General features: G+C 31.9%; 1 protein-coding gene across 4 annotated transcripts; it reads right to left on the reverse strand.

The window, feature by feature from the left end:
* Positions 1-7460: 7460 nt before the first annotated feature.
* LOC143080595 (UPF0434 protein Mmar10_2939-like) lies at positions 7461-34008 on the reverse strand. 4 transcript variants are annotated; one of them, XM_076256510.1, is made up of 6 exons: positions 28006-28143; positions 15839-15918; positions 13392-13535; positions 12583-12726; positions 11248-12066; positions 7461-10095 (listed from the first exon to the last, which is right to left on the reverse strand). In XM_076256510.1, exons 2-6 carry the CDS (start codon positions 15885-15887, stop codon positions 9881-9883), a joined length of 1371 nt encoding a protein of 456 aa, XP_076112625.1. In that variant the 5' UTR covers positions 15888-15918; positions 28006-28143; the 3' UTR covers positions 7461-9880. The 4 variants fall into 4 exon arrangements, with proteins under 4 accessions (XP_076112625.1, XP_076112626.1, XP_076112627.1 ...); XM_076256511.1 differs by lacking the exon at positions 28006-28143 and adding an exon at positions 16067-16219; XM_076256512.1 differs by lacking the exon at positions 11248-12066.
* Between the last annotated feature and the right edge of the window lie 38081 nt (positions 34009-72089).

A 72089-nucleotide genomic window follows, 5' to 3' on the forward strand; every position in this document is an offset into this window, starting at 1 on the left:
TCTATCTATAATAATATTCATGATAATAACCAAAAACAGCAAAATTTCCTTAAAATTACCAATTCAGGGGCAGCAACCTAACAACGGGTTGTCCGATTCATCTGAAAATTTCAGGGCAGATAGACCTTGACCTGATAAACAATTTTACCCCCATGTCAGATTTGCTCTAAATGCTTTGGTTTTTGAGTTATAAGCTAAAAACTGCATTTTACCCCTATGTTCTATTTTTAGCCATGGCGGCCATGTTTTTTGATGAAATGGGAATTAAAACACAAACTTCATTCTAGATACCCTAGGAATCAATCAGATGAAGTTTGGTTTGAATTGGTTCAGTAATTTCAGAGAAGATCTTTGAAATAGTTTACGACGGGCGAACGACGACGACGGACGGACGACGACGGACGCCAAGTGATGGCAAAAGCTCACATTTCCTTTTGGAAAGGTGAGCTAATAAAGGAATTACCAAAAACCCGTATTTTACCTAGAACAACATATCTGATGTAATCATTTGGTGAAGGTCTTGGCTCTTTTCTCAGTATGAATGATAGGATCACATGCTTTAAACACATGTAAATGTACATAATCTTTGTCTATCTTGACGTCAACCTCGTTTCTCCTTTCCATCTTATCTTTCATGATTGTCTTTTTTTAAAGATACTCTTTCCTCATCTTTAACTTTTTATGAACAGTGATATTTTTTTCTGCAACACATTTGATGTAGATGTTATCTGTATTCGACGGAAACATACAAGTTTTATAACTTCAATTTAAACGACCTTTCTCTAAATAAGATAGAACGTAAGCAAGAAAAATTATCGTGTACAGACATTCTTTTTTTAAGGAGTTGGCTTTGGACTCATGTTATCACCTTGCTCTACAGTAGTTAACTTTTATTTCCAACAGAAAATAAGTTTTGCCAACGGAATAATGATGAGCTTTAGTGGTATTGGAGGTTTTTGCTTCCCATACATGTACAGATGGTTGTTTGACAAATATACTCTTCATGGAGCATTTTTGTTAAGTGGAGCTTTTATGTTTCACTCATGTGTCGCAGAAGCGTTAATACTACAACCACACCAACTCGTAGAAAAAACAACTTAACAGAAAAGGGATCTCTTGGATTACATATATACGAGAGGCAAAACAGCAAATTTTCAAAGTTGGACTTTTTAAAATTCCAAAATATACAATTTGTTTTACAGCATTATGTTTCCAATTTGGGAATTTTACGGGAAATTTGATAGCTCTTCCAGGTCAAGTTCGTTCGCTTGACCTTGGAAAACAGTCTATAGTGCAAGTTTTATCAGTATACGGCGCAACAGAAATAGTATCTAAAACATTTCTTGGATGGTTTGCAGATTTGAGCATAATTAAACAACGAATTTACTTATGATAAGTTCTTTTGTTAGCTCATTGATTGCCTTTTGTATCCCACATCTGCCTTATAAAGAAGCACTGTTAGTCTATGCAGTACTGATGGGATGTTTTTCCTCTATCTTTTGAAGCTTAATTGGTGTCATGTTGGTGGACTGTGTTGGACTTGATAACTTATCACCAGCTATTGGTATATTGTTATTTGCAATGGGAATCATGATTTGTGTTTCACAACCAGTTACAGCTATTTTTAATGTATTTATATTAAGTACCTAATGTAATTCATTGAAGGAAAACCAAATTAAAACAAAGCTACAATTTGCATTGATATTATAGTATTTTTCAAAAATTTGCCAGAAGTGCTTGTTTACTATAACTTATAATCTTAGGATTAGCTAGCCATAGGATCAAGTTTAATCCACAATTTTCAATATAAGGAAACGCCTGAGCCAAGTTTGGAATATGACAATTCTTATCCTTTCGTTTCATGTATTTTAGCTTTTGATATTGTCATTTGATAAGGTATTTTCCGTTATGAATTTTCCTTCGAGTTCGTTTTTTTTTTTTTTTTTTTTTTGATTATTTTACATTATCAAACGTCACTGCTGAGTCTTATGTAGACGAAATGCGCTTCTGGCTTACTAAATTATAATCCTGGTACCTTCAATAACTATTTACACCACTGGGTCGATGCCACTGCTGGTAGACGTTTCGTCCCCGAGGAGTATCACCAGTCCAGTAGTCAACACTTCGGTGTTGAAATTAATATCAATAATGTGGTCATTTTTTATAAATTAACTGTTTACAAAACATGCAAAACTTTGAATTTTGCTACATTGTATCCTTATAAGGCGATTTTACAAAGATATGCTTTTTAAGGAAGAAAATTACACAAGCAAAGTAAAGTTTTAGGGTTACAATCATGAATTTAATTATCGTTCTTGTTTCTCATTTTTGAATTAACTCTGCCATTGGTATCATGTTAAAACTGTGATAGATACCACTTGCTTACAATAATAATCTAGCGTTATTATCGAATTTAAGGCCGGCTATCGCACATACAACTGGATAAAATTTGAGAATTGTATGACAATAAATGCATGAACTTCAATATACTACCTTTCCGCTCAAAGCACGATAAAATGTTTCCATGTTTGAATATTTTTTACATAAATTTTCCTTTATCAAGTGACCCGCACTTACGAATAAATGGGGATTTTTACTAAATTTTTGTACTTTACATTTCTTTTTTTAATCATATCCGCTTTTTTCTATTGATATCTTTCCTAAATGAATATGACCTCCACGTTTGTACATCTTAGATAATTTCGTTTATTTGACAATTTTTAAATACTTGAAGGTTGGTTAGAAGATTTAACTGGAAGCTGGGATATGTTATTCAGATTCATAGGTGCACTAAGTGCCATCTCTTTCAGGTGTCTACTATTAGGACCAATGATTGAACACATGATGTGTTTTCATAGAGATCAAAACGGTGATTTGTCCACATTAAACCAGGGAATAAAGGTGGTAAATGGTGCTAATAAGATTAAAGAAAATGTGCGACAGGTCTTCGTAGACATTTGTAGCCAATCTAAACGCATTGACAAAGAATGTTATGTAAATGAAATAGCTGAAAAAAATCAACAAATATATCCTGACTAGGAGAATTTAGAATACATGTGTATGCTTGACAAAGAATGTTATGTAAATGAAATAGCTGAAAGTAATCAACAATTATATCCTAACAAGGATAATTTAGGATACATTTGTATGCTTGTGTTTAGGAAAAGCATCTTGAAGAATGAGCGAACATTAGAATCTTGTATTAAGCAACAGTTACATCATCACGTAACAATTTGTATCCCCTGTGTACGGTAAAGAAATAAGATAAATCAACAATTTCTAAATGCTAAACTTAAAACATAACCACCGTCATTAAACAGTATCATGTTTGTGACAATCAATCAATCAATCAATCCCACAGATGCATGTTTTAGTATGTCCAAACAATTATCAATATATAAGAAATAATTGATTATTGTAAGTAGAAATAAAATTTTCAAGTTTTACTTGCTTTTAAATACTAAACAAGAATGTGTCCCTAGTACACGGATGCCCAATCCGCACTATCATTGTTTATGTTCAATGGACCGTGAAAATGGGGGGAAATCTCTAATTTGGAATTAAAATTAGAAAGATCGTATCATAGGGAACATGTGTAATAAGCTTCAAGTTGATTGGACTTCAACTTCATCAAAAACCACCTCGACCAAAAACTTTAACCTGAAGCGGGACAGAGGAACGGACGAACAGACGGACGAACGAACGGACGGACGGCCGAACAGACGAACGGAAGGACGAACGGAAGGACGAACGGACGCACAGACCAGAAAACATAATGCCCATAAATTGGGCATTAAAAACAGATACGCGAATTTCATATAAAAAAACAAATGAAACACAACCTATAACGTCGTTATTCTAAAAACGGGAACCAATAAATTACACATTCCCTGGTTGGGTTTCAATTTTGCATTAAACTAAACTAATTAAATTCATCTGTGTGATTACAATATGCATAAGGTTAATCCGTATTTATAAATTATACGCACAATGTAAATGAATGAGAATTTTTTAAAACAACATTTTATTTCATTTCAAATATATATGACAAGTTTTTCTAACACAATAAACAATAAAACAAAGAAATATACTTAATGCTATAAAATGAGATTACACAAGTATATATTAACCTTAAAATAAGTATAAAAAAAACTCAGTACAAAAACCGTAAAACTGATTGTGTTGTTCTAACATATTTCATAAACAGGACAACTTTAAAATGTTTTATTATGCATAAAATATATATAATGATACTGTGAAACAATCAATGAATTTTTAATGAAAGAATATAAATAGTAAAATAAAATAAAAATACTGAACTCCGAGGGATATTCAAAACAGAAAGTCCCTAATCAAATGGAAAAATCAAAAGCTCAAGCACATCAAACGAAATGTAAGCAACAGTCATATTCCTGACTTGGTACAGACATTTTCATGTGTAGAAAATGGTGGATTTAACTTTGTTTTATAGCTAGATAAACCTCTCACTTGTATGACAGTCAAATAAAATTCCATCATGTTGACAACGATGTATAGACAAAATAAAGACATAATAGGTCTTTTCTTATCTAGAACAATGCTTTGGTTTTTCAAGTAACTTTTCAATGTTTAAATCGTCAGACTACCCTTTCTTCTCTTTGTCTTTTCATTTATCTCTTCTTAAAATTGTATTAACTACAAAACCAAATATCTCAAAATATCTAAATATCACAAATTGCGGCAAAACAAGTAAACATGAACCTTAAAAATGCACATGAAAAGGAAGTCATTTAAATTTTTAAATCAAAACTTAATACTGACTGCAATGAAATTACCCTGTACATTTTTTATCTGGGACATTTGATACAAATGGCAAGAGGGCAACTCTATAATTGTCGATTTTTCATACATGAATTATAAATATAAAGTTAACCAGGACTTTTTCAGTAATAACAGTACAAATATTGTAAACCAACTTATTTCAGGAATACTTTATTTCTTGTCTAACACTTTCTATAATAAAAAAGAAATGGTATGATTGCTAATGAGACAACTCTCCACAAGAGACCAAAATGACACAGAGAGTAACAACTATAGGTCATCGGACGGCCTTCAGCAATGAGCAAAGCCCACACCGCATAGTCAGCTATAAAAGGCCCCAAAATGACAATGTAAAACAATTCAAATGAGAAAACTAACGGCCTAATTTATGTAGTCCACTTTTCAGTCATTTTATTAAGCGATTTTTCTAATTCACTTGATATAGTTTAATAAGGAAAGATGCAGGTATTTAATATTCACGAAGATTAATATACATGCAATTTTACTACTGGTGAAAGTGATGCAAATAAATTGTTCGCGAAAACTAGTCGGCTTACATTATATGTGAACAGTTTACAGTAGAAAATTATAACTGTAAATTTGTATATACACAATGACACAAACACATATATCCTTATCATTATACAATACAAATAGGCATTTTTTTTAATTTTAAACTAATTTATAATATAATATTATATATTTATTGTTTCAAGTGTACAAGAATAAATCTCTGTTGTCAGAGTAGCACGCATTCCAGAAATATGAAATTATCAAAAAAAAAATCTGAACAAAACACTCAACTGTTTTTGTATATAAATGGCATGGAGACTTAAAAAAATATATAGCATTAACATAAAGTGGACTATAATGTCGTTTAAAGGTTTAAAACTAATCTTGTATTTGATGTATTGCAAAATTAAAATAACTCAATGACAATTTTTAATTCAGTTGCAAAAATTACAGATTTTTCATGTAGCTAAGCCACAACTGTAAAATATAAGTAAAAAAACAAATAAAAAAAATGTTAAAAAGAGTTTTAAAAAAACAAAAAACCAGATAAGAAGGTTTTCACATTATATGCAGCCAGCAGATAAATATGAAGGTACTGCAACTCCATAAAAAATAAAAGAGGAAAACGCTTATGAAATAATTTAGCTTATTTTTCTGTTTTAATATTGCACTAAATATCTCGAAAATTTCCATGTAAGCAATGATTAATAATCCACCAGTTAAGTTTAAAACGTAAGCTAGCTCATGTATGTTTATACTTACCTTTTGAAAGTATGATAAATTGGCGAAGGCCTGGTGCATTTTTTTTCCGTTTACAATGATAATAACTAGATTTGAATTTAGTCTAGCTCTTACACAACGAAATGTCTCAGTATTGGGCCTATTTCATATATGATTGTATTGTACTACTGGAAAAATTTTCATAATCAAAATACTGGCTTCTTCTTTAACTATGATGTTTTATAATATTTCCTCTAAAAGTTAATTGTTCACTTTTTTTACATGTAATTATCATATACTGCCACAGACATTTCATACATAACATTTTTGGTTAATGATACATATGATATTGGAATTGGATACTAATAATAAAATGAAGGACTTGTACGCTTTCTTATACAACATTGATGCAGGAATTGTCATAGAAACTGTATACACTTATTTCAAATAAATATACGTTATAATTAATTTTAAGAACTGGACATAATGTCAATATGCATCATACATTTAAGCATAACCTTGCAGCATTAAATATACTAGGAAAAACAATGCAGTTGTATTGGAGTATAAACAGACATGAATTGTATACCAGCAGATTAAGTAATCATGAATTCCCTCTCAGTATATGTCATGTCTTTTTACACTTCATTACTTCGTCCTTATGACTTTCAACCTGTTTTTGTTCGGCTGAATTTTTTTGTTTATCTTATTATATAGGTTCTAAAACATTGAGATATAAAAGGCCAATGTTCAAATTTCAAAAACACTTATTTTACTATCCAGCATGTTAAAAGCATCTGCTAAATCAGTTACCCAATGTACTCAAGAATCATTATCCTATATTCCAACCTACCTATCGTTTTCTTCTTTTAAAGGCAGATGCTAATTATGAATTGCATCTTTAGAAAATATTCATAATCTTATATCATTAAAACTAGTTCGATTGCACCTCTAAAAAGATTTCATATATGAATAAACTGCTGCGCCATGAGCGCATGATACGCCCGACGTCTTGTGTGGAAGTTTTATGCAATAATCATAAATAGTTTCTGAGACAGATTTTTTCAGCAATAAGCATATATTGCTTTTGAGACACGGCGGGACATGTGAAACCCCCACTCTGTTTTTTATTTACAAAAACCTAAATATCACTAAAATAAAATTTTGAATCAAAACCAAAAAGTATACAGATCTTAAGATTAATATAACAAAGAAGTGTATAAAGTTTAAAGCAATAATCATAAATTATTTTTGAGATACGGCGCAACATGTAAAATAAACAGCTGCGCCATGAGCGCATGATACGCCCAACGTCTTGTGTGGAATATGCAATAATCATCAATAGTTTCTGAGAAAGTTTTAAGCAATAACCATTTATTGTTTTTGAGACTTGACAGGACATGTGAAACCCCCCCCCCCCCCCCCCCCACCCTGTTTTTTTTTACAAAAAACTAAATATCACTAAAATAAAATTTTGAATCAAACCAAAAAGTATACAGATCTTTAGATTAATATAACAAAGAAGTGTGTACAGTTTCAAGCAATAATCATAAATTGTTTTTGAGATACTGCACGACATGTAAAAAAAAACATCCCCTTTTTTACAAAATACTCAATAACTCAAAAATAAAATTTTGAGTCATCACCAAAAAGTATACAGATCTTTAGATTAATATAACAAAAAAGTGTGAAAAGTTTTAAGTAATAATCATAAATCGTTTTTGAGATAAGGCACGACATGTAAAAACCCCCTCCCCCTTTTTTACAAAATACTCAATAACTCAAAAATGAAATTATGAATCATCACCAAAAAGTATACAGATCTTTAGATTAATATAACAAAGAAGTGTGTAAAGTTTTAAGCAATAATCATAAATTGTTTTTGAGATACAGCGTGACATGTAAAAAAACCCTCCCCCTTTTTTACAGAATACTCAATAACTCAAAAATGAAATTTTCAATCATCACCAAAAAGTATACAGATATTAAGATTAATATAACTAAGAAGTGTGTAAAGTTTTAAGCAATAATCAAGAATTGTTTTTGAGATACGGTGCGACATGTGAAAAAAAAACACACCCCTGTTTTAGTTACAAAGTGCCGTTACTCAAAAAGTTTAAATCTTATTTTCACCAAAAAGTATACAGATCATTTGACCATTATAAGAAACAACTATATCAAGTTTCATGAAATTTGGATAAGTCGTTCTCAAGTTACGGTGCGACATGTTTACGCCGGACAGACAGACGGACAGACGGACAGACGGACGGACACCGGACATTTGTATACCATTATACGTCTCGTCAAATTTTGACGGGTGTATAAAAAGCATAGATTACATATGATAAACAGTATGAAAGTACAAAGATAACATATAAAACATTATCAATATCTATATATAACAGTATTAAGTAAAAAGTCAAATGTAAACATACATTTTAGTACTAGGTGAGAAATAAGCTTATAACACTTTTTCCTCTGGAATTCCTGGAATTTTGGGACATTAAATTCATTTACAACTTTTATATCTAATCACACACCGGAGATAAAATATATATTTTTGTTAAATACTAAAAAATAGATAATAATAATTTCTCGGGACTTCCTAGAAATACTTGACATCAAATGAATCTACATTTAAACAATATATTCATATTTTGGATTTTCTTGATCAATTTTAATTTTCTAGGATCATCAATTCGGATTCTCTTGATCAATTTGGATTGTCTTAATCAATTTGGATTCTCTTGATCACATAAAATAGTAACTGATGTAACCGATACCATTACTTGGTATTAGGGATCATCTAACTGTAACATACTCTCACTTACAAATTGCCCTATTAGGAAACCAATACCATTGATATTACAAAGCGTCTTTCTTATTTTTTATACAATTGAGTGGCGGTATATTGATGTTTAAAAAAATATTAACCACTTATTTCACCGAAATGATTATGCCACTGACGACGAGATGTAGAATCTTTATATCATGCTTCCATATAAATGCTATAGGCTCAACAATAAACAATAAACAAAATTTAGAGATCAGCAAAAAATGTGTCATGAATACTTCCAACACTGTCAATAAACCTCTGTATGTTTTATGCGAAAATTTAGATATAACTGTTAAAATCAAAGTCCAGATTCGAAAAATAAATCATTTTCTAATTCTACAAAGTTGAATTCACTTTGAATTTAACCATTTTGAGGGTAAACAATGTAATCAAAAGCTACAATTTTCTGATATAATAGATGTACAATCCCATTGACAGATTTAACAGCTTAATTAAAGTTGTAAATATTTTGCATAACGGTTTTTACAATGTCATTATGACATATCAATATTAACCTGAGACACCATTTTAATATAGTACATACCTCTATGGATTATATTGAGGCCAAATAAAAAAGTATGTGTGGTTCCAGTTACATCTGAAAATAAATTAGGGTAGGTAGGTAGGGATTTTTTTTTTTATTTTATGGGTTTTTTTTACATTGAGTCTATGGGAGTAACATTCTGACTTTAACAGTGCTTAATGAAAAATGACAATAAAATCTTTAGGGTAGGCTATTTTTAAGCCGATAAAGTGGGAACGGTAGGGTTACTGGAACCACACATATATTTTTATTTGGCCTGATTGGCGGTAGATACCATGTATGATATTGTTAAACTCATCCGCGCTTCGTCATAAACTTAAAAAAAAAAAATATCCCATGATACGACATATACATCTTTTGATACATTTTGATATGTTGCCAATAAAAACACTTAAAAGTAATAACACATGGCCAGAATTGAAAATACTAGTAAATCGAAACACGGAGGTTAAAAGTGAATGATTTTATCATCGATCTTTAAGGAGGATACTTTCTTCAACTTTTCCATTGACTTCCTCTACTTGTATAGTATCTTCAATAATTATAGTTCCAGTTTGTTTATGACAGCACCAACAACGTTCAATCATCGGACCAGTCAAACAAAATAAGAACGATAGAGCGCTAAGCAAGCCAGTAAAACGGAATGACATGTTCCAGCTCCCTGTAGCATCTTTCAACCAACCTACAATCCAAATATATTGTAACAACTTCGTATTATAAACATCGGTTATTGAAGGAGTTCATGTTGTTCATGTTGTTCAATCGTACGGTTTTCTATGTTGTGTTTTGTTTACTGATATTTGTCTTTTGGAGTGTTTTTTTCGTTATTTTAAATAGGCTTTGTCAGTTTGAATATCTCTTTGGTATTTGTTTCCTCCTATTTTCCAAAATATCTTAAAAGTAAAATCACACAAATACTGAACTCCGAGGAAAATTCAAAATGGAAAGTCCCTCATCAAATGGCAAAACAAAAGTTCAAACACACCAAACAATTGGATAACAACCGTCATATTCCTGACTTTGATACAGAAATATTCTTATGTTTTATAGCTAGCTAAACCTCTAACTTGTATGATAGTCGCATCAAATAAGTTGGTAACATTGTTATCACTTTACAAAAATATATAAATGGTGAAGTTGAAATCATCTCTTCGTAAATTTGACGGACGCCATCACGAGTTGGTTGACTGTTATGGAATAACCGTTTCACAAATGATATCGGATATATTCCTTACGTCGTAACTACAATCCCCATCCCTTTCATAAATGTGACCTACCGAATTAGACTATTTACCGGAATTTTTATCTCATAAGCAACACGACGGGTGCCACATGTGGAGCAGGATATGCTTACCCTTCCGGAGCACCTGAGATCACCCCTAGTTCTTGGTGGCGTTCGTGTTGTGTATTCTTTAGTTTTCTATGTTGTGTCATGTGTATTGTTTTTTGTCTGTTTGTCTTTTTCATTTTTAGCCATGACGTTGTCAGTTTATTTTCGATTTATGAGTTTGACTGTCCCTCTTTTACAAAAATATATAACATTAATTTTTTGCATTTTTACATGTACAATGTACGTGGTATTGTACGAAAATATTATAGTTGCTGTTACATATATTTCACTTTTAGTTTTGATTTGACGAACAGTATTTTTCAAATATATATATCATTTGGTAAGATCTAACCGTTTTTTTAGAATTATAACTACTACAGCTCTTGTAATTACCTCAAAGTGTATAAAAAGATTAAGAATTTTATTTCAATTTTGCGTTTTTCTAAATCTCTTGATTTAACTATCTATAAATATTTATGAATTTCGTCATATTAAAATACTTACCTATAATAGGTTGACTGATAAAGATTGAAAAGGCACTTGCCATTGACAAAAGTCCGAATGCAGGAGAAAAATTATCAAGCCCTACGCAATCAACCATTAGGACACCCATCAAGCTCCAAAACGATCCAGAGAAGACTCCCATAAGTACGGCATAACATAACACTGCTTCTTTGTATGGCAAATGTGGTATACAAAAAGCAATGACTGTACTAACAAACGAACAAACCATAAATAAATGAGTACGAGAAATAATATTCAAGTCAGCAAACCATCCTAAAAAAGCCCTTGCTACGATTTCAGATCCACCTAATAAGGACACAGATAATGCTATGGTCTGTTTTCCAAGTCCTAAAGATTGTATATGTCCAGGTAGTGCTACTAAGTTTCCGGAAAAATTGGCCGTTTGAAATAAAATAGCACAGAACAAAATTGTATATTTAGCATTGTAAAACAGATCTAATTTGAAGATTCTTTTTTTGGCTTCATTAAAACATCCAGATTGTGTTTTTTCTGGTGTTTCAATCTTCTGAGGAGTAGCTAAAGCTAATTCTTCCTCTGTTTTTTGTTTCTTTTTCAATAACTGAGGTGGTTGTCGTAATAATAAACCTGCAGCACATGTATGGAAAAAAACTGCTCCAATAATAAGCAAAGCACCATGAAGTCCATATTTATCAATCAAAAATCTATACATATACGGAAATAAAAGACTTCCAAAACCACTAAAAGACACCATCAGTCCATTGGCTAAACTTCGTCTCTTTTTAAAATAAAAACTTATGATGGTAGTACAAGGAGCAAATATCAACCCGTAACCAGTACCTGTAGATAAAAAAAAACACTTTCAACATGCTGATTAAATAAAATCGCTTTCCCAATTATTTCAACCATTTTATGTACAGTTTGCTTTAAAAATATAATACAGTGATTTATAAAACATAACCAGTTGGTCTTTGAATGTATCTACTAAGCCGTTATTCACTTACTTTTAATATACAGATATATGATATAATAAAAGGGCTTTCCCATTTATCTCAAACTGTTGATGTGGAGGTTTATTTCGAATAAGATAATCCTTTGAGAATAGTTTCACATACATTTTTCCTATTCCCATTTTTAAGTCAAAACTGGTAAAAGGACATTATTATGTAATGTCAAGGTGAAAAATGAACTGGTAGAATATATCTAAAGTCAAAATAATTGAAATGTTAGGTAATGTGTTTTTTTATTTGCTTAATTCAAAAAGATTTCGATAGAAGGCAAAATGAAAAGAAAGGTGTCATGCAAGTTGTAGGTATTTGACGTTTGATATACAGGGATTTTATATTGATAACAAACCTGCAACAACTCCATAAGTCAAGAACAACATGTCCATCCTTGGAACAAAAGCACTTGCTGTATAGCCAATTAAAACCAGCACACTTCCTATAGACATTATTAACCGATATGTGTATTTTTCTCCAAGGAAGTTCGAAAATGGTCCTACAAATACATATTACAGAAAACTATACATTTTGTTAAATTAAGTTTCGTAAGAAAACCTTTGCTGCATTTACTTTCTTACATGATGATGATTAAATGTATGCTAAATGTTTGTGAATACAACGTTTACTGCAGGTGTCTCTAAGTTAAACATATTCATGTACCCCGAAAATGAGGTCATGTTTGGAAGATTAAGATGGACATAAACTACGTAAAATCAGTTAAAATATCACAATTGTTGTTAACATGGTTAAGGCAAGATAAATCCTGCCAGTTGTTTTTGAGACAATACAGTCATTCTTTTCAACAAATATAATTGAACTATTTCTTATGATAACTTACAATAGGGCCTAATAATGAAAACTTGACAGCTGAATCAGGAGTTGTGTATCAACATTTCTGGGTGTGAACTATACACAAATATAAACCATACAGTGACCTACAGTTGGTAAGTTCTACGCTATTTGGTCTCATGTGATGTGTTGTCTCATTGGCAATCATACCACATCTATTTACATATTTGTCATAAATATGTATTCCCTTGCAACCAATCAGTCTCTTCTTTGACTTTAGATAACTGAATCATGTCAGGGTAACTCGAATTAATTGAATAATTCCGACAAGTATTATATACTGTAATCGTCATGTAACACAAAAACACTCACCTAATCCCATAAAAAGCAATAGGCAAACACTTGATATCCATGCTGTGTTACCGGCACCAGCTTCATAGTATTCTAAAAACTCCGTGTATAACACACCAAACGACTTCACACCTCCAGCGATGACTAGGTATATAATACCACAAACTGTTGATAAAATATCATTTAATTAAAACTTTTGAAGGTACACTTGACTGTGTAAAATTGTTTCAACTCGTTCTGGTGGTTTGGGACATATACATTTATTACAAGTATATTTTTGATCTTCACTTTTCCTTCCTGTATACCCATTTGCAAAGGCAACATTCATAACTAAAATGATGACATGTTAAAGTCATATAAACATACATGTACTACCAGAGGCAACAGCAGTTTATCGATATTATAATTTCATAAATCCATGAAGAAGAAAAATAAATAATATATAAAAAAGGAACAACATAAACTTCCATAGAAGTGAGATCGGTGCTTCGACAGGGTTAACCCCACTTAGTCAGCATCCAGGGTTTATGATAGCAATTCAAATGGCATGTAAAAATGCTCCTGTATCTGCGTAAAAAAAATATCATTAACCTACAAGTAGTTTGCTTTATACCAATCTACAAAACAAATGTATCCATAAATTTTAGAATCAATTGACCATGAATTAAACTTTGGATCAAATCTTTTGAACCCAGATGAGCCAATGATAATACTACTGTATGCTAAATATTATTGACTAAACATAAGTAGTTAGACTTAAGGGGGCTCGCGGGTATAAATCTATTTTTTTTTTTTACTATAGGATTTCGCTACTTTTTCTATAAATGAACTTTATCATATATGTAATAGAAAAATTAAATTGAAACAAGAATGTGTCCCAAGTACACGGATGCCCCATCCGCACTATCATTTTCTATGTTCAGTGGACCGTGAAAACGGGATAACATTTCTAATTTGGCATTAAAATTAGAAAGATTATATCATAGGGAACATGTTTTCAAAGTTGCAAGTTGATTGGACTTCAACTTCATCAAAAACTACCTTGACCAAAAACTTTAACCTGAAGCGGAACGAACGGACGAACAGACGAACGAACGAACGAACGGACAAACGAACGAAAGGACGGACGCACAGACTAGATAACATAATGCCCATAAATGGGGCATAATAATGGGATCACCGTTCATTTAAGCTCACAATCTGCCTTTGATAGAAGCATGCTTTTTTGTGATGGTACTTTTTTTTGTTGAACCAATAGGAGATATAGGGGTAATATTGAATTAGAAAAAAAACTTAATTACAGAAATCGCTTAAAGTCATAAGAAACCTCAAATTAAAAAAATTAATGCATATGTTTTTATAAATCAATGGATAGCTTGCATTATAAAACTTATGTACATTCTTTAATTTGTTCATATTAAGGAAGCAATTCCCCGACATATTTTCCGTATGCAAAGTGACCTCCGTGTGACCCATCTTGTAAAAATCCAGTGATCGCAATACGCATGGATGTCCTTAAAATAAACTATTATGTGATTGTACATGTTAAACACGTGCTCAATATCCATGCTTTTTTTCATTGTTGACAAACAGTTGACAATCGTTAAACTTCGGCTTCAAAACACAAACTTTAATCATGTTAATAACTACCTGCCATATTTTCACAACAACACTGACCGATTAAAAAAATATTGACGATTATACGAAATTTATGTGAAAAAATAATAAAATCGTGCACAGATGACTAAGTTTATGATGTGTGTATGCATTGGTTCAAGAAATGGAATAACATTATTTTTCATCGGTCACTCGTTTATTATGACTTTAAATTTTACATGTTTTTTAGTTTAAGTACAGCTTATTTGAGAGAAATAATAAAACAAATATAGGTCACAGATGACTTTAAAAAGATTTTTCTATTTCAATACCAAAGGAGGATAATTTGGAGCTTTTTCAATAATATCAACATTTTAAAAGTCATGCTTTTTTACCATATCATAAAGTAACAACTAATTGTATGTGTAATGAAAAAATAAAATGTTTAAAATTTTGCCGAAATTAGTGTAACCTCACGCTTAATCTATAAAAAGTCTTAACAATTTTATGTTTCAACTTATTTGAAGCTAAATAAAGTAAATAATAGATTTGAAGTATCGCATAAGTCGGTGAAGCATGATTTAATCTTTCGCATTTAAATGTTCAGGTAAAAAAAAACATATAGCTAACCAATTTACACCTGTCAAGATAAGTAGAAAAATAACAACAAGAATGTAAGGATGAAAGGCAATTTGAAATTATTAATTATGCGGAAAGAAAATGTGCTATAAAAAATTACCAAATGATCAAAATGTTCGTTATTTTCCTTGTTTTCCTCCAACAAAAAATACTGTGTGTGTGGTTTTAAATACCTAAAGTCCTGGTATGTTTTTTACAAGAATGTATCACCTTACTATAAAAATAACACTTACGAATTAAAACAATCCATGAGTATCCCCGGTCAACATCCGTGTTCTTCATAGTCACACGGTTATTCAATGCATGGTTTTATCTGAAAACATAAAAAAAAAACGATATGTGATTGTATATTAAAATAAGAATCCAAACATCAAGCATTTATTGACTAAAATAGCAATGTTCTAAATATTGACATACAATAAAAACTAAATTCATACATTTTCATTTTTTGGCAAACATACCGTATCAGATTGTCCACTCATTTCCTGTATGAAATTGCTTGATAATTGGATGGCATCTGTTCCGGAACATTTATGTCAAGAAAATCAATTTTGATGTAATATGGTATTTTTTCAAGAAAATCTAAGGGTTAAGTATACAGACTACTAAACATGTCATTTGATCGAGAATTATGTAACACTGTCTTCAAAATAACGTTCATTCAACCCAGGTATGATTTAAATTGATTTTGCTATCAGCGAGTTATGTGATCATCAGCAAATCTATATAAAGTCATTTTAAGTCAAACAATAACACAAGACTCTTATATTTCGTTCTACTTGTGTTTTTACTACACTTCTCTTAATAAAAATACTTAGATTTTTCAGTGATGATCCTTTATTTTTGAATATAAGGGAACGGTCGTCATGTTTTTATAGTAACGAAAGTTAATATGGGTACACTAGGGAGAGGTCGTCAGGTTTTAACAGTAACTCGTGTAATTGGATGATTTTGAGTTTGTTAAATTTAATATTACGAGAACACACCCGCGAAATCGCGGGGAAATAGAGCATATGTAAACTGTAACAAAAAATAACTGGAGAATTCCAGGAGAGGTATCAAAAGTCAAAGGTACTTGGGGACTGGGCACATTTTTTCTTTTTTGCACTCCCCGTTTTTCCAAATACCGTTTTTTTATTCTTTCTGTTTTTCTGTATACTATGAACATACATATATATAAATATGTACTATAATTACTATATAAAACGGCCACTGATATATTAAAAGTCACCCCAGTAAACTATTGGAATGTACAGTAAATTATAGCAAATTTATACAATTTATTCATAGTATATATATATATATATATATATATATATATATATATATATATATATATATATATATAATTTAATTTTGGATGTAACGCGTCTTCTGATTGGCTGACGTTATATTGTTATGAGCCCATAGACATAATTTAGTCATGTGACCGTGACGTCATCAACGTTTTTTTCATGGTTTTCTACGGTTTAAAATGGAATTTAGAATTAAATTATAAGAAATTACTGTAATATTTTTTCTGTCTATTCGAAATAACCTAAAAAATGTGGTGCACACTGTTAAATAACCCGCTACGAGCGTTATTCAGTGTGAACCAAATTGTTTATATTATTTCTTCATAGACAGAAAAAATATTACAGTCATTCCTTAAGTAGTATACAGAAATATTTCAGTGACCGCCATGGATAGAAAAATATTGGAATTAATTATACATATAAATAGCAAATACATTTTATCTATAGTATATGAGCCAGTCCATGCGAAAAGGTACAAAAACGAAAATTTTACGAAATTCTAAAAAGTGTGCATAAATATTGGTAGTAGACTTGTGATTTATAAAACACATTTACTTTTCCTCATATCCTTAAGCTGTTATGTTATGATTTTACACTTGCACTAATACCAAAAATTCAGATATTTCTACGTCTTTTGCTGTTTTAATTGACAAATTCGGGATAGAATTGACAATCTTATGAATGTTTACATTAATGTAATTTTTTTCGGATAAAATCGTTTTTCAAAAATATTATAACAAACTTTGATAGTTTGTCCTGTAAAGTTTACCAAAAGGACTTTTTGTACCTTTTCGCATGGACTGGCTCATATGTATATATGATCATAGTATACAGAAAACCGCAAAAATAATTGTTCTGTCCAAAGTACTTATAGTATTATGCAAATTATGTTTAATTTCAAAACAGGCCTAAAGGGCAGCGGAAGTCTTTTATATTTCTCAAAAAGTCAGTCCGATGACGGAAACAATATATGGACGCCTATATTTTCGTTTTCCTCCCAAAATAGACCAAATTGAAATACTTTAAGCAAGGATGATAAATGCTAGAACACACACGTGAAATTACGGGCATCCATAGCGTGGTTCAAAGTATGTAAATTGTTGTAGGATGATTTTTTGTAAAAAAATCAATAACTGGTATCAAAAGTTATAGGAGGGGGCAATACCTTTTTCTGTTAACCTGGTATGGCCCTTTTCAATGTGTTGTTAACTATTATCTGAGATCAATTTAAGCTGTTAACTGTTTTCAACCCACTTTGTTAACTGTTATCAGCATTTTTTTCAATTTTTGTTAACTGTTTTTGCCAAAATCGAGGTGTTAACGGACCCCCTATTGCCCCATTATAGGTACTTTGGGACATGACAATTGTTTTTCTAGCCCGGCTCCTATTTTTTTCCTCCAAAACTCCTTTAATTTTTTTCTATTGAATTCAATAATGTTAGCGTTTATCTGTATATTATGAACATACATTGCTATAAATAAAGTGTATTTGCTTTTTACTAATAGATCCACGGGGATCATTGACATATTATCTAGACCCTCTCTATTTAATAAACTCAGTGACCGCCGTGGATAGGAAACTTGAAAATGATAGGAGATAGCAAATACACGTTATTCATAGTCTTTGGTATGTACAAAGTACAGAAAAAACGCAAACCGGATGTCTAGTCTGACTTAAAAATTTCGCCCAATGACGGAAAAATATCCGGACGCAGTTTTTTTCGTTTTTCTCCCAAAATAACTCATGAGTACGGATTAAATGAGATCAAATTGTTCAATTGCAAGTGAATAATTCATCATCGATGTTTCCTAGCTTATTGTTACAAAATTAAGCCATAATGGCTGCTAAAAGCGAATCAGTTTTCATTATTTCACTTTTATTGATTATTTAACAAAAACAAAAAACTTTTCATATATCTCGTACGCTTATTTTGAATATTTTTTGTAGCTAATATGACCATATAATCTTCATCGTAAATCCTGAAACAAAACATTAACCTGATGACGGAATGACAACAATCGGACGAACAGAAACTTAAACCAAAAACAGTTTCTGGGTCTATCGTAACTAGGGCATACAAATAAGCCGAATGTATATCTGTTTTCTGTATATCTGAACGATTTACAAGCATTTTATAAGAGTTAGATACAAAAGGTTTACAGTCAATAAGTGCAGACCTAGAAAATGAACTAGATGTGTATCTTAAGATTTTCTTACTGTTATATGCTGATGACACTGTTATTAGCGGATAGTAACACTGAATTACAAAATATGTTGAACAAATTTGTTTGCCATATATTGCAACAAATGGCAATTTAAGGTTAATGTTGATAAAACAAAATTCTTGTTTTTGCAAATGGCATACTTCCACAAAATTGAAATTTTGTATTAATGATAATGAAATTGAGATTGTTAAAAATTATAAATATTAAGGAATATTTTTTTTTCTAATAGGGGTTCTTTTTTACAAACTAAAAAATACTTACGAGATCAAGGAATAAAGACTACCTTGAAGAAGAGTAGAATCAATTACTTATCTGATGAATGTCAACTGGATCTCTTTTATAAGGCGATTGTACCTATTTTGTTATATGGGTCAGAGATTTGGGGTTTTGAAAACTTTTACGTATTGGAGCAGGTGCTTCTAAAATTTTGTAAACTCATTTCTCATTTAAAGCAATTAACCCCAGACTGGATAGTTTATGCAGAACTAGGCAGATTCCCATTATTTCTTCATGCAAAAGTTCGTATGATAAATTTTTTGGGGCAGAATTATATATGGTAAAGAGTGTAAAATTTCTCATGTTCTTTATAAATTATTACTTATCTATAATACTAAAATTACGAGGTCCAATTTGTCAGCCGTCATCACGTAAAAACAACGAATCAAAGAATTCAACTTTATATACAACTAATATAGTACAAAGGTGTAGATTAAAAATTACACCACTCCAGGCCCTTTTGTTTTCCACGTAATTAATATTGCCAATAATTAGGAAGTTCCGGGTCGAGTCCGATACCGATACCAATAGTATAATCACCTGTTACCTATTACCTTATCTGTACGCATCTGACAGGCGCACCACCAAACGGTGTATTCAGGATTAATATGCTATATACACGGGTCATAATCACAGGGTTGACACTACTAAATTGTCAAATTGTTACCTATTGTAGTATTTTAATCCGTAAGACTTTCTAAGATAACAATACGCATACTAAAAATCTGGAGTAAAAATAAGTTTCAATTTGATAGCGGGCATGACGTAAAACAGCGAATCAAAGAATTCAACTTTATTTATAACTAATATAGGACAATGCTGTTGATTAAAAAATACTCCATTCCAGGACCTTTTGTTTTCCGAATAATTAATATTACCAGTTCCAGTTCGACGGGTTCAAACAGAAAGATTTGAAAGCAGAGAAAATTGTGTATCTTATAATCGGCATGACTTTATCAGATGACAGTACTAATACTAAGATAAGGCTTCCGCATAGTTATATACTTTAATTCAGTCACGGACCCGCGATATCACGGGTGTGTTCTAGTAAATTTATATAACTATGGTTTTTAAAGTAAATGGTTGATTTTTATTTATGATAGTTGTGGAATGTCTCATATTTGGCTTGGCAGGATTGGGATTGGCATAGGCGGATCCAGGGGAGCCCTGCCCCCCCCCCCCCTCCCTCCTTTCGTGGGTAAAATTTGGTTGATTATATAGGGATTCACTGAAGCATGACTGGAGAGGGCCCCCCTTAGGAAAAGTTCTGGATCCGCCACTGAATTTGCCTAATAATTTATTATTTGTAAACTGCAAATTTAGATGTGTTTGTCACCGATTACCAATTGAGACGGAAATGCGAGGCTTATCACGAAACAACAGTTCATAAAACTTCAAAAAAGAGTAGCAAAAACTATATTTGAATGCGATATTTCTGTTCATTCTAATTTTCTGTTCTCTTCTTTTAAATGGCAACAAAAATACCAACAATCAATTCTAATGTATAAAATTTTTAATGGACTAACACCTGATTACTTAGCAATGCAGTATAGACTAATCATTATTCTATTATCAGACTATGGGGCCGTATCGACTTGTGACGGGTCGGTTTTGGGTTGGATCGACTTGGGGCCAGGTCAGTTTTGGGACGGAACGACTGGATACCATTTAACTGTACTGTATTGGTATCTGTTGTTATGGAGAAGTGTGTGGTCACATCCAAAGCTAAACAATGTATGCCGACGGATACTAGAAAACAGAACCTGATCTGGCACATTGGTTTACATGGACTCGTTCAATGTGTAAGAGAAGGTTTTACTGTCTACAGTGGTCGCTATCATATATAGGTATTTAATATAGAATAGCGACAGTTCACCGTATGTGTCAAGGTTGGTTCAGCTGATTCAACTCTGACTATGGTGGAATGAGACATATGTATACGATGTCAGTATTGTAAGTTTCTTTCTATCTAGGTGTTATATTTTATAGTTTGTTTTAACTATTCGTGATTACAGCTTCTCGAATTCTTTAATATTTGGTGTGAGGAATACATTATTGCTTTCATTTTTGTCTGGTATGCTTCATCTTTCTCTGCATCATATTGCCGTACCTCACTGTGACATCATAGTTCATTAGTCAACATTTAGGCTGAGTGATGATATCAGTTTCTCAGCTACCATACCAATAGTTGAACTACATGTCTATGTGAGTATAACATTATGTTAAGTTTCGTGTGTAGGGTCCCCTTGCCTTGATCTCATTTCCCCATGGGTCATTGATAATGTTAAGTTGGTACAACATCGATGGTAAAATCAGAAATTTATGCAGCACACTATATGAAAAAGGAATTTCCTGCTTTTTTCAAGCATCCAACAGTAGAGTAAGAACAATTCAGTTCCATTAGGAAAAGGGCATACAAAACATTGTATGAACAGAACAACCAAAAACCCTTTCAGAAAAGTCAACCTTTTCGAAGGAATTGTTTGAAATAAAACTAGAGGCTCTAAAGAGCCTGTGTCGCTCACCTTGGTATATGTGAATATTAAACAAAGGAAGCAGATGGATTCATGACAAAATTGTGTTTAGGTGATGGTGATGTGTTTGTACATCTTACTTTACTGAACATTCTTGCTCCTTACAATTATCTCTATCTATAATGATCTTGGCCCAGTAGTTTCAGTGGAAAATGTTAGTAAAAATTTACAAATTTTATGAAAATTGTTAAAAATTGACTATAAAGGACAATAACTCCTTAGGGGGTCAACTGACCATTTTTGTCATGTTTGACTTATCTTTAGGTCTTACTTTGCTGTACATTATTGCTGTTTACAGTTTATCTCTATCTATAATAATATTCAAGATAATAACAAAAAACGTCAAAATTTTCTTAAAATTACCAATTATGGGGCAGCAACCCAACAACCGGTTGTCGGATCCATCTGAAAATTTCAGGGCAGATAGATCTTGACATGATAAACAATTTTACCCCATGTCAGATTTGCTCTAAATGCTTTGATTTTTGAGTTATAAGCCAAAAACTGCATTTTACCCCTATGTCCTATATTTAGCCATGGCAGCCATCTTGGTTGGATGGCCGGGTCACCGGACACATTTTTTAAACTACATACCCCAAAGATGATTGTGGCCAAGTTTGGATTAATTTAGCCCAGTAGTTTCAGAGGAGAAGATTTTTGTAAAAGATCACTAAGATTTACGAAAAATGGTTAAAAATTGACTATAAAGGGCAATAACTCCTTAAGGGGTCAACTGACCATTTCGGTCATGTTGACTTATTTGTAAATCTAACTTTGCTGAACATTATTGCTGTTTACAGTTTATCTCTATCTATAATAATATTCAAGATAATAACCAAAAACAGCAAAATTTCCATAAAATTACCAATTCAGGGGCAGCAACCCATCAACGGGTTGTCCGATTCATCTGAAAATTTCTGGGCAGATAGATCTTGACCTGATAAACAATTTTACCCCATGTCAGATTTGCTCTAAATGCTTTGATTTTTGAGTTATAAGCCAAAAACTGCATTTTACCCCTATGTCCTATATTTAGCCGTGGCAGCCATCTTGGTTGGATGGCCGGGTCACCGGACACATTTTTTGAACTACATACCCCAAAGATGATTGTGGCCAAGTTTGGATTAATTTAGCCCAGTAGTTTCAGAGGAGAAGATTTTTGTAAAAGATTACTAAGATTTACGAAAAATGGTTAAAAATTGACTATAAAGGGCAATAACTCCTTAAGGGGTCAACTGACCATTTCGGTCATGTTGACTTATTTGTAAATCTTACTTTGCTGAACATTATTGCTGTTTACAGTTTATCTCTATCTATAATAATATTCAAGATAATAACCAAAAACAGCAAAATTTCCATAAAATTACCAATTCAGGGGCAGCAACCCATCAACGGGTTGTCCGATTCATCTGAAAATTTCTGGGCAGATAGATCTTGACCTGATAAACAATTTTATCCATGTCAGATTTGCTCTAAATGCTTTGGTTTTTGAGTTATAAGCCAAAAACTGCATTTTACCCCTATGTTCTATTTTTAGCCATGGCGGCCATCTTGGTTGGTTGGCGGGGTCACCGGACACATTTTTTAAACTAGATACCCCAATGATGATTGTGGCCAAGTTTGATTAAATTTGGCTTAGTAGTTTCAGAGGAGAAGATTTTTGTAAAAGTTAACGACGACGGACGCAGGACGACGACGGACGACGACGGACGCAGGACGACGGACGCCGGACGCAAAGTGATGGGAAAAGCTCACTTGGCCCTTCGGGCCAGGTGAGCTAAAAATCTGTAAAAGCATATAAGTCTTAAACAAAGGCTACAGTAGTATACCCCTGTTCGAAAGTCGAAAGTTTATTGAGAAAAAACAAATCCGGGTTACAAACTAAAACCGAGAAAAACACATCAACTATAAGAGGAAAGTAACAAAACAACAGATTGAAACACTTAAGTGCAACAAAAAAACAAACAACAATGTAACGCACAAAGAAACGAACTAAAAGATAACAACCGTGACTGCCAATTTCCTGACTTGGTACAGAACATTTTAAGAAAATAATGGTAAGTTGAACTAGGTTTTGTGGCTAGGCAAACCTCACACTTTTATGGCAATGTTAAATAAGATTTAAAAACATGTATAAAGTGCAATTTTTAACAAGTAAACAAAAACTCGTTGTTTCATTTATTCTTTATTGGTTTGTTCTCATAGGCATTTTTTAAGATTGTTTGCATTCTCAATTTTATTTGTCATACTGGCATTTAAATCTTGTAAATGGTTTCCGTGTTTGCTCTGTGCAAATTTGATCTATCTATTAAAATATTAAAGCATGCAAATCATGAGTTTAAATGCCTTGCTTGCAAACTTTGTTTGATTATTTGCTCAGACAAGTAATTAAGATATACACCTAAATTAAATGTGTAGGCCAATAATACAGTTAGAAGACTGTTACTCCACCTAACCATTGAATTTATATGTCAATCAAAATAACAATGTCTGATCAAAATAGCTAAAGAAAGTTTGCAAGCAAGGCATTTTAACTTTGGACTTGCATGCTTTATTATTTCAACTGTAAAGTTTTTGAGACATAAAAATTAGTACAAAATCATCATTAATGAGGCAATAAGTCATATAAATGATCATTCAATGATTGGGTCAAACTCCCATTATTATGGATCTTGTACTGATATTTTACTGTCTACTGTTTCTTATAAGTCATCCAAAGGTTTCAATCATTTCGGCATTTTTTTAAATTGGGTTTTCTTCATCTTTATTATTTTTGTATAGTGTTTTATTTATTTATCAAAATTAACAAGAATTGGTCAAAAACAAGAGAAAAATTGTCGTGTTAATAGCCCAAGGCCAAAAAAAGGTCAAAAGTTAGGATGAAATTGATCTTGTAGACGAAGTGAAACAAAAACATTTAAAACTATGGACCATAGGACCAAGCAAACCAATAATTTATAAACATGATAAATAAACATGTAAAAAAATCATCATCAAGTAGAAAAAAAATCAACCAAAATCAATCTAATTATGTTTATATATTTTATTTAAGATTTTCCAGTGTCTGATGTTCCATTAGATGTACTTTCTATTTTTAACTTTCTTGCATGTTGAGGAATCAGATTTGGTATACCATTATTAATTGGATATGCTACTTGAATCTCATCACAAACCAGCTCATTATTATCTTTGTCATACCTGCAAAGAGAACAGGACAGTTTGTAATGACAATCAATTACACTCCACATTTATTTGACCATTTTACTTTATTATCAGATGCACTGTAATAATTGGCAGCTGTTAATTCAAAAAAATGAAGGCCACAAAAATATTTTAATAAAGTTGTCAATAACTGAATTACTGATGACATTTTTTTGTCTTGATTTTTTAACATGTTTGGGTTTAGGTTGACAAAATTATATGACAGAATCATAATTCTTATGCGACTAAAAAAAGAATTATGGATAATTGTATGTAACAAGTTAGTATTTGAAACAGATTTGGCCCTTCAAAATTCATCAAAATAAAAAACCGATACCATTACTCATATTTTTAGCTTTAGAAGAAAGGGTTTACAGAAAAAATGAATATATATTATGTTATTCTTGACCAAATTTTGACTGTTATGTCATACCCAAGATTTGTCATATATTTTTAGCAAAAATATGCTAATTGTAAGAACATTTTTGCACAAACATCACCCATATAATTATATGTTTGTCAATGAATAGATAAACACTAAATACAACTATTCAAATATCTGTTTTGGTTACAGTTGTTCTCTATATTATTTTTGAGCATGTTCAACCTTAAACATTCTAAGATTTCGCATAATGAATGAATGAACAAATGAATGAATCTTTAGTTCCTCTGTATATATGAAGATTTTGCATACAAAAAGAAAACGAGTAATTATTTACCCAATAAAACAAAATATCATACATTTTGAGATAAATACACAATGAAAAAAAATATACATAAAAAATTATTTAGATAAACACACAAGGCCTAAAATAAAATATTGTTTGTTTCCCCAATCCCGACAGACCCTGCAAAAATGGTGCTACCCATAAATCTTATTGTCAAATCTAAGTCGAATATTAATTTACTCATTTCTGATTTTTAGCCTCTGGCCTTTGTTAGTCTTGTATTATTTTAGTTTTTATAGTTTCTTGTGTACAATTTGGAAATTAGTATGGCGTTCATTATCACTGAACTAGTATATATTTGTTTAGGGGCCAGCTGAAGGACGCCTCCGGGTGCGGGAATTTCTCGCTACATTGAAGACCTGTTGGTGACCTTCTGCTGTTGTTTTTTTCTATGGTCGGGTTGTTGTCTCTTTGGCAAATTCCCCATTTCCATTCTCAATTTTATTGCCAGATCATCCGATAATTTTTTAAGCTTTTTGGAAAAATAAAATTATTTTCCTACCTACCTACCCATACCTGGCTTGGCAGGATTGGGATTGGCATAGGCGGATCCAGGGGAGCCCCCCCTCTTTTTGTGGGAAAAATTTTGTTGATTATATAGGGAACCATTGAAGCATGACTGGAGCGGGCCCCTCCTTAGGTCAGTCAGTGGGCCCCCCTTAGGAAAAGTTCTGGATCCGCCACTGATTGGGGAAACAAACAATATATTAATTTAGGCCCAATACACAGATACACTGTACCAGTATACACAACAACAAAAAACAATGTCTTTAAATTCAAAATTAAAGCTGTTTTCAAAAAATATTTGCATGTCTGAATTTTTTAAATATGGGGTAAACATGTTTTGCTATGTTAGACATCATTCAGGACCAAACTATAGGACCGAGATCCTATACTTCATTTTAACAGCTCCTAAAAGTAGTTTTTGTTCCTTGTTCTGGTTCTTACCGTATAGAGGGTTATTTTCGCTGGGTGAAAATTTTCGCTTATTTTCGCAGATAGAACTAAATCGCCAAAATAAATTCTGAATATTTTAAAGAGTTCATGCAAAAGATTTGAATCCACCAAATTAATAAACCCCAAAATATGTTGTACACATTATTCAATAAAAATTGCAAAATTTTACACCGCGAAAATTATCTGCTATACAGTATATGACAAAAGCTAACGCAATGTCAGGCTTATATGTATGATTGGGATACTCTGTTTCTTGCCCTGGTACCAACATGACTAATGCAATGTCAGGTAATAGTGTGTATAATAGTCCAGGGACACTTGTTCATTGTCCTTGTACTAACATGACTGACGTTATATCAGTCAGGGGGCTTACTTAAATGAGTGATTTTTTCAATCACTGATTCAAGTAACATTATGTCCATAAAGGTTGGAAGTAAGAGTTGTCTTTCTTTGATAATCACCTATTTAAGTAGTACAAATTAATCACTAGAAGAAGTGATTTAATTTTATTGTAGCTTTAAATATAGAATACTAATGATCCAGGGACTAATAATGTTGCTAAAAATATCAAAACCAACATCTGTGTTGATAGGATGACCAGGTCATTTCAAGTGATGACCTTGTACTGAATCTAGGATAATGACATAAAATTCACTTGTGTAAATATCAAACCTCAATTTCCTTCATAAAAATCACTTCTTTAACACTGTTTAAGCATCATTATTTTAATAACCCCCACTAATTTCAACACCCCCAAACAGTGAGATTTTTATTGCGAACAGTAGAATTTTATTACATAATCTGAAAGATGAAACCTTGAACTTTACAGGAAAAATACTCCCACTGCTGGGAAAAATCTATTAAAAAAGTATCAGTTCATTATGTAAAGCCGTTATTATAGCATTTTTTCAACTAAAATATAATTTGCAGCTAAATGATAGCATCAAAGGCACAAATCTTGCTACTGAAAAGAAGCAATAGTTCATTTTTGTTCAATTTTACTAATGAAAAAATATTAACATAACCTATGTGTTTAAAATTTTGGTAAAACTACAAAATCACATTTTGTGACAAAACCACAAATTTACTACTCAAATAAGTGATTTAAAAATCACCTATTTCAATAAGTACCCTGACTGTATATTGGGATAGGACACTTTTCATTAAACATACAAGCTCTTACCTTAATTGAGTTTTTGATAATGGACACACAACAAACTCTAGCATAGATTCATCAAATTCTGTAGTTGAAGTTGCCTTTCTGTAACCATTTAAAAGACATGATGAAGTGGAAAACTTTGATTGAACACCAATTATGTTGTGTGTGAAGACTTTTCCTAAAAATACAGAGTACAATGATTTTGTAATAAACAAAAGTTTTACAGCAGAAAGAATATATATCTTTTGTGAAAAATAATGAACTAAAAACAAATTTAATCAAATTAACCATGATAACATGTCTCTCTTCCTTTCTGGCAAAATAAAAAAAAGAATGTTATAAACTGTTATTTAATGAATAAATATATAATAAACAGATGATGAATATACGATTGGATTATGTACAAGCCGTCAATGACCTAATATGGTATATGCACAGCCATTTTATATGAAGTTTCACCATAGGTTGTTCCCATTCAAAATTTACTGACTGTGCACATAGGTCGTCAACATCAACATGCTGCATCGATGGACTGCGGAAAATAAGTATCCTATAGACTGTGGTCGAGTGGTGTAGAGCGCTGGACATGAGGCTAAGCAATTGGTGCTGTAGTGTATCAAAGGTGTGAGTTGGAATCCCACTGAGCATGCTGAGGGACAGACAAGAATTTGTCAGCAGAAAACTCTAACACTGTTGGGTGTAATTATAAAACATCTGAATAATAGTCAAGTCAACAATTTTTTCCACTAGGGCGCTGGATCTTTTCGAGTAACGATACATGTACACAATAAATGAATTATATAAAGGCCTAAAAAGTGTACACAACAACACCAATAAAAAAAAGACAATCATATTATTTACTGATGAAGGATATCTATTATCCGAAATATTTATAAATACTTACATTTTTAGTTCCTTTTTTTGTTATTGTTGTTGTGACAATTTTTATATATATATATATATATATTAGTACGACGCTAGATTAAAACTGACATGGAAAGGTAACACCCGGCCACCGAAGGCTTCATTTTTATGAAGCCCAGGTGATCGTGTGGTCTTAAGAGCGCCGGTTACAGTGCAGTCGATTTGGTGTCACGATATCTCAGTAGCATGGGTTCGAATCCCGGCAAGGGAAGAACTAAAAATGTTTAATTTACAGATCTAACATTGTTTGGTTGATGTTTAAACAAGTTGTATATAATGTTAGATGTGTAAATTTGCTTTCACAATATATTTTGTTCTTCCCTCGCCAGGATTCAAACCCATGCTACTGAGATATCATGACACCAAATCGCCTATATATATATATATATATATATATATCTATATCTATATCTATATCTATATCTATATCTATTCAAACCCATGCTACTGAGATATCATGACACCAAATCGCCTATATATATATATATATATATATATATATATATATATATCTATATCTATATCTATATCTATATCTATATCTATAAACTAGTCTAAATTGAAAACTACATGTATGTTCAAACCTATGATTGCGTTGGATAAAAACTGCAATTTTTATATGTGATCATGTAAAACAAATTTCGTTGTAGAAGGGTCTAAATACAGGCAATATAGGAAAGGTGTACTGACATAAGTGGTCTCTAAACACATTAACTGCAAATGGAGCTTTCGTTAGTAGAAGCCATATTAACTATGTGTGAGAAAAACGTAAAAGCATAAAATATAGTATATATACCAATACACATGATTAACAGCGCCTGGTGATGTTTCATAGCCTGACTGGTTTCAGTCCAAAAAGGACCTTCATCAGAGGCAGAATGGTGGATTAATATTTGCACCCTATTTATATAGATATGGTAACCAGCGGTTGAATTAACCGGCTGTTTAGTTAACCAGGGGTTCAGATTTAACTGGCGGTTCAGAGGGTCTAAATACAGCACAAACAACATTTTCCAAAAGACCAAAAAAGTGAAGAAGTTTTTTTTAAAACTTTTTATCATTTTGTACGCTGATGATACTGTTTTGATGGCAGAATCAGAAACTAAACTCCAAAAACTTTTAGATTGTTTCCAAGATTACACAGATGTATGGAAGCTAAAAGTTAATGTTGATAAAACAAAGGTCATGGTTTTTTCAAGGAGGCGACCATCATGTGATTTTCAATTTTTATTTAATGGCAAAAAACTTGATATTGTTGATGAATTTAACTACTTAGGAATAGTTCTAACAAGAACAGGCAATTTTAATAAAACAAAACAGTTTAATGTAGAAAAAGCTACCAAGGCTCTGTACGAAGTGTTAAGACTAGGTCGACTACATAATCTTTCTATAGGTAGTCAGCTGGATTTATTTGATAAAATGGTAAAGCCAATACTACTGTACGGTTGTGAAGTATGGGGTATTGGCAATAACGACATGATTGAAAGGGTACATCTAAAATTTTGTAAATTGTTATTAAGTCTGAAAACATCTACACCCTCTTATATGATTTATGGGGAGCTTGGGAGATATCCTATAGACTTGGACATAAAAACTAGATTGATTTCATTTTGGGGGAAATTAAACTCTGGTAAAGAGACAAAACTATCATATATCTTATATAAATTGTGTTATCACATGTCTATTAATGACAATGTGAATTTTTCATGGTTAAACAGAATAAAGACTATTCTGAACGAATGTGGTATCCCAAATGTGTGGGAAACCCAATCTTTTATAAATTCTAAGTGGTTAGTTTCATTCATCAAACTTAGACTTAAAGATCAGTATGTACAAGTCTGGCATTCTTTACTTGAAAACTCGCCAAAAGCAATAAATTACAAACTTTTTAAAGATTGTTTTGGAAAAGAAGGTTATTTTGAAATTCTTGGGAACAAATTGTCTATTGATTTGTGTAGATTTAGGACCACAAATCACAAGCTCCCTATTGAACATGGTAGATGGAACAATATAGCTAGAAACAATAGAATTTGTCTTCTATGTAATAAAAATGATATTGGTGATGAAATGCATTATATATTAGAATGTAAATACTTTGAAGAAAACAGGAAACATTGTCTGTCAAATTATTATTTAAAAAATGCAAATATCGTCAAATACAATCAGATTATGTCTTCAAAAAACAAATCAGAATTGATTAAACTATGTAAATTCATAAAGATTATTAACACAGGTGTATGTGCTCCTGGCTGAAATGGACTTCATATATTGTTTTAGCAACTATTTAATTCGTTCTGTCTTCTTGTAAATATTGTACATAATTCATTTGTCTTCTCTATACCTATGTAATATGGTTTATTGAGAATAAAGATATATATATATATATATATATATATATATATATAAATGTAGATATTTACAACCTGTGTAAACATCAACCGAAAAATGTCAGATCTGTAAATTTGCTTTCGCAATTTTTGTTCTTCCCTTGCCGGGATTCGAACCCATGCTACTGAGATATCGTAACACCAAATCGCCTGCACTGTAACCAGCACTCTAGACCAGACAACTACCTGGGCTTCATAAAAATGAAGCTTTCGGTGGCTGGGTGTTACCTTCCATGTCAGTTTTTTTCAATTTAGTGTCGTACTACAGTACATAATATATAAGACAAAATATATATTAGTGCATGACGATAAAATGTGCCCTTTTTTTAGACGCTAAAATTTTTTAGTGACTTTGTCGAGTCACGTTATTTTTTTCCAAAAGCAATGGTTATAATAATTATATGAGACTAATGAAGAATCAGGGTAAAATTTTAACCAATTTGACTCTAACGGTAGCCAAAAACTACTGTTTGACCCCATACTTTACAGGGCATTACTACCCTCTTTTAATTTAAGAAAATAAAATAAGAATAGCCTTGCATCTTAATCATAATTAAATGTATTTGGACTATTATCATGATTATTGCTCTAGATTTTCAAGTGACTGTGATCAGGAACTATAATGCTCTAAATTTTCAAGTGACTGTGATCATGGTGATATGGGACTATTATTTATTGCTCTAGATACCATGTATGAGGGTTATAATGGGGGTACCTTCATGAAGAATAATGTTAAGTTTTCATGGCAAATGAATTTAACAGTAATTTTTGGTGCATAACAATAAAATGAACACTTTCTTTTAACAATAAAAATATTGACTAATTTTGTAGGATCAGGCCACAATTAAAAATATTTTGGTTTGCCCAAACCCTACTCAAGGTTGAGACAGTGGGTAGGTAGGTAGGCATTTTCTTTTTTTTTTTTTTTTTTTTTTTTTTAAGAAATTGAAGTATCGGATGTTTATTAATCTTCACGGCTATCTGATAAAAAAAAAACTTCTTCAAATCAGGACAATAAAAGAATTTGAGTAGGCAGCTTTTTTCTGGGTAGGTAGGGTTTGGGCAAACAAACCTATTCTTTTTTATGGCCTCACCTTAAATTTGTTCTAAAAATAACATTAACAATAATAATTTGGGACCTCTTTCGAATCACAGTAAGGATATTTTGACTAATCAAGGTACAATTTTAACCAATTTGACACCAAAGGTAGCCGAAAATGACTGTATGGTGCCTGACGGTAAAGGGCATTACTACCCTCATGTATAATGTGACACTGTTTAGTGTTCATGGTGTTATCCTTATTTAATTTACAATGTTGAACTTAAGCATACTCAAGGAGGTTATATGAGGAGGAGAGTGATACAAAATTAGCATCCCCAGGATAGCAGTTCAATCAGAGAAAAATGATAAAATTATCAAGAAATTCACATGTTTTTCGCCCACTTGATATGGCCCTCTGATGTACCAGGCTGTAACTGCGAGCAGTTCGGGCTATTAGATAAATCGCATATGTCACGTTATTATTATCAGTGACGGGGTCATTAAAGTTCAGGTGTATTTTTGGTAACAATGCAGTGTATAGGTGTTTATGATATGGAAAAAGATCGGACGCGTAATTTCAAAATCAATCGTCTGTCTACTGTGAAAAAAGATAAAGAAATGACAAAGTTATGAGGGTTTATTTAAAGGAAAGTTAGAGTGCGATTTGTATTCAACACTACATTGCTTTAAACAAAGATTTTCGCTTCACCTTTCAATTTCTCACAGTTGATGGGAATTGGTAGGTTATCATGGTTATAATCATAGAAAATATACGAATATGACATGCAAAGTACTTTAGTTAGGGTGACCGGTAACGACCGGAAGGAATATTTGCAATTGAAACATAGAGAAATTTATCAGGAACAACGTAAAAGTGCTTTCTGTTGATATTAACATTGACGGCAATGAGACAGATATTCGTTTCATTTCTATTGGTAATAAGTTTACTTTTAGCATAAAATTTTAATTTTCAATTACTTAATAAAAAACATCAAATAAAACATATTAACATGTCAATAAATGTATATATATCCAGTCAGTTTAGACCACCTCGTGTGTTTCCGTTCTTACTCGGGTATGTAATAAGGACAAAATCTTTCTCTGTGACAGAGTCAATCTCAACTTATTATCACCCACTTACAGAAAAGTCGGTAACATTTTAAGTGTAATTATCGTCTTTCGTCCTGTCCTCTCTCCTTCTCATATAACCTCCTTGGTATACTATAATACTGTTTTACTGTTTTTTCTTTAACATGTTTAATGTATTTGTGATTGTAAATGTATTGTATGTATGCACTTGACTCGTTGGGGTAGCTCTTTTTTTAGGGGTTCGTATGGATAGTAAACCCGGCAATTGTAACAAGCCCCTGTGATTGAAAGATGCCAACTGTGATGTAATGCACGATGTATAATGTATATGCATTTGTTTTAGGATTAAATAAAGCATTTACATAGCTCATGTTGATGAAAATGATTAAATTAAACTTTCAAAGTATTATTATGACTTATTTATTACCTAATCTTGATGAAAGATGTCTTATGTTTGTTGACATACTAGATATCAAATGTGCCTGGTATCCACCCTAGATAGCTAACCGCAAATCAGTTCATTGTTAAACAATTCAGCGATCTATCTAAATACCAATACAGATCAGTTTTCGTAAATTTCCTATTATAAATGCTGAGTTCACACGTAATTCGAATTCGATTCACATTAACTTTAGTTTTATTTCCAACTAACAGGGTACACATTCAGCTTCAAAAAGTTGATTGAGTGAACATTGATTTTTTAATACAATATGAATTGATTGAATTTAGGTTGAAAAATGTCCGCTGGCAAATATTTCAGGCATGTTCAGGACGAAAAATTACAATTTGAAATTAATTGAAATTAATGTGTCTAATGCAGCCATCAAAAAGGGTACTAATAAAACATCCCGTCAAATGTAAAAGTGAAAGATAAAATAATACATGTTTTAATATAGTCAGTGGCGGATCCAAGGGGGGGGGAGAGGGGGGAGGGGGGTTGGAACCCCCCTTTTTTTTTGGCCGATCAATGCATTTGAATGGGAGCATATAGTTGGAACCCCCCCCCCCTTACTCTGGGTTGGGCCCCCCCTTTTTTTAAATGGCTGGATCCGCCACTGATAGTATATTCTCTGTATGATATAAAGTATATAACATGCATAAGTTCAACATTGTCATTCGTGAAAAATGATATAATAAAAAAAATCTGAGAACATACATGCACCCTCTATAAGTAATCAATGATTAAAATGTATAAAAAACGTAACTCTCAATCTGTACATCGTAAGAAGTATTTCAATAGTGAATGCTATGTAAAACGTAAAAATTATCGCAGTTCTAAGAAGTATTATTATAGAGTACGTTCAACAATTAATTATGATGATTTGGTATGTAAAAGTAAAGAGTATAAGAAAACTTTATTAATGGCTTTTGACTGCCTGCCTCAATATTATGCTAGATAAATTATCAGCATATGGTTTAACCCCCAATGCAGTTGCTCTTTTAAAGTCCTATTTATCTAATCGAAAACAGCAAATTAAAGTCAACAAATTCCATGTTCTGAGTGGTTGGGTTGACATCCATAAAGGCGTACCACAGGGTTCGATACTAGAGCTATTGTTGTTTAACATATTTATAAATGATATTTTTCTTTTTGTTAAAAATGGTAGTTTATATAACTATGCAGATTACAATATTTTGTTAGTCGGTGTAACAATAGACTTTAAACTGGATTTCAACACTCACATCTCAAGTATTTGCAAAAAGCTGCACGACAACTATATAAACGTTCTAAAAAGAATTGGCACTCATCTCACCAGACTTTCAAAACTTACAATATACCACTCATTTATCGGCATGTCAAACCTCAGCTACTGTCCTCTTACATGGCACTTCTGCAGTGAACAAAACACAAAGAAAATAGAAAAAATACAACAAAGATCACTCCGATTTATTTATGACGGCTACACAAATTCTTACAATACACTTTTTGAACAGTCTAAGCTACCAGCACTAAAAATCAGAAGATTGAGAACCATGGCATTAGAGACATATAAAATAATTAATAAATCAAATCCAGAATTCCTACATAATTTAGTAAACATTAAACTTCAGGTACAAAGGCATAGCAGATATACCATGGTCAAAAACATCAAGGTATGGTAAGAAAAGCTTTAGTTATGAGGCAGCAAAACTCTGGAACTCCTTGCCAAATGAGGCAAGGAGCTTATCAACTTTTGGCCAGTTCAAAAATTTTATCTCTACCTGGTGTTTTTCAGAAAAATGTACATGCAGTTCTTGTGAATAATAAATAATGTACTTACTTGCTGCCCCATAACTTGATCTGAAAGCCTGCTGTTTTTGTTTTTTGTTCGTTTTTTTTTTTTATTTTATCTTTTTGCAGTTATTTTTATTTTTTATTTAGCCATTTATTTCTTTAGCTTATGCATTACCTTTGCTATAGCTGCATGCAGTCCTTTGTTTGTGCTTATAGTGTTTAAGTTTATATGTGCTGATATTTGTTTTAATATATCTTGCTTAGCTTTTATTCTGCATGTGCTATTTATGCATTAATATATATATGTGATGTCTGTATGTTTGTGTTGTATGTGTATCTGATGTTATTACATGTTTTGTTTATTTTAAATATCAGTCGGTTAAAGAGCTCTTAAGAGCTCATGTTCTTTGTTATTATGTATATGCAACCCGACTTTAAATAAAAATTACTTTACTTTTATTTTACTTTACTTTACTTTGTCTTTCTGTACTCCAGATTTCGATTTATTAATTTCAACTTTGGATTCCAAAAATCTTATTGAGTGGTGAATAAAATGCAAGCAAATCCTGACAAATTTCAAGTTTTGGCTGTTGGCAAAAAGACTTTTGAAAAGAACCCAGCTATACATATTCAAAATTCGAACATTACATGTGAAAAAAACAGTAAAATTATTAGGCATTGAAATAGACTACCAGCTAAATTTTGATGTTCATTTCAGCTCGATCTGTAGGAAGGCATCACAGCAATTACATGTTTTAAAGCTTTTAGGCTCATTTTTGGATAGACTTAGTAAACTTACTATATTTCATACTTTTATTCTTAGTAATTTTAATTTTTGACCTTTGGCATGGCATTTTTGCACTGGGAAAAATCCTAAAAACTAGAAAAGGTGCAGGAAACAGCACACCGTTTTGTATATGAGGATTTTACTAGCTCCTACGAGCACCTCTTACTTAAAGCTAAGGTGCCCTCCATGCAGATCAGACGGATAAGAACAATGGCTCTAGAAACTTTTAAAATTTTAAACAATATTGCTCCTGCGTGCTTACAAAATTTGGTGAATGTCAAAAAATCTAAATATTCTTTCAAGTACGTAAATATTCTTGAAAGTCAAACCGTTACGGTAAAAAAAATCGTTCAAATTTGCTGCTGCTACTTTATGGAACAGCCTTCAAAACCATTTCAGGACTGAAAATAGTTTTTCACATTTTAAAAAGTCTTGTTCAGTCCTGGAACGGTTTGGAATGTCGCTGTTCTGCTTGTAGATAATTCTTGAGCTGTTTATTATTTAGGGAGCTACCATTTGATTTTTATGGGGGGGGGGTGGCTAGGATGAAATTTGAAAAAAATAAGCAGGACAGGAGTTTTGAGTAAAAAAAAAAGGCAGGATGAGACGCTTGCAAAAAAAAAGTCAGGACGACAATTTAGGTAAAAAAAAAAGTCAGGATAAACTAAAAAAAAAAAAAAGGCAGGACCGAACAGAGTGAAAAATCAAATGGTAGCTCCCTTATGTTGCTTTTGGTTGCTCTGGTCCAGCATGTTTTTACTTCATTCGAAAATTTGTTGCTTATTTTTATTACATGCTATGTATGTGAGATTTCAACTTTGTATTACAGGTTGTTTTATATGTCCGCCTGAGTATTTTGGGTTGTGCCGACCTTATAAAAAAAGGTAGACGACCTAGGCACAAAAATGAACTCGGTAGATGATATAAAATATTCTGTGAATAGCACTGACTCCAAATTGTCGCAAATGAAATCTGATGTCGACTGTCTCGTTCGGCGTGTGGGTGACATGGAGGGAAGTCAGCAATTTATTTCTCAGAGTTCTGAGAAAAATAAATCCGATGTTAAAAGTATTGATACTCAGTGAAATGGTCGAGCTTAGATCCATAAACAAGAAAATTTCAGACCAACTTGAAACCCTTCGTTGAGAAAATTTAAGGGACAATTTACTGGGTTTTTTTTCGTGGTGAGGGAGGGGGAAGGTGAAGAATGTGTTTATATTATTAAAGATATTTGTTCAACAAATTTGCCTATTTGTGAACCAGTTGAAAACAAATTCTGATAACACTCAAACTACCAAGTCACGACCGATCGTTGCCAAATTCATGCTACGTCAACAGAGGGACAAAGTACGGGGGAAATTTCCTAAGCTAAAGGATACAAGCATTTCAATCTCAAAACATTTCCCAAAGACTGTGCATGAAAAACGTAAAACTTTGATTCCAATTTACAAAAAAAGCAAAACTTGAAGGAAAATCAGCATTTCTTACAAGGGATAAATTGTATATAGAAGGAAATTTAATTGTGAATACAGATGAACAAATAAACAAAACCATACGCATAAACAGTCATTCGAAATTGAGTAGGTCTACAAAAACACTCACAAGTCAGATAATTTGACAACAGGTGCTCAGTCAGCTCCAGGATATTTAGGAACCGACAAAAAGGCAACCAAGTCAAGAATTCCTTCCAAGATTGGTAGTCAGAAAGCTAGTTCTAGTTCTCAAAATGGGTCCCGGTTTGAAATATTAGTCGATATGCACACTGAAGCTGATTAGGAAGCATCCAGAAGTATTTCATCATTGTCATTTTTGTGTTGGAACATTAATGGTGGTCTGTATGACAAACTGTCTGAGCCTAACTTTTTAAATTATATTTGTTCTTATGATGTAATTATTTTATTTGAGTGTTGGATTGATAATGCATATGATAATGTTATAGATGGTTTTACATGTAAACCTGTTCCTTTATTAAAAAGTAAATATAAACAGGGAGGAGAAATTTTCCTCATGATTAAAAACTGTTCTAACTTTATTAAATGTGTGAAAGTTCTCCATGATACAATTATATGGTTACAAGTATCAAAAGATATGACAATTTGTGGTCAAGATTATTATGTTGGTTATGTCTATTTACCACCAATTAGCTCAAATTATTATAAAATGTATGAATGTGATATATTCTATGAACTGATTGATTGTGTTGAAAAATATTCAACCGAGTCTGTTCTAAGGTATTTTTATTAGGTGATATGAATGCTAGAACTGCAATAGGTAATGATTTTATTAAACATGATAGTTTGTGTGGATCAATTTTTGACGATTTCAATCACATTTTTAACTATATGAGTGACAATAATCTACCTGTTCGAAGGAATCCTGATCAAGGTACCAATGAGTACGAAACAAAACTGTTGAGTTTGTGTAGAAGTACTGGACTTCGAATTGTGAATGGTCGACACAAAGATGGAACGGCTAACGATTTTACTTTTTGTGGTTCGCGTGGTATGAGTGTCGTTGATTACCTGATAGTATCGTTTGACTATTTTCTCATTGTGGAACAGTTTATCGTTAGTAACCTTACTTTATTCAGTGATCATAGGCCTCTTCACATACGTCTACAATGCAAAACGTGAGTGTAGAAGGCTTCGTCATGTTTATTTAAGTGCGTTAAATATGTTTAATAAAAACAAAATTATAGCCGAAAATCATCAGAGACTTATCTCTACGAAGAGACAATACAAATTAAGTGTTCGAAAATAAGTTAAAACGGCAGTTTAAACTTCAAGAAGGTGACATGTTTGAGCATCTACGTAAAAGGGACCCTAAAAAGTTTTATAGAATGTTCCAAAAGAAGCGCGCTAATAATACAGAAGTTCCCCTTTCGTCATTTTTTTAACATTTCAAAGAGTTATCATCAACTAACACTCCAATAGTCAATGACACACGGAGTATACAAGACACTACATACGAGAACTTGACCGTGTTATCACGCAGGACGAAATTTTGAAATGTATTTCCAAATGAAACGTGGCAAAGTCATGGAATTGACGGGATTCTGAACAAAATCTTAATTGAATTTAAGGATGTGCTTATTCCGTTCTTAGAGGAAATGTTCAACAGGGTATTGTCTTCTGGTTACTTTCCGACAACATAGACAGTTGCGATACTTCTTCCAGTTTTTTAAACTATCGCGGCATAAGTTTGGTTAGTAATTTGGCCAAATTGTTCACGTCCATTATGAATATGAGATTATTACTTTGGTCCGATACCTATGACATTATAACTGATGCACAGTTTGGATTTCGGCCGGACAGAAGTACAGTTGATGCGATGTTTAGTTTATTAACTGTCATTCAAAAACACTCTCAATTAAGAATCGTTTGTATTGCTGTTTTGTAGACTACAAACAGGCGTTTGATACAATATGTAGACTGAATTTATGGTTGAAATTGTCAAAAATTGGTATAACAGGGAAACTTTTATCATTACTAAAATCAATGTTTTTAAATGTGAAATCATGTGTACGAATTGATGGTTTTTATTCAGACCAGTTCACGAGTACAGTTGGCCTAATGCAAGGAGAAGTACTCTCTCCAATTCTTTTTTTATTGTACGTGAACGATTTTGAAAAGAAAATTTCAAGTAACGGTAATGTACCGTATAAAGTACAGGAATTGTCTTTATTTTTGCTTATGTATGCCGACGATATGATACTATTTTCTGATTCTGTAAATGGTTTACAAGATATGTTAGACACACTTTAATTGTACACTCAAAATGGGGTTAAACTGTTGATGGTAGTGTTATTGACATTTTGATGAATTTTGTTATTTAGGTATTCTGTTGAATTATAACTAATTTTAAAAAAACAAACTCAAAAACAATTAGCCGAGCAAGGCAGGAAAGCTGTATTTGCCTTGAAATCAAAAGTGTTATCTATTATTCATGTGTTTCTATGCCTAATACGTTCTGCTATTTATTTGTATTGTAGTCCTGTATTATTATGTTGTCATTTTAATGTTATATTTAACAATGCCATCAAAGTGCGAGGTTCGGCATGCCACAAAACCAGGTTCAACCCACCATTTTTTTTCTTTAAAAATGTCCTGTACCAAGTCAGGAAAATGGCCATTGTTATATCATAGTTCGTTTCTGTGTGTGCAACATTTTTACGTTGTGTTTCCGTTGTGTCGTTTGTTTTCTCCTATTTTTGAGTGTGAATTCACATTACTATAAGACGTGTCACGGTACTTATCCCAAATTCATGTATTTGGTTTTGATGTTATATTGGTTATTCTCATCGGATGTTGTCTAATGCTTAGTCCGTTGCTGTGTGTGTTACATTTTAATGTTGTGTCGTTGTTCTCCTCTTATATTTAATGCGTTTCCCTCAGTTTTAGTTTGTTACCCCGATTTTGTTTTTTGTCCATAGATGTATGAGTTTTGAACAGCGGTATACTACTGTTGCCTTTATTCATCCTTATATTTGAATGTTTTCACATACCTAAATTTGTTTGATACATATATAAGTAGTATTTTATGCTATGGCAGTGAGATATTGGGCTTTCATAAAGTTCCGAATATTGAAAAAGTTCAGTTAAATTTTTGCAAAAATATTTTAGGGGTCAAACAATGTACAACGAATGTAATGGTGTATTATGAGCTTGGTAGATGTCCTTTTATATCTTCTAGATTGTATGATATTATAAGATACTGGTTTAAACTTTTATCAACGAATAATTGTATTCTTGAAAATTGTTACAAAGAACAGGTACGGAATCAATGTAATAACAGAAATAGTTGGATCTATCAACTGAAGTATTTATAGATATTTGGCTTTCATAAAGTTCCGAATATTGAAAAAGTTCAGTTAAATTTTTGCAAAAATATTTTAGGGGTCAAACAATGTACAACGAATGTAATGGTGTATTATGAGCTTGGTAGATGTCCTTTTATATCTTCTAGATTGTAAAATATTATAAGATACTGGTTTAAACTTTTATCAACGAATAATTGTATTCTTGAAAATTGTTACAAAGAACAGGTACGGAATCAATGTAATAACAGAAATAGTTGGATCTATCAACTGAAATATTTATTGTTTAATTTTAGTCTGAATGACTTCTGGTATAACCAAGATAATTTAGTTGTAAATGACACTCTTAAGAATTTTATCAAAACTAAAATATTTGATCAAGCTAATCAATACTTGAATCAATTATTGGATGGCACGCCAAAGTGTTTTTTTTATACAAATACTGTGTAAATAATGTTCGTTTACAATTTTAACTTACTAAACATGAAAATTTTAGAGTGTCTCTAACGAGAATAAGATTGTCTTCACATAACTTATTTGTTGAAACAGGACGATATCACGGTGTTAATAGATCAGAAAGAAAATGCACTATCTGTACTTTAAATACAATAGAAGACGAGTTTCATTTCATTTTACAGTGTGATTGTGATAATGCAATTAGGAGACAGTATATTAAGCCATATTATTATAAGCATCCATCGTCATTTAAGCTTATACAGTTGCTGACCACAGAAAATGTAAAAGACATATGTAACATTTGTAAATTACTTTTCCATGCATTTAAACGTAGAACAGACATGTTATAAGATACCTTTACTTAATATAGATCATTATTCTTCTCAGATGTATTCATTAATCAATTATGTATGTTTTATGTATTTATTTATGATTGTATTTGCATTTATATTATATTTGTACTGATGAGCATCATGTGCTCAAAGTAATAAAGAATTGAAAATATATCAAAATGCTTTTTATGTTTTTATATTCGGTCAAAAGCTCCTTAGAGCTTGTGTTGCTTATTTGTACTTATGCCGAATCAAAATAAAGTTTTCTTATCTTATCTTATCTTATCTTATAAAACTTTGAAAACTCAATTTAACGAGTTTCAGAAGGCATTTATAAGTAAATTGCGTGGTCTGCGTACCACTGATCCTAAGTCTTATTGGTCATTGTTAAACAAGGACTGTGAGAAAGGTAAAATTGTATTTCAGAAGATTGCTCTTGATTTATTTTTTAACCATTTTAAGAATTTGAACATTGTAGAAAATGATATTGATGTTGTATTACCAGAGAATATACGTGAGTACAATACTGTAACTAATCAGTCTATTTGTGAACAGGAAGTTGTAATTGCAATTTAGTCTTTAAAAATTAACAAAGCATGTAGCGATGACATGATACTTAATGAATTTTTGAAACATGCGGCTTGTAAACTTTGCCTGTATTTTTGAAAATATTTAGTATTGTATTTGATAGTGGTATTATATCAGACTCATGGTCAAAGGAATTTATCTGCCCTATTTTTAAAAAGAAAGGTGACCCTGCAAATGTTGACAACTATAGAGGTATTACAATATTGAATTGTTATGGTAAATTGTTTACATGTATTTTAAATAATAGATTGTTCAAATATTTGAAAGTTTAGGATTATTATGTGAAGAACAGACAGGGTTCAGAAAGGGGTATGAGACTGTTGATCATATCTTTAATTTGAAATGTCTCATTGATTTGTATTTATTAAGAAGAAGAAAATTATATTGTGTTTTTGTTGATTTTTGTAAGGCTTTTGACTCTGTAAAATTAAACCATTGTGGTGACGTCAGCCTATTCATTTACCGTTGATTCTTTTTCTAGAATCGACGCTTCCTAAATCTGTCACTGAAATTGGCCCATCATATTAGATTCTTTTGTTTCCTTTGTGTGCCTAATTTCATTAAGTTTGAATTGACTAATTAACTGATTTCTGTTGACTAATGGAATTGTTTTAAAAACTTACCTTTAATTTTTGTGATTTCTATATGCCTTCACTGGGATTCGAACCCGTCCATGAATTCTGATACGTGTTACTGACATCAACATATCGACGAAACTTCTAGGCTAACAATCGGTTACGATTTAAATGTCTATCTATAATACTAAAATTACGAGGTCCAATTTGTCAGCCGTCATCACGTAAAAACGACGAATCACAGAATTCAACTTTATATATAACTAATATAGTACAAAGGTGTAGATTAAAAATTACACCACTCCAGGCCCTTTTGTTTTCCACGTAATTAATATTGCCAATAATTAAGAAGTTCCGGGTCGAGTCCGCTACCGATACCAATAGTATAGTTACCTATTACCTTATCTGTACGTTCCGCATCTGACAGGCGCACCACCAAACGTTGTATTCAGGATTACTATGCTATATACACGGGTCATAACCACAGGGTTGACACTACTAAATTGTCAAATTGTTACCTATTGTAGTATTTTAATCAGTAACACTTTCTAAGATAACAATACGAATACTAAAAATCTGGACTAAAAATAAGGCGTATAGGTACAGTTTTCAATTTGTTAGTGGGCATGACATAAAACAGCAAAGCAAAGAATTCAACTTTATTTATAACGTATATAGGACAATGCTGTTGATTAAAAAATATTCCATTCCAGGACCTTTTGTTTTCCAAATAATTAATATTATTGTTTCAGTTCGACGGGTTCAAACAGAAAGACTTGAAAGCAGAGAAAAACTGTGTATCTTATAATCGGCATGACTTTATCAGATGACAATACTAATACTAAAATAAGGCTTGCGCATAGTTATATACTTTAATTCAGTCACGGACCCGTGATATCACGGGTGTGTTCTAGTTTTATATATATATAAATGAATATATGATATACATCGGTACAACAGACACACAGGGCTTCTACCTTTATATATACATAATAGGCAAATGAATAGTATGAATTGGTAGCCACGAGGTTTCATGGATAAGATAAATGAGTTTAAGGTATGGACTTGTATTTTAAGGTTCGAATCCCTGAATTCTCTTTGTTGTCCCTATTCTCTACTTTTCCATTTTTGTTCTTGTTTTGTATGTTATTGTGGATAATTTGTGTAATAAAATCGAGTATGGTCGTTTATTTTTGGATTATTGTTGGCTATTCCACATGTTTGAAGCAAAAATGATTACATTCTCATGATTTGCCATTTCTGTTTTATAAATTAATTTATAATATGATTTCATCTGTTTTACTACATAATTTTACAGCTGTTAACATGGTTAATTCGTAAATTCCTATGCTAGAAAATGGTGATGTGCCTAGAATTAGGCTGTCTGTTAGAAATTTCGGAAACATACTTATCATATGCACTATATATATGTTCTTTGTCGGGTGGTATTCCCTTTGACACATTCTCCATTTCCATTTTCAATTTTAATAGAAATAAGTTCGAATATGTCTTATTTTGTAAAATCAGACAATATTCAGATGCCTGATAGTATGAGGATCTTTAAGGACAGACGTGTTGTGTTATAATATATTTGTATTTTTGTTGTAATCATTTAATTGTGATACTCAATTCATTGTAATGAATCGTTTAACACGATTACATGGTTATTTAAACTCACTAACAATACCTTCTAATTAAGAATAGGCGTTAATTAACACAATAGTTTAAGTTATAGATACAATGGATAAGCGTTGATTCATGAAAAACAAACCATTCGCCCTCCGGGCTCATGGTTTCTTTTTCAAGAATCTACGCTTATCCATTGTATCTATATCACAGAATAATATCATGGCAAAAATTGTTAGGAATGGTATAGTTGGTAAACTACTGATTATATCATTACAAAACTTGTATAAAAAAGCAAAATCTTGTGTGTGTAAGAGATGGATCTAATTGTTCAGATTCTTTTGCATCTAATATTGATGTGAGGCATGGTGAAAACCTATCGACCCTATTATTTTTTATTTTTCCTAAATGATTTGACTGAGTTTATGTCACATGCTTATAGTGGTCTGAATGATGTTTGTAATATGTCTCATTTACTGTTTGATAATGATGATATTGAAGTGTATTTTAAATTGTACCTGTTGTTATATGCGGATGACACAGTTATTTTTGCAGAATCTGCAGCTGAGTTACAATCAGCATTGAATGCAATGTATTTATATTGTGAAACATGGAATCTCAAAGTTAATACTGCAAAAACCAATGTTGTTATATTTTCTAAAAGTCAACAGGCTGAAAATGTTCATTTTATAAAAAAATAATGACCGTTTATATCTGTTATTGATGAATTTCAATATTTAGGTATTGTATTTTCTAGAAAAGGTACTTTTCATGTTAATAAATCTAGACTGGTTCAACAAGCTAGAAAGCAATGTTTTATGTATTACGTAAGGCAAGAAAATTGTATTTACCTATAGATGTATTGTTACAACTTTTTCATGATATGGTTAGCCGTATATTGTTGTACTGTGCAGAAGTTTGGGGTATGAGAAAAATGATGTTATTGAATCATTGCACTTAGAATTTTGTAAATATATAATGAAAGTTGAAAAATGTACACCTGATTGCATTGTATATGGTGAACTAGGTAGAGTACCAATGTCTGTTAATATTAAGGCGAGAATGCTTGGTTTTTGGAAACGTATTGTTACTGGCAAAAACGAGAAAATTTCTCGTACATTGTATGAAATGCTATATAAACTTGATTCTGGTGATGTATACCACTCTACACAGCTACTTTTGCATAGGTACTATTTCTGTACTAAAAATATGTAGTACTGGAAATTTACTTTTAATATTTAGTACTATTTCTTTACTTTAAAATTATTGTAATATTTAGGTACTTGTATTTTACAGTACTTGATTTGTACTAAATATTTTGGTACTGAAATAATACATTATTCCATGTTTGAAAATCATAATTTCAAGAGATTTGAAATAGAAAAACTTTCAAAATGCTGAAAATGTAATGGTAGTAACCAAAAATCTGTAGTACCTAAATTTCAAGTACAAATTAGGTACTGTAAAAAACAGGTACCTAAATATTACAATAATTTTAAAGTAACAAAATAGTACTGAATATTAAAAGTAAATGTCCAGTACTACAGATTTTTAGTACAGAAATAGTACCTATGCAAAAGTAGCTGTGTAAGTGGTTGAATTGTGTAAAAAATATTTTATCTGAATTTGGTTTTATAAATGCCTGGAATAATCAATATATAGATACAAACTGTCAGTTGTGTAAAAATGTGAAACAGTATTACCACAATTTATTTGTAAACGAATGGAAGGCTCAGATATTTGATCCGTACGTCAAAATTTTTAAATTATAGAATGTAGAAGTCTGAGTTTGGTTTTGAAGATTATTTTACTACATTGCCTTTTGATTTAAGAACTTTTTTAATTTGTGTAAATATAGGTGCAATAGTCATAAGTTACCTATTGAATGTGGTAGATTTTATGGCATTGATAGATCAGAAAGAATATGTGATACATGTAACAGAATGTGCTAGGAGATGAATTCCATTACATATATGATTGTACTTTCTTTAATGCTGAACGGCTGAAATTTTTGCCAGCAGATATTTGTAAAGTTAAAAATGCTAGGAGTTTTTTCTTGTTGTCTTAGCTAATAGTTATCAAAAGTACCAGGATTATAATTTAGTACGCCAGACGCGCGTTTTTGTAAAATTGTAATGTCAGTTTACAAATGATATTTACCTTCCCATGCATTAGTAAATATGTTTGTTTATGCATTATTTCATATTTGTTATATTGTTGTACTATCATGCCTCATGTGAGGCCTTTACTGAAATAAAATGTTGCAATGTTGCAATGTTTCAATAGATATAGGAAGATGTGGTGTTAGTGCCAATGAGACAACTCTTCATCCAAATAACAATTTATAAAAGTAAACCATTATAGGTCAATGTACGGCCTTCAACACGGAGCATTGGCTTACACCGAACAAAAAGCCATAAAGGGCCCAACATTACTAGTGTAAAACAATTCAAACGGGAAAACCAACGGTCAACTTATATAAAAACGAGAAACGAGAAACACGTATAAATTACATAAACAAACGACAACTACTGTACATCAGATTCCTGACTTAGGACAGGTGCAAACATTTGCAGCGGGATTAAACGTTTTAATGGTATCAAACCTTCTCCCTTTTTCTGAAACAATAGCGTAACATCACAGCATAGAAAACCACACGATAAAATATCAATTGGAAGGCTTAACTCAAACGCAATTAATGTTTCCATGTTTCAATATTTCCGATGTATCCTAATTATTGATACAAGTTTTATAACTTATAATTTTCTGCATTAACCATTATTGCATTAACCAAAACAAGTCATTCGCTGAAGAATATTTTTGGTAAAATCATTATAGTATCTTCCTATGAACAGTCTAATTACGAGGAGGGGAGGGGTCAATAAAACAATAAAAAAGTGCCTTTCTTATTCAACTATTTCCTTACATGTTAAATTTTCTGTCATTCATTTTTAACTCGAGTATCTATACTCTATTTTCAAATATTGATCACTAAGCCAAGCGTTACCTTTGGCAAACAATTGTATTTGCTCCTCTGAACACTTCGACTTCGTGAGTTAAGTGACGATTTTTTTCAAAAGTTTATATGAAGGGGGTCTCATTGGGGGGTTCTGATCCCGAATCCGGGCCCGCTTACTGTTTTGACAGATTCCCGTATCCCGCTTACAGTAGATACGTAAGCAATTCTCATTTTTTTTTTATTTTCCCGTGTCCTGCTAGACTTCATTTCCCGTTTTCACGCCACGTACAATAATTTGACTTTCACGTGTCACGCTTACAAAAAATAGTCATTCCGCGTCACGCTTAGACCTCAATGAAACCCACTATGAAGATATTTTGATGTTGCCTGTTGGGTTGTTGTCTTTTTGACACATTCCCCATTTCCATTCTCAATTTTGCAGGTGTAAAAGTGTATCAGTCTTAAATTATTTCCAGTTTTGTCGATACCTGTATCCTGGCATTGCACAAGGCCATGTTTTTCTCTGACTGTTTATGACGTCTTTACATTAAATCCATTGGATGTTGGATGTGTACGGATTGATAATTTATTCTTAAATACATGATTTTTTTATTAGTTGTTAGTGGCTTTGAACTAGCTGTCAGTTAACTGCGAGTACTCTCAGATCTGTACCTAGCGTTTTCATGTTGTTGGTGTATACAAGTACCCGGCCAGCTCCACTTGTACTTTTGTTCATCTGAGGAATGAAGCCTTTTTCAACTGATTTTTATAGTTCGTTCTTATGTTGTACTGTTATATCACTGTCTCAGGTTAGGGGAGGGTTGGAATCCCGCTAATTTGTTTAACCCCGCCACATTATGTATGTATGTGCCTGTAATTCAGTGGTAATCGTTTGTTTATGTGTTACATACATTGTATTTGTTTTTTGTTCATTTTTTTATACATAATTAAGGCTTGAAAGAATACTTAGACTTTTTACACTCACTGAATTTTGTAAGCACACGGGAACTATATTGCTCAAAATATTTTTCTAGAGTTATCGTTCTTATCCGTCTGATCTGTATGGAGGGCACCTTAGCTTGATGTAAGAGGTCATCGTTTAGCTCATATAATCCTCGTATACAAAACACCTTTTCTATTATTTTTTTTATTATTATTTTCTCAGTGTAAAAATGTCATGTCAAAGGGCTGAATTAAAAAATATTAAGAATCAAAGTACGAAAAATAGAAGTTTACTAAGTCTATCCAAAACAGAGCCCAAACGTGTTATAACGTTTAGCTGCTGTGAGATCGCTGATCGAGTTGATATGAACATCACAATTTAACTGACAGTCGATTTCAATGCCTAATTCTATTACTGTCTTTTTCATATGTAAGGTTCGATTTTGAGATTTGTTTTTCAATGGTCTTTTTCCAACAGCCAAAATTTGAAACTTGTTGGGGTTTGCTTGCATTTAATTCATCAGGAACCACTCAATAAGTATCATTGAATAAGATTCCAAAGTTTCATTTTTTCTCAGTTAAAGTTCATGTATTTGAGATATGTTTTAATCCTTCTAATTGTCAAAACCGAGAACGTCATACCAACATTTCAAATAGTGTTGCGAATAGCATGTTGGACACAACTGTGCCTTATAAACGAACTGCTGGTTAAATGAAAGGAGAATGCACTGGACGATGAGCACAGTTGGTCCCTAAATGAATGTTTGTTCGAAGTTTTTGAATAACCACTAAGGTTAACAATGTTTTACGTCAATTTTATTTAGTGTGTTGTCTTATATGTAACCTTCATCATTCCACGGATCAAATTCAAATGAGGGAGGGATGACTATTCAACTAGAAATTCTAAAGATTCTGTTTCGCTCACCTTGGTCTTTAACATATTTATCAAAGGACAATCTCCAACATTGTAGACAAGAATATAATTCATGACAAAAATTGTTGATCTTGTTGTGCTGATCATTTATGATAATTTATTCTGTTAAGTTTTTCTCTACATTCTTTAGTTTTTGCTCAAAAGAGGGTAAAAATAGTTAGAGACAATCACTCCTATGTAGACTAACAGTGTACCTCCTATATGGGCAAACTTTGACTTGTTAGAATTTGTCTTGCCAATCAGTTTTGCTCATTAAAGTTTTTATCTATCTATTATAATTAGTTATCAAAAGTACCAGGATTATAATTTAGTACGCCAGACGGGCGTTTCGTCTACATAAGACTCATAAGTGACGCTCACATCAAAATATTTATAAAGCAAAACAAGTACAAAGTTGAAGAGCATTTAGGATCCAAAATTCCAAAATGTTGTGCCAAATACGGCTAAGGTAGTCTATGCATGGGATAAGAAAATCCTTAGTTTTTCGAAAAATTCATAGTTTTGTAAACAGAAAATTAAAAAAAAATGACCTCATTATTGATATTCATCTCAACACCGAAGTGTTGAATACTGGTGGTACCCTCGGGGACGAAACGTCCACCAGCAGTGACATCGACCAAGTGGTGTAAATAGTTATCAAAGGTAATTTTTATCAAATAAGGCACAACGCAAAGAAAATGGTAAACATCGTCATTAAAGGAAAATAGCTCCAATAAGGAGTTAAATGACGATTTTCACCGTATAAATTAATTGTAGATCTTGCCTTTCTATTATTTTTGTCTTTTTAAGTTTCTATCTATCCATCAGAATTTTAAAGATATAAGACAAAACGCAAACCAATAGTGAAAAATCGTCATAATGAACAAAACTTGTATTTTACCCAAATGTTCTATTTTTAGCAATATCAGTCATCTTGGTTGGCCGGCTGGATCATCGGAAACGTTTTTTTTTTTTTTTTTTTTTTTTTAATTAGATACCTCAATGATGATTAGTTAAATTTGGACAAGTATTTTCAAAGGAGAATATTTTTCCAACAGTTAACAGACTATGACGACGTTCGACGACGACGGAGGGCAGGTGAGCTAAAAATAAGTTTAACTAGGTGTTATGTTATGTTATCGTGACTGATTTGTTAAAGTCTCATGATAATTGATTAAAACTTTCATAGAGTTGATGTATTGATATTCAGATTTCTTTTTTTTTGTGTTGCGTTGCTTTGTATGTTTTGTATCATTTGTTTTGTTTTGTATTACTTGCTTGGTTTTAATTCTGTCTAATTGACATCTGTTAATTCATATTTAGAATATAAACTTAAATTTTTCACCTGATACAAACAAATTTCAGACAATGCTAAGTTTAATGGAGTAATATAATATAATTGACAACGCTTATAAAGTACAATACAAAGTACAACACAAATAAATTATGATCATATATACAATAGTGAGATGTGTATCATTACATACAATTATACAAATATATACATGAAATTAAAAAATAACCCGAATCATTTTAGTGGTGTCCATAATGCTCAGTCTTCAGATTTGTATGTAGTGTTTGTGGAATTGTTTGTTTACTTCGTCGCTTTCAGTGGGTTATTTTCTATTATAAGAGTATAATTAAGTTGGTATTTCTCGCTTATTTTTTAAAGATACCTCTAAAATAGTTTCATTTAGCCGATAAAACCAAGGATATGCAAAAATATCGAACAAGTTAAGGGAGACATGGGCTTTACATCAGTGAGATAGCCATCATTTTTTTAACCCCGCAACATTTTTGGGCCTGTCCTAAGTCGGATCCTCTGGCCTTTGCTTTGTTAGTCTTGTGTGGTTTTCTCTCGATCGATCGATCGATCGATTTACTGATGTTTTTGATTCTGAACGTAAGGCGTCCATTGTCATGGGGACTAGCACACATTTTCGTTTAGATAACAGCTTTTGATACTACTTTCCAAATTATACGATGTTTTTCATTTCTTTGTTCTTATTAGCAATAATCCTAAACGGAGCGGGTTTCAATTGAGTATTACTTTTAAGTTTTAAGGAATGGATACCCTTTTTCTAAATATAATTTTTTGCTTATTTTGTTTTAGTTACTAGTAATATCAATTCTACATCATTCAGTTTTTTATAAAGCTTTCTTGTTCTTATCCAAATATCTTACAATAACAATAGCCCCTTTATCCTCATTTTCTATAATAAAAGATAAAATAATATACTAGTACTAAGGAATATATATACAAGGTCCGTGTAACACTTATCAATTCAAAGTTTTAAAAAGTTTTAAAACTTTAGATTTTTGGAATTTTGATCAAAGTTTCAAAATATCAAAATTCCAAATTGTGTAAAAGTTTTGAAATTTTGAAATTTTAACCAAATAATTAAAATATTAAAATTCTAAATATCGTTTATAGATTTGATAGTTTAGAAATTTGATCGAACTTTTAGAATACTAAACTTAATGTGCAATTTTGATTATTTCACTTTTTGAAAGTTTGAATTTTTAGATTTTTGATTAAAATATCAAAACGATAAAAGGGGCGAAAAGAGGGGTACTTGTGAACTGCAAAAGGAAATAAAAGCGGAACGAAACGAAACAAAATGAAATGAAGACATACTGACACTTAAACGTTAATGTAAAACATAAAACCACAGACAGGCAGTTGTAACAGGTGAACAATTGGATGACAAAAATAAATATTTCTCAAAAGAAGAGAATTCATTTTAAACACACGGCTCTGATACTGACCATTTTACTTGCTAGTTTTCTCAGCACCCATATTTTAAGAGTAACAGTAAAAAATGACCAACTCGCAGTAGGTCAAATAGTATGGTAAGGTTGAGTATATAAAAAAGAAGATGTATATATATATATTCTACTGAACTTTAAGCAATAAAATGGCTCAATACACATTGCATTATCTCATTTGATTTCAAATTTTTCTGTTGTGCTTTACGACTTCTTACTTTCTGCAATCACGTCGGCAGATGAATATATCATTCCATGTACATTTTGAACGATCGTCTTTTACGTTTTAATCAACTATTTCTGTTCTTTATAAATTGTTGGCCTTAAATATTCAGCTTTGAGCGTTCCTGAAGAAGGTAGATCCAGAAAAACGTTTCGGTCGTAAATTCTAACGTTTTGTATTCATTATTTTTTATCGAATGCATGACGATCATATATTGCCTTGTGGCTTGTATCAACGATTTTAGATCTAAGGGACCGTTCAATATTTATCAGATGGATGGGCCGGTGCAAAATGGGGCTTGGCAAGCACTTTTTTAGTCGAAATATTTGGATGGGCGAGAACTTTTTTTAAAATATTTAATGGATGGGCCAGAACATATTTTACAGGAAAAATTTTGCTATCAATTTAATCGGTGTGTAGGAATTTTCTTTTGCAGGCACTCAAAACATATCTCAACAAACTGGTAGCTTGGTTCATTTCTGTCAATTTTAAGGATTTAATTAAGGAATAAAAAAGCTAGAATTTTTTGTTCAAACTATCTTTTAAATTATTTTGACCTAAAAATATAGAATACCAAGTTGTTTAATAGTTTGGTGTATTGCTGTTAAATTTGTGGATTTAATTAATAAGTTAAAAAAAAGAGCTCAAATTTTCAGGTAAGGCTAAATTCAGATAGTCAATTTAAAAAAAATATATAACTTTCTCAATTTAACTTGGATTTTCATAAAACTCTACATTTATCTCATATATATATTGATCTTATAGAAAGCCAGGTTGTTTGGTAGTTAGGTGTACATGTATTGCTTTTAAATTTATGGATTTAATTAATAGGTAAGAAAAAAAAGCTCAAATTTTTATTTTAGGCTAAATTTAGATAGTCACCTTTATTTTTTTTTATATCATTTTTAAATCAACTTGGATTTTCATAAAACTTAATAGCTATCTCAATTATATATTGATCTTACAGAAAGCAAGTTTGTTTGTTACTTTGGTGTATTGTTGTAATTTTTATGGATTTTATAAATAGGTAAAAAAAAGCTAAAATTTTAAGTTAAGGCTGAATCCGGAAAGTCATCTTTAATTTTTTTCATAACTTTTTCAAATCAACATGGATTTTCATAAAACTTTACAGCTATTTCATTTATATATTGATCTTATAGAATGCCAAATATTTTGGTAGTTTGGTGTATTGCTGTCATTCTTATGGATTTAATAAAAAGGTTTAAAAAAAGCTCAAATTTTCAGTTTATAGTCATCTTTAGAAAAATTTCATAACTTTTTCAAAACAACTTGCATTTTCATAAAACTCTACTGCTATATCATTTTTATATTGATCTTACTGAATGCCAGGCTGCTTAGTACTTTGTTTTTTTGCTGTCATTTTATGGATTTAGTTAAAAGGTTGAAAAAAGCTACAATTTTAAGTTTAGACTAAATTCAGATGGTCACTTTCAAATTTTTTCACAACTTTTTCAAATCAACTTAGATTTTCATATAACTCTATACAGCTATCTCATTTATATATTGATCTTACAGAATGCTAGGTTGTTTGATAGTTTGGTGTTTAGCTGTCAAATTTAGGGAATTAATTGATATGCTAAAAAGGCTGCATGAAAGTCAAAAACATGTCTGCCTATATTTGCTTAAAAAGACCATAATTTCTTTTTTCAGAAAAGTAGAATAGATAAAGGGACATTGATTATTGAACTATAAACATGCTCTGTTATTAGAACAATAATTAGTAATTCAGCATATGATTATATGTTTGCTAGTCCAAGAGTTATTGTCCATGATTTCTTGATTCTTGATTTCAAGTCATAAATATTTAAAAACTTTAAAATAGAAAAAGAACCTAAATCATTTTTGATTGTCTTATAGTTTTAGAGGGGCAAGGACTTTTTTTATAGATTTTTTTAGATGGGCAAGCACTTTTTTCTGAATTTAAAAGGATGGGCATTAACTTTTTTAATGAAACAATATTAAGAATGCACCGGCCCATCCATCTGGTAAATATTGAACGGTCCCTAAGTATTGGTACAGCAGGAATACTGAATTCATGGTGTCGCAATGAACGTTGTGCTTGTCTGGAATGTGGGAGGTTTTTGATATTTTTTTACGCTGAAATTCAGAATAAGACCAATATTAGTAGCTTGGAGCCAGAATACTTCTATAAGGTGTCTACATAAAGTCACCATAGATAGATACTAGAATGTAAAATATGAAGTTGCGCCAGACGCGCGTTTCGTCTACAAAATACTTATCAGTGACACTCGAATCAAAATAAGTTAAAATGGCCAAATAAAGTCGTTAACATCCAACTAATTGTTCTGGTTGTAAACGCTGTATACATTCATATCATAAACGTATAACATAAACATTATTTTCAGCCTTCATATTTATGTAATAGTTGTCGCTGTACATTAATCGCCCATCTATCAATTTGTATGTGTCGGCGTTTAGAAATTGAAAATCATTTTAAAAAGTTTATATCATGCAGTGATAAATAGTTATCTTTTTGGGAATCACATATATAAATATAGTCACTAAAGTGACACTTTGGATACTTCCACGAGGGGCTTTAATACAGGTACATAAAAATATTCTGATCTCCAATTTGCTGGAGAAAACAAAATCTGTGCAAGCAGAGGACAAAAAAAAAAATTTTCTGAATCCAGATTTCCCCCATGCCTTATAGTATTAACTTCTGAACCAAATAATTTGATTAATAGCGATGGAAAACTTGTTTGCGCGTTTTTTGTTTTTTTTTCTTCACTTCGACAAAACAACCATATTCCCAATTTTTAAGTTAAATGGTTGCACCCTTAGACAACGTTTGGACTGATTCTTGTACAAAGTATACGCATTTACCATAATATATTCATTAGGGGCCCTAAAGGACCAAGCACTGTTTTCAAATAGAAAATAAAAGGAAATGGATTTTGTTTGTATGAAGGGATATCATTGTTCCGTATTTGTTACTTGTGCATTTTTAAGAGCATATCCATGAACATAGATATAGCCAAACAGTTTTTTTCTAACGGTGAGAATTTCTTCCCTTTAAGATATATAAGCTACTGCTACCTGCTTAAATTAAATATTTAATAAAAAGTATACCTTCATGTGCTACTTTTTTAGTAAAACGAGGTCGAAATTTCACTGGATCTTTGCTCGAAATTCTGATTTGTGGACATATTTTTCCTCCCGACAGAAATGCATAACTTTTTTGTTTGAAAAGATAAACACAAGCTGTTTTTTGATAAATTATTTATAAGTTCTCTCGTACATGTATCATATAAATTTATTTAATATTTTGTTTATAAATAACTTAAATTTGTCAAATGTTCAGGAACAACCTATTTTAAATTATCCATTTTTGGTTGCCAGTGACAAATATTTCATGAGTGTTTAGGAACAGATAAGCAATAAATCCAACAGGGAGCCTGTTATTCATATGATTAAGTTATTATCTTTAGTAGCTTAATTGAGGTCTGGAGCTGGCATTTGTCAGTAACTGCTAGCTTTATTAAGGTTTGTGATCGCACGAAACATGTTTACCCCGCCGCGTTTGTGCGCCTGCCCCAATTCAGGATCCTTTGGTCTTATAAGTTTTGTATGATTTTAATTTTAGTTCATTGTTATATTTCGTAGTTAAGTTAGTATGACGTATATTATCACTGAATCATCACTGAACCAGGATCGTGTTCAGGGTACCCCTCTTTTCGCGCCTTTCTCTTTTTGATATTTTAATCAAAAATCTAAAAAATCAAACTTTCAAAAAGTGAAATAATCAAAATTGCACATTAGGTTTAGTATTTTAAAAGTTTGATCAAATTTCTAAACTATCAAATTTATAAACGATATTTAGAATTTTAATATTTTAATTATTTGGTTAAAATTTCAAAATTTCAAAACTTTTACACAATATGGAATTTTGATATTTTGAAACTTTGATCAAAATTCCAAAAATCTAAAATTTTAAAACTTTTTAAAACTTTGAATTGATAAGTGTTACACGGACCATACAAAACACATCAAAACTCAACTTCTTTTTTTAAGGGGATTCACACACCAAGCCCCTGTGTTTTTTATTGCACAGAATGTTTGACTGTAACAAGTTGGACTATCTGCCAACATTCTTCATTTAAAATTGATGAACACTCCTCTATAAGATAAAAGTCCCATTAGAATAGCCTAAAACAATACCATGTGAACATTATTAATAAAGGATATCAAATCATTCACTATCTCTGATGTAATAACGCCTGAAATTTGATGATACTTGCTTTGGACTACATTTTTGTTCCTCTGTATATAGATAGCATACTCCATCCGCAGACCGAAAGGAAAGGAAAGAACAAGAAGTCAATAAACACATTTTGGCGCATTCAGTACGAGACTGTGTTATTGTACTAGACACTGGTGTTGTCAGGAGTACATGCTCGTCTATCACATCCAATGCAAGCAAAACTTTTCCTGAAAATAGATGGATATTAAAATAAATGCATAGTTTGTTCTAATGTTGTGCTGTTATACCATCGTCAAAGGGTAAGGAGATTGACTCTTCCGCAAACATGTTTAACCCCGCCTAACAGTCGTCTGTTGCTGTTAATCATATTTGTTTTGATTTTTTGTCTTTTCTTTTTTTTAAATAAAAATAAAAAAAAAATCCTTCACTATTCTAGATCTTACACCAAGCCACTTGCAATGGCTTTCTGTAGACTCTGAACCCTTAAGAACTTGCTGGTAAGGGCTGATTTTTAAAAGCAGGGTCTCCGTTAACCTTGTTTTTTATATATATGTTTTGTAAATAGATAAATATTCATGTACTCTCTCGGTACCTATGTATCTGCAATAGTTATGAGAACAAAGATTCTGATCTGAAATAAATTAGATGTTGGTGTATACATGTAATCACTCTTAAACACCCAAATTGAAGGTCAGATTACGAATTCGTACGAGGTAGAATTATTTACTTAGTTTAAACAACAGTTTTTCAAATAAATTATTATAACGGTAAGATACAATTGAAACAAATAATTAGCATTCAAAAATAAGCAAATTTGCTTTTACAAATTATTTACTTGCAAGTCAATAAAACATCAGCGAGCTTTGTAGTTTGTAAAATTTGTGACCAACTAACTGCTTATAACAAATTTAGCTTTTATTCATACTTCAAACAAAAAAAAATCGGTTTTTTTTGTAAATTTTTGTCTAAATCGTAGCTTATGCATCTTCTGATGGTAATTTCAAGCTATTGATTTAATTTTGCACTGCACCCCATAAAACAAAACAAAAACAAATATAATGGAAAAGTGGCTTTCGCTTATACATCCAAACATTTTCAAAGTGTAGAAATTCGTGACAATATTATGAAAACGTGGCTTTCGCTTAAATATCAAAGTGTAGAAATTCTTGTAAATATATGAAAAAAAAATGATGAACACGTTTTAATATATGTAAGAGCTGCTAAACATAGATGTGTGCCGAAAACATAGTACTTACTCATGAGCTTAACACATAGAGATGTGCCGAAAAGATAGAACTTACTCATGAGCTTAACACATAGAGGTGTGCCGAAAAGATAGTATTTACTCATGAGATTAACACATTGTGCCAAAAAGATATGAATTACACATGAGCTTAACACATAGATATGTGCAGAATAGATAGTACTTACCCATGAGCTTAAGACATAGAGATGTGCCGAAGAGATAATATTTACTGATGAGCTGAGCACAAAGAGATGTGCCGAAAAGATAAAACTTACCAACGAAGAGTGTATCAGAGAAGTGTGCCAAGTAGATAAAACTTACCCATGAAGAGGGTGCCGAAGAGATTATATTTACCCAACAAGAGAGTGCTGAAGAAATAATACTTAACCATGAAGACTTTGCCGAATAGATAATACTTACCAATGAAGAGTGTATCAGTTGCCTTTGTCTGAAATTAAAACACTGTAATTAACAATCAATATAGTCTAATCTTATCATGATATATAGATTCTGATTTCGTTATACTCATATGTACGAGCACGCGGATTTATGTGTATAACTACTATTAGTTTGTTCCAACCCTACGTTGCCTTGTGTAACATTTCGATCAAACATAATTTTTGAAAAAGAATTGTAAACTTGAAAATGCAAGAACAACAACAAAAATTTATTCTTATATGAATTCTTTAATTTTACTTTCAGATATATTTATGATGTCGATGTCCTATTATTGAATAACCCATATTTCAGCCAATACTCACATCTCATATATCCCAATGAACCTGCAATTAAGGATACTACTGCTACTAGAGGGACTGCTTCATAACTTGTTTTTTTCCTCAATATTGACACAGATGGACGACTTCAAAATAAAATCTATGACAAACGGGACTATTTCAACTTATCAATTTCCTATTTCTCAGCAGTAACAAACCCTCTGCCTCCCATTGTATGGTATTTACATATCTCAGTTGATACGTTATGCTCGTGCATGTTCGCACTATATGGACTTCATATAAAGGAGTGTGCTTATTACGCAGAAACTGCTCCAACAAAGTTATGAAGAGGAAAAATTGAAAATGACACTTCGTAATTTTTATAGACACCATCAGGAATTGGTTGATCCAACAACTATATATGTACACGATTTATTTGTTTTACAGTTTGATTATATCGACATAGCTAGATAATACAATTAATTATCTTATTACTTACACAGTTCTATATTAATATCTTGTAATTGTTATAAAATACATCAAATAACATCCAATTTTTAGAAATTAACCTATAAAGTCACTTTTGTGGCGTTGATTATGTCGTGTGACGGACATTTCGTGGATCTGTTGTGCTGATCTTGTGTGTTGTCCTACATTGCTTTATACGTGTTCGTTTTTATGCTGTGGTTAGCATGTCAAAAGTACTACTGTATTGTTCATTTGTTTATTTCTGTCCTGAATGTTCTTGCATTTATTTGTACTGTATTCCTGTTATGTAATCTTGTCATTTTAGTATTAAATTTAACATTGCTATAAAAGTGCGAGGTTTGGCTAGCCATAAAACCAGATTCAATCTATTACTTTTGTATTTAATGTCCTGTCTTAAAAGTCAGAAAAATGGCAATTGTTACCTCATATTTCGTTTCTATGTGTTTTGCGTTGTCGTTTGTTTTTTGCTGCACATCAGTGTGTCTGTTGTTTTGTTAGTTTTATCTTATAGTTGATGTGCTTACCTCGGTTTTAGTTAGTAACCCGGATTTGTAATGGATTTATAACTTTACCGCTGTTGCCTTTATTTATACGTCAGAGGAATATAAATCCAATTACAGTACAGGATGAACGACTTATTTATTCAAATCTTTTAGTTATTCAAATGTCGATAAACTTTTCTTAGAATTCAAATATTGAAAAATAATCAACGTAACCAGCGTACAAGGGAATTGTCAATGTTGCTCTGTCATGAGTTCAATACATACAATTACTGTCTTTTGATGAGGTAAGTATGTGGTTTTATTGAACTTTGAAGAAGAAAAAACAAATATTCACTGAGTTAAATGGCCGTAATGAATATCAGTTTTGCAAGAGGGACGAAAGATACCAAAGGGACAGTCAAACTCATAAATCTAAAACAACTCACAACGCCATGGCTAAAAATGAAAAAGACAAACAAACAACAGCACACACGACACAACATAGAAAACTAAAGAATAAACAACACGAACCCCACCAAAAAACTAGGGTTGATCTCAAATGCTCCGGAAGGGTAAGCAGATCCTGCTCCACATGTGGCACCCGTCGTGTTGTTTATGTGAAAACAAATCCGGTAAATAGTCTAATTCGGTAGGTCAAATTCATGAAAAGGAAGGGGTTTGTAGTTACGACGTAAGGAACATATCCGATATCATTTGTGAAACGGTTATTCCATAACGGTCAACCAACTCGTGATGGCGTCCGTAAAATTTACGAAGGGATGATTTCAACTTCACCATTTGGAACTCTTAGTTTAATAGCTGCCTTGTGAGCAGCAACCCTCTATCAAGAAAATCACGATAGGAAATGCAAGCACGGGAATATCGTATCAATTGGGAGATATATACCCCGGTGCTGCTGGAATGTTGCTACTTAGAAATGGAAAGTTCACAATTGGAAAGCTGAAATCATCTCTTTTGTCGTCAAGTTTTGTTTTCAACCGATCCTCATTGTCAATTTCTAGATGTAAGTCAAGATATGATGCCGACTTAACTGTATCTGTAGTATCCTTTATCTCTAGCTCGATTGGATAGATGCGTTCCATATAGTCACCAAATTTTGAATTATTTAGTGAAAGAACATAATCTATATAGCGAAAAGTCGAGTTAAAGGATATTGCCAACTTCTTATCTTTCTTCCTAAGAAGTTCCTGCATGAAGTCAGCCTCATAATAATAAAGAAACAAGTCGGCAAGTAGAGGGGCACAGTTTGTTCCCATTGGAATGCCGACAGTCTGTTGAAAAATACGTCCTTCAAACGTAACAAATATGTTGTCAATCAAGAAATCAAGCATCTTGATAATATCAGTTTCAGAGAAATTTTTGTTGGAATCAGAGTGATCCTTTACAAAGTAGGATTTATCTCTCCCTAAATAAAGATACTTGTATCTACGTTGGCCATTCTTTTTTACGAGGCAAAGCAATTCAAACGTCAATTAAACCACATATTAACCGTAACAGTAAGATATTAAAAAAACTCATCATAGATACCAGGCCTAAATTTAGTATATACACCAGACGCGCGTTTCGGCTACAAAAGACTCGTCAGTGACGCTCGAATCCAAAAAAGTTAAAAGACCATAAAGTACAAAGTTTATTGTTTTATTCAATATTTCGTAAGAGTATCGAGAGAAATGTATGTAATGACAATTATTTACCAAAAATCAATTGTTCATTAAAAGAGGGACGAAATATACCAGAGAGAGAGTCAAACTCATAGATTGGAAATAAAATGACAACGCCATGGCTTAAACTGAACACGACAAACAGACAAATAATAGTACAGAAGACAAAACATGGAAAACTAAAGACTAAGCAACACGAACCCCACTAAAAACTGGGGGTGATCTCGGGTGCTCCGGAAGGGCAAACAGATCCTGCTCCACATGTGGCACCTGCCGTGTTGCTTATGTTATTACAAATCCGGTAAATAGTCTAATTCGGTTGGTCACATTCGTGAAAAGGGAAGGATATTGTAGTTACGACAAAAAAAACATATCCGATATCATCTGTGAAACGGTTATTCCATAACGGTCAACCAACTCGTGATGGGGTCCGTAAAATTTACGAACGGATGACTTAAACTTCACAATTTGGAACTCTTGGTTTAATAGCTTCCTTGTGTGTAGCAATCCTCTATCTAGGAAATCTTGATAGGAAATACAAGCCATGGAATATCGTATCAATTGGAAGATATACACTCCGTATGCAGGCGCTGCTGAAATGTTGCTACACAAAAATAGAAGGTTTACAATTGGGAAGCTGAAATCATCTCTTTTGTCGTACAGTTTTGTTTTTCAACCGACCTTCATTGTCAATTGCTAGATGTAAGTCAAGATATGAGGCAGACTTAACTGTATCTGTAGTATATTTTATCTCTAGTTCGATGGGATAGATTCGTTCAACAAAGTCACCAAATTTTGTATTATCTAATGAGAGAACATCATCTATATAGCGGAACGTAAAGTTAAAAGATAGTGCTTACTTCTTATCTTTCTTCCTCAGAAGTTCCTGTATGACGTCAGCCTCATAATAATAAAGAGACAAGTCGGCGAGAAGAGCGGTACAATTAATTGGTTCCCATTAGAATTCCGACAGTCTGTTGAAAAACACGTCCTCCAAACGTAACAAATATGTTGTCAATAAAAAAATGAAGCATCTTGATAATGTCAGTTTGTTTCAGAGAGAAGTTTAAACAGTTGTTAACATAATCAGACTCGCTAAAGCACGCGACGTTTTGCGCGGTGAATATATTTTTTTACGCAGGTCAATTACAATGTAGCTTATTTATTCAAAATCCAATTTATAAAAAAGAACTTATTAAAGTTCTATCAATATAAATTATTTTCGATATCTCTCATTTCGGGTAAGTTATCCTTTAATGAGGCGATTGGACTTTAGTGAAAATTAGTAGAAATATAAGGACCTATATTTTTTCTACGAATTCTCATTTGATATCAAAGTCTTTGCTCTTACAGCACGTATTATTTAATCACACATATCATCTAATATAATGAAAGTTGTTATTGATACTTCCGTGTCGAGGGAAGCACCTTCTGGTTACGGATATAACAAAACAATTAAACAGAAAACCACCTGCTTGAATTTTACTACACTAAGAAATGAAAGACAATTATAAAAGTCAACAATCAACGACAAATACTTGAATGATGGCTTTGAAAAGACACATTTAGAAAGTGATAGGGCAACATATGTGTGTTTGAGTCTTTAACCCTCTCATTATCCTTGGACAGTTTTTTTAACAACAGAAGAACAATCTGTTTGAATACATCAAAAAGGGTTTTGCTTAATACACTAAAACTTAACAAAAGAAAGGGATATCGACCTAAGACACTACAAACCATTGAAAGTCTGAAATGGCCTTTATCTGTACTCGACTGTACTGATTTTTACTCGAACAGTCTGAATTCGTCTGAAATTTACTTGAGAATACTCGACTGTAGTCTGAACCATACTTAACAGTCAGAATGTGTACTTGACTAGTACTTAACTGTTTTCGACGAGTCTGAACCGTGCTCGACCTAGTCTACACCGTACTGGACCTAGTCTGAACGGTACTCGACCTAGTCTGAACCATACTCGACCTAGTCTGAACCATACTCGACCAAGTCTTAACCAAACTAGACCTATTCTTTGTATCTATCAACTGAATTTTATCAATTTAGGATTTTTTTTAATAAAATGAAATTTGAACAACAACTTGAAATTAAAAATGTATTCAATACAGTATTGAAATTAAAATTTCACAATAATCAATCATAATATAACTTCAACTCAATATTAATCATTACTTACATAATAATATATATCAACTTTGAACTATAAATAAAACAAGCTGATCAAATAATCTAAAAAAATTAATTGTGACTAATGTTTTCAATATTATTCAAAGTTTTATGAATATTTCGGTATTTTATGGTAACTAGACTATTTTCACCATTAACTTAAGTCTAGTATAGATTTATGGTGTCAGTTGAGTTCAGATAATAATGCAGTGAATGTGTTTTTATTACAATATCTATGAAATAGTATATAAAACAACTTGATGAATTTTAAAAAAAATGAGACCTTAATTGTTTTGTTTTATTAAACCAAGAATTTAATATAATCATTATAATAGAATTTCCATAGCAATCCTTGATAACCTTTTTAAAAAAGAAAATGTATTCCAAAGTAACAGTAAAAAAATTTTTGTCAAATTAACACGGCATACATAAAGCACTTTAATATATTCCAATTACCTCAGTACATGTGTGTTTTACAGGTAAAAAGAAAGCCCTATTTTCTAAAATTCGTGTATTACTGATCTAGTACATACATGTATATCCGAAAGGCCTTGTTATTTAATATAAACAGGATGTTGCAATTTTTAATCAATGTTATTTAGAATTTAATACCTCTGACCAGGTGTGATCTTATTTATGAGTTTGCTCCCAAGCAGAGGTTATACTTTATATTTCACCACTAATCAGAAAAATAATTTTATTTATCTATTTAATTTTTTCCCTTTTTGGTATAAGTTATATATAATATATTGTTTTTATCCTAAATATAATCAGAGATATATTTCTTTGATAAGGTTAAAATCTTTTATAAATTTTGTTGGCTGTTGTTATATATGTCAGGTAAAAAGAAATTTTTTTTAACAGTTAAAAAAGTAGAGGTTTTTTGGTCTAGTATGGTTCAGACTGGTCGAGTATTGTTCAGACCTTTGGTTAAGTATGGTTTAGACTGGAAAAATAGGTCGAGTACATGTCGAGAATGGGTTAAGACTGTTTCAGACTGGTCGAGTAATAGTTCAGACTATTTTCAACTGCAAAGATAAGGCTCACGTACGATTCAGTACAGTCAAGTATGGTTCAGACTGGGGTCAAGTAAAAGTCGGACCAATTCAGACTGGTCGAGTAAAAATCAGTACAGTCGAGTACAGATATAGGCCATTTCAGACTTTAATGGTTTGTAGTGAGAGTACTTCTAGTTAAATTACAAAATCATTTTATCACTAAATCTCCGAAGGATTTTGTTTAAGGAGTCATCAGCAGTCTCATAAAAACTTGGCCTGCCCTATACACATAAAATATGCGTATAAGCCATCTCATAAATCTATTCAAGTTCAGTTCCCGTAACCGTTTCTTAGCTGTCACGCCTGGTACCACATTTCCAGTAACATTTTCAAGAAAAATTCTTCTCTTATATCTGCCATCTGTACTAGTTTCATTTAATCGAGAGAAACTGAAATTACCACCCCGAAACCACTTTTTATTTTCCCTGTATAAAGTAGCTGTCATCTTGAACTCCAACTTATGCATATCTTATAATATCAGGAAACCATTTTTGTACACAGACAGACAGGCTAATGAAATAAGGCACAAAAAGAGAAAAAGACGGACTGAAGACCAGATTCACGTAGGACAAACGGATTGAAGGACAGACCGACAAAGCAACGACTATATGTAGCGACAAGTTAGGAAACACACACACCATAAGACGGTCACAAAGATATACAACCTTTAAAAAGTAAAATCACAAAAATATTGATCTTAGAGGGAGATATAATCGGAAAGTCCATAATCACATGACAAAATCAAATAACAAAACACATCAAAACCGAATGGACAAGAACTGTCATATTCCTGACTTGATACAGGCATTTTCAAATGTAGAAAATGGTGGATTAAACCTGGTTTTATAGCGCTAACCCTCTCACTTTGATGACAGTCTCATCAAATTCCGTTATATTTACAATGATGCGTGATCTAAACAGACATAATAAATAAAATAGTTAAAGTATGGGTACAGCAGTCATCATCGTGTAAATTACACTGAAGGTATAACAAAATACAGTTACGCAACAATAAAAATGTTTTTACCTTTATAAAACTCCGGCCAATAGATGTTCCATATTCTTCGTACACACCGATTCCAAACACATATCCCCAACATTTCAAATTTCCTATGCATTTCAACGTATGTGCTCCTTGAGATAGCGGTAAAACTGTATAATTCAAATTTGTGTCTGCGATTTTAAACCAGACAATGGATGGATCTAGACTCTCGTTGTCTAAGGTTATCTCATCAAGAACCATACTATAGGCCACCAGAACAAGTCCATGGTCAAAACTTCCACCGTAAGACCTTCCAGGTGTACTAAAAGTGTATTCATTCAGCCAGGAATCTATTGGTGCCGGCAAGACTGATCTCGGATCTCCTATACGAGAGCCAGCATAAGGATGAGAAGATGATACTTGCGAAACGAGCACGGGTTTGTCCGAGGTTATTACTGCTGCTTCAGCTAATGCCAATGGAAACTCATAAAACGATTCTTGACTCACATTGATTTGTGAATGGACTCCTGGTTTGTCAATTATTACAGTAGCATTCTCACACAGCGTGAAAATACGAATAAGTTCGCCGTATCCGGAGTTAAACACGGGGTTACTGATTGCAACATAATGTGTCGACCAAAACTTCCATGGAATTAGCATTTCAAGGATCATATCTATAGTTCCAGACACACTAACTGATGGATTACCAAGCTGATGACCACTGATAACTGCTATTGGATAATTTGAAAATATAGTTGTACCAGATAAATCATCCTTAGATGAAAACTGAAATATCTCATATTTTATCAAGTTGACCGATAACTGACTTCCAAATGTATAGGTATCGCCATTATACGTTACTGAAGAACCGAGAGGTAAACTAAGGTGAACAACAGTCTGGTCATTTACAGCGATGATTGCACTCATTGACTGATATGCAACAACCTTCGATTTCAAATTAACAGATACGTATTCAGTACTTAGTACTTCAACTGGATATACAATAAAGGAATCACCACTATCGGCCTGCATATTTGAGGCGAATAATACGATTGTATTTTCAGCTTGAACAAGAATACTCTTATCACTTTTGGAAGTATCGGCAACGTTGAGATCTGACGGAATTTCGATGACGGTTTCTGTTCCACTTGATACGGTCACATTCATACTCGTATGACTAAGTAATGGTGTTTCGATGTGTACATAGAAGGTTTCGTTTACCAATGTTGATATGTACAAACGCAAATAACCATATCTAACGCCGTTTGGAAATGCAAGTACAAATTCTTTTCCTGAATGTGAACCGCTGTCCTGAAAAATACATTTGAAACAACAATGATGATATTCATGGATTATTGACAAAAATCGAATAACAATATATTTTCTATTCCACAAACCAAAGGGACGTGGTAGTCAGAAATTTGTTTTAGCATTATAACCATACTTTTTTTATCTCCCTGTCTATTTGTATTAAATTATTAACGTTGACACCAATGATTTGTATGTTGTTTTTTTTTTAGCATTATGAAGTTTACTATCCATATCTGTACACTGAAAAATCATTTAGCTAAAATATTAGGGTGTTACCCATTCGATTATCATAGGAAAAGTATGAACATGTAAGATGCTTTCAAAAAAAATATATTTGAAGGATAAGTTAAAAACAACAATAAAAAGCTAATATTTTCTATTACATAATTGTCTGTATTTTCTGATGGACAAATAATAACCCGATAATATCGTTACTTCTACAAGTTACATGTACGCGATAAACAAGTAACCTGTAACCCTTACAAAATATTCTTATCCCTGTAACGTGAATCCACTGTATTGTGAATCATATCAAATAAGAATAGAGAATAGAAACGAGGAGTATGTCAAAGAAATAATAGCCCGACCAACGAGCAGAAAAAAGCCCATGGCCACTAATAAACTGTTCCGATTTTTGACTCAAGAATTTTTATTTTTTTCGACAGGTTACCTTCTCTGTGGTTGGACATCCTGTTACTCGGCAAAACAAGATCATCGTTAATAAGGATATTCAATATTTTTATTCGTACAATTTTGAAGGAAAATTTCTGTGTATTACTCTCTATACATAACTAAACCGTCAGAAAGCAGTAAACTTCCCCAAAATTGCACCGTTTTACTTCTTTTGGTTGCTTGAATTGATCGAGTGTCAGGGTGTTTCAAGAAGCGGGATTCGCCTGGTCCCTTAACCACAGAGTATGTTAGTTCATCGAAATGGACATCAAACCCAACTCTGAAACATCATGAACATACCACCGAACCAAAATTATAAAAACGATGAACAATAACAACGGATACCAAAAGACTTATTATGAAATATGTGCTCCCTTAATATCTTTTTAGAATATGTCCGAAATAGAACAAACGGGGGGAGAAGAATGAGGCAATTCGTTGATACGTGTTATGACATACGTTTATAAAATTGATATGCAAATAATCAAAATTGGAACATTGAATTTACTTACATGATTGGTCGTTGTTCCAGTTACAAAATGAAGGAGGTGTAATATGAGAAAGTACTGAAAAAAATGTTTGATTTGTTTTAATCCAATTATAGTACAATTTTGATAACAGTTAAAATATTTACCAGTAGTTTCGTATAAAAATGTTATGAAGTACTGGATACTTTTAAATTACTCCAGAGAGTTTTCCTTTTGATATTTTTTTTAACTGAATACATTTTACAGAAATTTTACAAATTCAGCAATCCCTTTTAATATATTTCTATATATTCGTAAAGTAAGCGACGATAAAAATGTCTGTCACTACCAAATTAAAATGTAAGCATGAAATAAAACTTGATTACTTAAGAATTATAGAATCGTTAAATCACATATAACACATTAAAAAAAATATTTACCGTATTCAAATGTGAACGCATGTTCATCTTCTGAGGCAACCTAAAAATGGATATCAAATCTTCACTCGAACTCTTATGTACAAACAATTGCTCGATTACTAGCGGAACGATATGTATTGACCATTTCCATTTACTTGAACTTCCTTGTTAATAGCAATCATTATTATTCCCTGAACAATTTTAATTTTCCTGCAGAGGAGTGTTGATTACTTTCAAGAGTTTTTTGTGTCATTAATTCTAGTTGGATATTGAATTGAAGTATTTGTTATTTTGATTGTGTAATTAATATTTAAAGTAGTTTAATTTTGTTATGGGAGCTACAGTTTAGCAAGCCAGTAGTACATGGATACGAATTCCTTATGCGCCTCCAAATTTGGAACAAGCATGGTAAAATATTTATACCCGTCGGAAACATTTTCTAAAATGGTAAAAGAGATATGATTTATTGCGCAAATTATTGCATACAAATTCACTACTTTTAGATTGATTTATATCTACGAGAGATTGTTTGCGTCGTTGAAGCTGCATTACGTAAACGTTTATACCGTGAAATTATCCAAACTTTACTAATTAACAGCTAACAGCTGTTATATAAGCCTTCTTACACAGCGTTAAAATACGAATAGTTTCGCTGTATTCGTAGTTAAAACACAGAATATTTATCGCAATATAATGTGTTGACCAATACTTCCATGACTTCTTTGGAATAAGTGTTCCAAGGGTCAAATACGTATTCAGTGCTCAGAACATCAGCTGGATTTACAATAAAAAGAATCACCTCTATCCGCCTGCATATTTGATGCGAAAAAATACAATAGAATTTGCTGCGTGATTAAGAATACTTTTATCATTTTTTGAAGTATTGACAACGATTAGATCTGGGGAATTGTCAATGACGGCTTCTATTCTGCTTTATACAGCCATATTTATACTAGTATGACTACATGTAAGTAATGGTGTTTCGATGAGTACAGAGATGGTTTCATTTATGTGTGCTGACGCAAATAACCATGTCTAGCGCCTTCTGGAAATGCTAGTACAATTTTCCCCCTGAATATGATTCGCTGTCCTAAAATAAAAACAGCCCTGGCCATGTTTAAAAAATGCGTTAATGATTAACTGTCAAATGCCTGACAAAAAATAATCTTTCGTATATAATTACAAGACAGACATCTCTATATTTAATAAAACTGGATTTACAATGCTTTTTATAGTATGTAACAAGGGAACTAAAATAACGTTTATAGTATGTAACAAGGGAACTAAAATAACGTTTATAGTATGTAACAAGGGAACTAAAATAACGTTTATAGTATGTAACAAGGGAACTAAAATAACTTTTATAGTATGTAACAAAGGAACTAAAATAACGTTTATAGTATGTAACAAGGGAACTAAAATAACGTTTATAGTATGAAACAAGGGAACTAAAATAACGTTAGCCCAGTAGCCAGTACTCCGGTACTGGCATGAAAATACGGATTTTTTGTGTTATTAAATTTGCTGTTACAAAATGTTAAAAATAATTATAAATTAAGGAATGTATCTCCCTCATGCAAAGCTCTGATTCCTTTCACGGATTTGGCTATACTTTATGAAACGTTTGGATTTTAGCTCGACATCTTTTATATAAGCTTTGGATTTTACATATTTTGGCTTCGAGCATCACTGAAGAGACATTATTTGTCGAAATGCGCATCTGGTGCAGAAAAATTGGTACCGTTAATGTTATTATAGTATGTAACAAGGGAATAGTATGTAACAAGGGAACTAAAATAACGTTTATAGTATGTAACAAGGGAACTAAAATAACGTTAATGGTTATAGTCAGATTTATGTCTTGCTCCTTATGGATTGTTTATTATTTCTTTGTGATGGGTAACGTGCTGTAACAGCTGAGGCAATTTTGCGTTTCACTGTGATATATCGAAAACTAAAAACGTACATGTGAAACACAAATACACGAAACGAAAACAATTTTGTGTTTTGCTCTCTCTTTTTCTCCTTTTCGCCTTTTCACTTTTAAGCGTTGTCACCACTTATCCTACATATAGCAAATACAAATTCGAAGTTTATATTATTTTCTCCTATATAATAATTTATAAACTTTTCCTGTGAAAAGTTTGTCTTTATAAACCGTTTTTACAATTCGCATTTTGTCTTTAATTGTATTATCATAGCGATCTTATCATTGTATTTTGTTTTAACATAAAACTAGAAATGATAGCCGATGGTCATGCTTCATTCACTCAAGTTATTCAAGTTGAAATATAGATTTTTTTAAGGCAGTTGCTATTCGTTTGGCCAGCCAGTATAATAGCTTTTTTCTTCCATAATACTTTCATTCTAGCCATACAAGGACACGAACAATAAATATGCGTTTGGTTTGGTGGTTATTGTAGCATCCAATGGAGAATATAGTGACTAATGGTTTCTTTTAATGCTAACACTGAGAATTAGAACTATTCATTTGTTGCATACTCTCCGCTTGCACTTTACTGATTATCAACAACTCAAGATAAAACGTTCTGGAAAATAGAAATAATAAAAAGAAAAAAATAATTGATACAGAATTATCATAGGAATAATCTCATTGATTAATTGCAATGTACCAACCCCTTTGAAATACAAGTTTTAAAACAAATTGCTTCTATCATTTGTCTATAACTTCTGAATTTTTAATTTCTTAATTAAAATATGTAATTAAAACTTTTCAGATTAACAAATTGTTTTCACAAACATTATTTTGTCCAACTCTTTAACTTGACTCTTATTAAGAATTAATCGCTGGCTATTAGATAAAGTCACTATCCATGAAATCAGTTGATATAATACTTTAACCTTAGTTTAACGCAAAGGTGTGATTACTCATTTAATGTTTTACTTTTTCTTTGCGAAACTTTACTGATAATGGTAAAAAAAATGTTAAAAAAACTCCAGTGAACTGAAAATTTAAATTGGAAAGTCCATGATTAAATAGCAAGATCAAGAGCTCGAACACATCAAACGAATCAGAAGTAATATTATAGTAAGCAAAAACTTGTCGTTATGTAGTCTATAAAATATCAAGTACTCTATACAATATTAAGATAAATCTGAAACCAATAATATCAACCTACAGTGTATTTTCTACCGTTAAAATTAAAACTTGTAAAATTTGTATGATTGTTTTAAGATGTCTGTTTTGCTACAATACTTGGTCATGCAGTTTCGGGTTATTTTAAAGCTTTGGGCAGAATTTCCAAGAAAAAAAACTGAACCATTCCGTATTTTTCTTCTGCAAGTAGTAGAACTTACGTTGCACTATCATAAAGGACTCAAATATTCAAATGATGATAACGCCGTATTTTCCTCACAGGTCAACCTTACAAGAATAAGCACAATTTTTGAAAAAGAGCCAAATAACGTCAGTACCTAGAATATATACTATAAGACCATCATGTATTATTTTTGAAGTTGATACGGAATATTTAATAATTCTTAATTCTATCTT

This window comes from Mytilus galloprovincialis, chromosome 6, assembly GCF_965363235.1.
Source record: "Mytilus galloprovincialis chromosome 6, xbMytGall1.hap1.1, whole genome shotgun sequence".
Taxonomy (NCBI): Eukaryota; Metazoa; Mollusca; class Bivalvia; order Mytilida; family Mytilidae; genus Mytilus; species Mytilus galloprovincialis.

Excerpts from the sequence above, each read along its gene's own strand:
- LOC143080595 (XM_076256510.1), bottom strand. The coding sequence starts at position 15,887 with ATGAAGAACACGGATGTTGACCGGGGATACTCATGGATTGTTTTAATT. Across the intron at positions 12,067-12,582 it reads GACTTATGGAGTTGTTGCAG|GTACTGGTTACGGGTTGATA; the intron begins GTTTGTTATCAA and ends TTTTATCTACAG. Across the intron at positions 10,096-11,247 it reads TATCAGTCAACCTATTATAG|GTTGGTTGAAAGATGCTACA; the intron begins GTAAGTATTTTA and ends TTTGGATTGTAG.